General features: G+C 53.1%; 3 protein-coding genes across 6 annotated transcripts in view; all 3 read left to right on the forward strand.

The window, feature by feature from the left end:
* Window positions 1-25,318, forward strand: part of CHD8 (chromodomain helicase DNA binding protein 8) — a 43,970-nt gene extending 18,652 nt beyond the window's left edge. The window contains 24 exon segments of the mRNA XM_030475058.1: window positions 87-230; window positions 311-566; window positions 1,653-1,866; window positions 3,000-3,195; window positions 4,338-4,505; window positions 5,240-5,422; window positions 5,649-5,759; window positions 6,786-7,000; window positions 8,178-8,377; window positions 8,460-8,616; window positions 8,716-8,805; window positions 9,422-9,525; window positions 10,953-11,067; window positions 14,210-14,273; window positions 14,393-14,447; window positions 14,850-15,051; window positions 16,417-16,625; window positions 18,737-18,876; window positions 18,878-19,163; window positions 20,117-20,331; window positions 22,143-22,325; window positions 22,477-22,578; window positions 24,559-24,692; window positions 24,820-25,318. Coding sequence (XP_030330918.1) covers window positions 87-230; window positions 311-566; window positions 1,653-1,866; window positions 3,000-3,195; window positions 4,338-4,505; window positions 5,240-5,422; window positions 5,649-5,759; window positions 6,786-7,000; window positions 8,178-8,377; window positions 8,460-8,616; window positions 8,716-8,805; window positions 9,422-9,525; window positions 10,953-11,067; window positions 14,210-14,273; window positions 14,393-14,447; window positions 14,850-15,051; window positions 16,417-16,625; window positions 18,737-18,876; window positions 18,878-19,163; window positions 20,117-20,331; window positions 22,143-22,325; window positions 22,477-22,578; window positions 24,559-24,692; window positions 24,820-24,874 — 3,798 coding nt within the window. The 3' untranslated portion in view covers window positions 24,875-25,318.
* A 4,763-nt stretch (window positions 25,319-30,081) lies between these two features.
* Window positions 30,082-57,127, forward strand: SUPT16H (SPT16 homolog, facilitates chromatin remodeling subunit). Of its 3 annotated transcripts, XR_003989846.1 has the most exons (27): window positions 30,082-30,330; window positions 31,366-31,458; window positions 34,447-34,617; window positions 35,588-35,740; window positions 35,844-35,990; window positions 37,475-37,626; window positions 37,717-37,889; window positions 39,801-39,891; window positions 39,971-40,044; window positions 41,646-41,758; window positions 41,858-41,923; window positions 43,000-43,095; window positions 43,176-43,291; window positions 44,352-44,505; window positions 46,081-46,208; window positions 46,315-46,450; window positions 47,874-48,000; window positions 48,728-48,846; window positions 48,939-49,064; window positions 49,141-49,253; window positions 50,917-50,992; window positions 51,068-51,237; window positions 52,558-52,687; window positions 52,764-52,893; window positions 53,242-53,319; window positions 55,133-55,740; window positions 55,991-57,127. XR_003989846.1 is itself a non-coding variant. In XM_030475060.1 (26 exons), the coding sequence occupies exons 1-26, from the start codon at window positions 30,265-30,267 to the stop codon at window positions 55,252-55,254; spliced, it is 3,120 nt and encodes a 1,039-aa protein (XP_030330920.1). In that variant the 5' UTR covers window positions 30,082-30,264; the 3' UTR covers window positions 55,255-57,127. The 3 variants fall into 3 exon arrangements, 2 of the variants coding, with proteins under 2 accessions (XP_030330920.1, XP_030330921.1); XM_030475060.1 differs by having other exon boundaries at window positions 55,133-57,127; XM_030475061.2 differs by lacking the exons at window positions 52,764-52,893; window positions 53,242-53,319; window positions 55,133-55,740; window positions 55,991-57,127 and having other exon boundaries at window positions 49,141-49,233.
* Window positions 57,128-59,072: 1,945 nt separating this feature from the next.
* HNRNPC (heterogeneous nuclear ribonucleoprotein C) overlaps window positions 59,073-69,067 on the forward strand; it is a 14,189-nt gene continuing 4,194 nt past the window's right edge. Inside the window, exons 1-6 of one of the 2 annotated variants that reach the window (XM_030475088.2) lie at window positions 59,073-59,132; window positions 61,835-61,857; window positions 63,646-63,939; window positions 65,357-65,471; window positions 65,602-65,649; window positions 67,377-67,534. In XM_030475088.2, the coding sequence (XP_030330948.1) occupies window positions 63,699-63,939; window positions 65,357-65,471; window positions 65,602-65,649; window positions 67,377-67,534 (562 nt within the window). In that variant the 5' untranslated portion in view covers window positions 59,073-59,132; window positions 61,835-61,857; window positions 63,646-63,698. The remainder of the gene's footprint in view (window positions 59,133-61,834; window positions 61,858-63,645; window positions 63,940-65,356; window positions 65,472-65,601; window positions 65,650-67,376; window positions 67,535-69,067) is intronic. The other variant, XM_030475089.1, reaches the window with a different exon arrangement.

Raw genomic sequence — 69,067 nt, forward strand, 5'->3', positions numbered from 1 at the left:
AGATACCTCCACGGGGCTGGGCCTGAAGGTCCTTGTGGCCTCTTGGAGGCATCTGACGGGGGTTCCTCTGCCTTGCGCCCCCCCAGGAACACAAGGTGCTGCTGACGGGGACCCCTCTGCAGAACACGGTGGAGGAGCTCTTCAGCCTCTTGCACTTCTTGGAACCTTCCCAGTTCCCTTCGGAAGCCGAATTCCTCAAGGACTTTGGAGACCTGAAGACCGAGGAGCAGGTGAGGTCCATGGCGAGCTCCTCCCACCCCTTCCACCCCATCTCCACCATGGTCTCACCACCCCTTTTTGGCCCCCGTAGGTCCAGAAGCTTCAGGCCATCTTGAAGCCCATGATGTTACGGCGCTTGAAGGAGGACGTGGAGAAGAACCTGGCGCCCAAGCAGGAGACCATCATCGAGGTGGAGTTGACCAACATCCAGAAGAAGTATTACAGGGCCATCTTGGAGAAGAACTTCTCCTTCTTGGCCAAAGGAGCTGGCCACACCAACATGCCCAACCTGCTCAACACCATGATGGAGCTGCGCAAGTGTTGTAACCATCCCTATCTCATCAATGGTGAGGAACCACGGTGGGGTGGGGTGGCATGCTTCTCCTCCGCCTTCTCCAGGTGCCCATGGGGCAGCAGAACCCCGTCCCAACGTCTTCTCCAGCCATTGGTGACCGTTGGAGGTGGAGTTTCCATCACATAGAAGCTCTAGGGCCACCATAGAGAGGGTCCTTGAGGTCCTTCAGCCCCATCCCAAGGTCTTCTCCAGCCATTGGTGGCCATTGGAGGTGGAGTTTCCATCCCATAGAAGCTCTAGGGCCACCATGGAGAAGGTGCTTGAGGTCCTTCAACCCCATCTCAGTGTCTTCTCCATCCATTGATGACCTGGTGGCCACTTGGAGATGGAGTTTCCATCCCATAGAAGCTCCAAGGCCACCATGGAGAAGGTCCTTGAGGTCCTTCAGCCCCATCCCAAGGTCTTCTCCAGCCATTGGTGACCATTGGAGGTGGAGTTTCCATCCCATAGAAGCTGCAAGGCCACTATTGAGAAGGTCCTTGAGGTCCTTCAGCCCCATCCCAAGGTCTTCTCCATCCATTGATGACCACTGGAGATGGACTTCTCCCCCCATAACCCCCCTAGAAGCCCCATGGGCACCATGGAGAAGGTCCTTCAGCGCATCTCCAACCTCCATAGAGCACCATAGAGAAGGTCCTTGAGGTCCTTCAGCCCCATCCCAAGGTCTTCTCCATCCACTAATGAGCTGGTGACCACTTGGAGATGGAGTTTCCATCCCATAGAAGCTCCAAGGCCACCATGGAGAAGGTCCTTGAGGTCCTTCAACCCCATCCCAAGGTCTTCTCCAGCCATTGGTGCCTTAGTGGCCGCTTGGAGATGGAGTTTCCATCCCATAGAAGCTCTAGGGCCACCATGCAGAAGGTCATTGAGGTCCTTCAGCCCCATCCCAAGGTCTTCTCCATCCCCTGATGACCATTGGAGATGGACTTCTCCCCCCATAACCCCCATAGAAGCCCCATGGGCACCATGGAGAAGGTCCTTCCGCCCATCTCCTGGAGCTTCAGTGCTCCTCAGAGCCCTTTTTGGCTGAGAAGACCTCATTGGCCACCTCCTTCTTGGTCCTGTGTCCGTGGTTCAGGTGCCGAGGAGAAGATCTTGGCCGAGTTCCGCGACTCGTGTCACCACCACGTGCCCGTGGACTTCCACCTCCAAGCCATGGTCCGCTCGGCCGGCAAGTTGGTCCTCATCGACAAGCTCCTGCCCAAGCTCAAAGCCGGGGGCCACAAGGTCCTCATCTTCTCCCAGATGGTCCGGTGCCTCGATATCTTGGAGGACTACCTCATCCAGAAGAGGTGAGAAGGTTCGAGGGCCACCAAGGAAGAGCTCCTGGAGGTTTATGGACCTTCAGATGAGGTCCTGCTGGGGCTTCTTGGGTGCTGGGAGCTCCGTTGAGGGGCTTCTTGGGTGGTGGGACCTCAATTGAGGTTCTTTTTGGGTGGTGGGACCTCAGTTGAGGTTCTTCTTGGGTGGTGGGACCTCAGTTGAGGTTCTTCTTGGGTGGTAGGACCTCAATTGAGGTGGTTCTTGAGTGGTAGGACCTCCATTGAGGTCCTTGGAGGTGTCTCTATGGGATGGGTTGAGCGGTAGGACCTCAACTTGAGGTTCTTCTGGTCCTTTCTGGGTGATGGAGCCTCACCTTGATGTTCTCCTTGGGTGATAGAACCTCCATTGAGGTTCTTCTTGAGTGGTAGGACCTCCATTGAGGTTCTTCTGGTCCTTTTTGGGTGGTAGGACCTCACCTTGAGGTTCTCCTTGAGCGATAGGACCTTCACTGAGGTCCTTGGAGGTCTCTCTATGTGATAGATTGAGTTGTAGGACCTCAATTGAGGTTCTCCTTGAGTGATAGACCCTCCATTGATGTTCTTCATGAGTTGTAGGCCCTCCCTTGAGGTTCTTCTGGTCCTTTCTGGGTGATGGAGCCTCACCTTGATGTTCTCCTTGAGTGCTAGACCCTCCATTGATGTTCTCCATGAGTTATAGCCCCTCCATTGAGGTTCTCCATGAGATATAGCCCCTTCATTGATGTTCTCCATGAGTTATGGACCCTCCATTGAGGTTCTCCATGAGTTATAGCTCCTCCATTGATGTTCTCCATGAGATATAGCTCCTCCATTGAGGTTCTCCATGAGTTATAGCCCCTCCCTTGAGGTTCTTCTGGTCCTTTTTGGGTGGTAGAACTTCACTTTGATGTTCTCCATGAGATATAGCCCCTCCCTTGAGGTTCTTCTGGTTCTTTTTGGGTGGTAGAACTTCACTTTGATGTTCTCCATGAGATATAGCCCCTCCCTTGAGGTTCTTCTGGTCCTTTTTGGGTGGTAGAACTTCACTTTGATGTTCTCCACGAGCATTAGTCCCTCCGTTGAGGCCCCCGTGGTGCCCCGCGGGCGGTGGCCCCCCCCCCCCCAGGTGACGGTGCTCCCCGCAGGTACCTGTACGAGCGGCTGGACGGGCGCGTGCGCGGCAACCTGCGGCAGGCGGCCATCGACCGCTTCAGCCGGCAGGACTCGGACCGCTTCGTCTTCCTGCTGTGCACCCGCGCCGGCGGGCTCGGCATCAACCTCACCGCCGCCGACACCTGCATCATCTTCGACTCCGACTGGAACCCCCAGAACGACCTGCAGGTGCCGCGCGGGGGGCGCGGCCATGGCCATGGCCAGGGGGTGCCGGCACGAGGGGTGGGGTGGGGGGCGCGGGGATGGGGTTCTATCAGGAGATATGGGCCTGAGGGACGTGGGGATGGGGTTCTATCAGGAGATATGGGGTTGGGGGGCGCGGGGATGGGGTTCTATCAGGAGATATGGGGTTGGGGGACGTGGGGATGGGGTTCTATCAGGAGATATGGGGTTGGGGGACGTGGGGATGGGGTTCTATCAGGAGATATGGGGTTGGGGGACGTGGGGATGGGGTTCTATCAGGAGATATGGGGTTGGGGGACGTGGGGATGGGGTTCTATCAGGAGATATGGGGTTGGGGGACGTGGGGATGGGGTTCTATCAGGAGATATGGGGTTGGGGGACGTGGGGATGGGGTTCTATCAGGAGATATGGGTTTGGGGGACGTGGGGATGGGGTTCTATCAGGAGATATGGGGTTGGGGGACGTGGGGATGGGGTTCTATCAGGAGATATGGGGTTGGGGGACATGGGGATGGGGTTCTATCAGGAGATATGGGGTTGGGGGACGTGGGGATGGGGTTCTATCAGGAGATATGGGGTTGGGGGACGTGGGGATGGGGTTCTATCAAGAGATATGGGGTTGGGGGACGTGGGGATGGGGTTCTATCAAGAGATACGGGGTTTGGAGAGCATAAGGATGGGTTCCAGCAAGAGATGTGGGGTTGAGGAGTGAGGGGATGGGGTTCTAGCAAGGGAAATGGGGTGGAAAGAGCTTGGAGATGGGGTTCTATCAAGAGATAAGGGGTTGAGGGACGTGGAGATGGGGTTTTATCAGGAGATATGGGGTTTGGAGAGCATTAGGATGGGATCTGTTAAGGGAAATGGGGTTTGAAGACTTTGGACATGGGTTCTATCAAGAGATATGGGCTTGAGGGACGTGGGGATGGGGTTCCAGCAAGAGATGTGGGGTTTGGAGAGCATAAGGATGGGTTCCATCAGGAGATATGGGCTTGAGGAGCACAGGGATGGGTTCCATCAGGAGATATGGGCTTGAGGAGCACGGGGCTGGGTTCCATCAGGAGATACGGGTTTGAAGGACACGGGGCTGGGTTCCATGAGGGGTAACTGCTGGTCGCCGTCCCTCCGCAGGCCCAAGCGAGGTGCCACCGCATCGGGCAGTCGAAGGCGGTGAAGGTCTATCGCCTCATCACCAGGAACTCCTACGAGAGGGAGATGTTCGACAAGGCCAGCCTCAAGCTGGGCTTGGACAAGGCCGTGCTGCAGAGCATGAGCGGCAGAGAGGGCAACATCGCCGGGGTGAGGAGGACACGTGCGCATGGGCGTCCACCAGGGCAAACGGGGGCTGGGGGACGTGGGGGTGGCGGTCTACCAAGGGAAATGGGCTTGAGGACCATGGGGAGATGGTTCTATCGAGGGAAATGGGGTGGGAAGACCATGGAGATGGGGTTCCAGCAAGAGATATGGGGTTGAAGGACGTGGGGATGGGGGTCTACCAAGAGATAGGGGGTTGAGGACCATGGGGAGATGGTTCTATCGAGGGAAATGGGGTGGAAAGACCATGGAGATGGGGTTCCAGCAAGAGATATGGGGTGGAAGACCATGGGGAGATGGTTCTATCGAGGGAAATGGGGTGGGAAGACCATGGAGATGGGGTTCTATGAAGAGATATGGGGTTTGGAGTCCATAAGGAAGGGTTCTCTCAAGAGATATGGGGTTGAGGGATGTGGGGATGGGGGTCTACCAAGAGATATGGGCTTGAGGACCATGGGGAGATGGTTCTATCAAGGGAAATGGGGTTTGGAGACCATAATTATGGGTTCCATCAAGAGATATGGGGTGGGAAGACCATGCAGGTGGGCTTCTATGAAGAGATATGGGGTTTGGAGAGCAGAAGGATGGGTTCCATCAAGAGATATGGGGTTGAGGACCATGGGGAGATGGTTCTATGAAGGGAAATGGGGTGGGAAGAGGTCCATGGAGCTGAGGGTGGGTTGTGCTGCTTCCTCCACCTCCTGCCGTGTCCCCCCCAGCAGATCCAACAGTTCTCCAAGAAGGAGATCGAGGATCTTCTGCGCAAAGGGGCTTATGCCGCCATCATGGAGGAGGATGACGAAGGCTCCAAGTTCTGTGAAGAAGACATCGACCAGATCCTGCTGCGCCGAACCACCACCATCACCATCGAGAGCGAAGGCAAAGGGTCCACCTTCGCCAAGGTACCTCCTGGCGCTCAGCCCACCACCTTGGCTGGGCCAGAACCCCCCTTAGATGGGGCAGAACCCCCTTTAGATGAGTCAGAACCTCCTTTAGATGGGTCAGAACCCACCTTAGATGGGTCAGAACCCCCTTTAGATGGTCAGAACCCCCCTGAGATGGGTCCCAGCCCCCCATGGAGGTGTCCATGGCCCCTTTGGAGATGCCCATGGCCATGTCCACGTCCAGGCGAGCTTCGTGGCCTCGGAGAACCGCACGGACATCGCTTTGGATGACCCCAACTTCTGGCAGAAGTGGGCCAAGAAAGCGGACCTGGACCTGGATCTTCTCAATAGCAAGGTTGGAGAAGACAAGGGGGGCTTCAGGAGGACCAAAAGGGGTCTTCTTTGAGCGATCAAGGGGTTCTTCTCTGGTGGCAACCAGCAGGAGATGCTTGGAGATGGTTGGAGAAGGTCCATGTTCTCTATGGGGACAACCAGGAGGTGGTTTTGGGGGGTTGTTCTATGGTTGCAACCATCAGGAGATGGTTGGAGAAGGTCCTGGTGCTCTATGGTGGTACCAGGAGGTGGTTCATGGTGGAGAACATGGTTCTTCTATGGTGGCAACCATCAGGAGATGGTTGGAGAAGGTCCTGGTGCTCTATGGTGGCCACTAGAAGGTGGATTTGGGTGGTTCTTCTGTGGTGGCAACCATTAGGAGATGCTTGGAAGTGCTTAAAGAAGGTCCATGTTCTCCATGAGGGCAACCAGGAGGTGGTTCTGGGTGGTTCTTCCTTGGTTTCAACCATCAGGAGATGGTTGGAGATGGTTGGAGAAGGTCCAGGTCCTTTATGAGGACAACCAGGAGGTAGTTTTGGGTGGTTGTTCTATGGTGGTAACCATCAGGAGGTGGTTGGAGAAGGTCCTGGTCCTCTATGGTGGCCACCAGGAGGTGGTTTTGGGTAGAGAACATGGTCCTTCTATGGTTGCAACCATCAGGGGATGGTTGGAGAAGGTCCAGGTCCTTCATGGGGACAACCAGGAGGTGGTTCTGGGTGGTTCTTCCATGGTTGCAACCATCAGAAGATGGTTGGAGATGGTTGGAGAAGGTCCTGGTCCACTTTGTTGGCCACCAGAAGGTGGTTTTGGGTGGTTCTTCCATGGTCGCAACCATCAGGAGATGGTTGGAGAAGGTCCTGGTCCACTTTGATGGCCACCAGAAGGTGGTTTTGGGTGGTTCTTCCATGGTTGCAACCATCAGCAGATGGTTGGAGAAGGTCCATGTCCTCCATGGGGACAACCAGGAGATGGTTCTGGGTGGTTGTTCTCTGGTGGCACCCCCCAGGAGCTGCTTCCTGATGGCTTCTTGTCCATGGGGGTGACCCAGAACAACCTGGTCATCGACACGCCGCGGGTCCGGAAGCAGACGAGACACTTCAGCACCCTCCGAGACGACGACCTGGTGGAGTTCTCCGACCTGGACAGCGAAGATGAGGAGAAACCAAGGGCCAGGAGACACGAGAGGCACCAGCAGCACAACCTGCAGCAGGTCTATGGGCGAACCGACTGCTTCCGCGTGGAGAAACATCTCCTGGTCTATGGGTGAGGACGGGGACAAGGGCCTGGGCCTCTATGGGGCAACCAAGGGGGGGTTCTGGGTGGTTGTTCTATGGTGGCAACCATCAGGAGATGGTTGGAGAAGGTCCAGGTCCTCTATGGGGCAACCAGGGGGTGGTTCTGGGTGGTTGTTCTATGGTGGAGACCATCAGGAGAAGCTCCAGGTCTTCTATGGGGGCAACCAAGGGGGGGTTCTGGGGGTTTCTTCTATGGTGGAAACCATCAGGAGATGGTTGGAGAAGATCTATGTCCCCTATGGGGCAACCAGGAGGTGGTTGTGGGTGGTTCTGCTCTGGTGGCAACCATCAGGAGATGGTTGGAGAAGGTCCATGTTCTCTATGGGAGCAACAAGGAGGTGGTTCATGATGGACAACATGGTTCTTCTATGGTGGAAACCATCAGGAGATGGTTGGAGAAGGTCCATGTCATCTATGGGGCAACCAGGGGGTGGTTCTGGGGGGTTCTTCTATGGTGGAAACCATCAGGAGAAGCTCCAGGTCCTCTATGGGGGCAACCAAGGGGTGGTTCTGGGCGGTTCTTCTATGGTGGCAACCATCAGGAGATGGTTGGAGAAGGTCTATGTTCCCTACGGGGCAACCAGGAGGTGGTTCTGGGTGGTTCTTCTCTGGTGGAAACCATCAGGAGATGATTGGAGAAGGTCTATGTGCTCTATGGGGGTAACCAGGAGGTAGTTTATGATGGACAACATGGTTCTTCTATGGTGGAAACCATCAGGAGATGGTTGGAGAAGGTCTTGGTCCTCTATGGGGCAACCAGCGGGTGGTTTTGGGTGGTTGTTCTATGGTGGAAACCATCAGGAGAAGGTCCTGTACCTCTATGGGGCAACCAAGGGGTGGTTCTGGGGGGTTCTTCTATGGTGGAAACCATCAGGAGAAGTTCCATGTCCTCTATGGGGCAACCAAGGGGTGGTTCTGGGGGGTTCTTCTATGGTGGAGACCATCAGGAGATGCTTGGAGAAGCTCCAGGTCCTCTATGGGGGCAACCATGGTGTGGTTCTGAGTGGTTCTTCTCTGGTGGCAACCATCAGGAGAAGCTTCGGAGCCCTCCCCTTCTTCTCTGGTGGCCCCCAAAGGACCTCCCCCGCTCCCCACGGTCCCAACGTTGTTCCTTGAGGACCTTCTTCCTTCTCCTTGTCCTTCAGGTGGGGCCGGTGGAAGGAGATCTTGTCCCATGGGCGCTTCAAGCGGCGCCTGCTGGAGCGGGACGTGGAGACCATCTGCCGCGCCATCCTGGTCTATTGTCTTCTCCATTACCGCGGCGACGAGACCATCAAGAGCTTCATCTGGGACCTCATCAGCCCCTTGGAGAACGGCAAGACCAAGGAGCTCCAGAACCATTCAGGTGAAGGGACCGCCCCAAAAAGATCTCAAGAAGGTTTGGAGGAGCTCCGGATGGTCCATCATGGAGCTTCTCGTCCCACCAGGTCTCTCCATCCCGGTTCCTCGCGGGCGCAAAGGGAAGAAGGTGAAGGTCCAAAGCTCTTTAGATGTCCACCAAGCCGAATGGATCCGTAAGTACAACCCGGAGAACCTCTTCCAAGACGAGAGCTACAAGAAGCACCTCAAGCATCAATGCAACAAGTAGGTGGAAGGTCTTCTCCATGCCACCCTCAGCCCATCCGGGGGCTCCTTTGGGGCCACCTTCTCGTTGGGCTCCTCTCTTTGACCGTCATCTCCCAGGGTTCTGCTGAGGGTCCGCATGCTCTATTACCTGCGCCAGGAGGTCATCGGTGACCAAGCCGAGAAGGTCCTGGCTGGTGCCGCCGCCAGGTGAGTCCATGGAGGAGCTCCAGAGCTTCCGCAAGGTGGTTTCAGGTGCTCCACAGCTGCTCTGGGGTGGTTTATGGGGCTCCAGGACCTCCTTGAGGTGGTTTGTGGGGCTCCAGAACCTCCTTGAGGTCCTCTAGATGTTCTTTGAGGTGGTTTATGGAGCTCCAGACCCTCTTAGAGGTGGTTTATGGGGCTCCAGAACCTCCTTGAGGTCCTCCAGATGTTCTTTGAGGTGGTTTATGGAGCTCCAGACCCTCTTAGAGGTGGCTTATGGGGCTCCAGACCATCTATGGGGTGGTTTAGGGGGCTCCAGAGCTTCTTTGAGGTGGTTTATGGGGCTCCAGAAGCTCCTTGAGGTGCTTCAGACCATCTATGGGGTGGTTTATGGGGCTCCAGGACCTCTTTGGGGTGGTTTATGGGGCTCCAGAGCTTCTCTGAGGTGGTTTATGGAGCTCCAGAACCTCCTTGAGGTGCTCCAGACCATCTATGGGGTGGTTTATGGAGCTGCAAACCATCTATGAAGTCCTTTGAAGGTCTCAAGACCTTCTCTGGGGTGCTTTGGGGTTGTCCGCCCCACTCTGCGCTGCCCCTGACCCCCACTTCCTCCGCCCCACAGCGACATCGACATCTGGTTCCCGCTGGTGGAGCAGCTGGAGGTGCCAACAACGTGGTGGGACGCCGAAGCCGACAAGTCCCTCCTCATCGGGGTCTTCAAACACGGTACGTTGGGTGCTGGGGACGTCATTATGGGGTCCCACCACCCCATAGGTGAGGTTCTGGGTGCTGGAGACATCATTAGGGAGGTCCCACCACCCCATAGTTGATGTTCTGGGTGCTGGGGACGTCCTTATGGGGTCCCACCACCCCATAGTTGATGTTCTGGGTGCTGGGGACGTCCTTATGGGGTCCCACCACCCCATAGCTGATGTTCTGGGTGCTGGGGACATCATTAGGGAGGTCCCACCACCCCATAGTTGATGTTCTGGGTGCTGGGTACGTCCTTATGGAGGTCCCACCACCCCATAGTTGATGTTCTGGGTGCTGGGGACGTCCTTATGGAGGTCCCACCACCCCATAGTTGATGTTCTGGGTGGTGAGGACATCATTATGGAGGTCCCACCACCCCATAGTTGATGTTCTGGGTGGTGCGGACATCATTATGGAGGTCCCACCACCCCATAGATGATGTTCTGGGTGGTGGCAACATCATTATGGAGGTCCCACCACCCCATAGTTGATGTTCTGGGTGGTGGGGACATCATTATGGGGTCCCACCACCCTATAGTTGATGTTCGGGGTGGTGAGGACATCATTATGGAGGTCCCACCACCCTATTGTTGATGTTCTGGGTGGTGGGGACATCATTATGGGGTCCCACCACCCCATAGTTGATGTTCTGGGTGGTGTGGACATCATTAGGGAGGTCCCACCACCCCATAGTTGATGTTCTGGGTGGTGAGGACATCATTAGGGAGGTCCCACCACCCCATAGCTGATGTTCTGGGTGGTGAGGACATCATTATGGAGGTCCCACCACCCCATAGTTGATGTTCTGGGTGGTGAGGACGTCATTATGGAGGTCCCACCACCCCATAGGTGATGTTCTGGGTGGTGAGGACATCATTATGGAGGTCCCACCAGCCCATAGTTGATGTTCTGGGTGGTGGGGACATCATTATGGGGTCCCACCACCCCATAGTTGATGTTCTGGATGGTGAGGACGTCATTATGGAGGTCCCACCACCCCATAGGTGATGTTCTGGGTGGTGAGGACATCATTATGGAGGTCCCACCAGCCCATAGTTGATGTTCTGGGTGGTGGGGACATCATTATGGAGGTCCCACCACCCCATAGTTGATGTTCTGGGTGGTGGGGACATCATTATGGGGTCCCACCACCCCATAGTTGATGTTCTGGGTGCTGGGGACATCATTATGGAGGTCCCACCACCCTATTGTTGATGTTCTGGGTGGTGAGGACGTCATTATGGAGGTCCCACCACCCCATAGGTGATGTTCTGGGTGGTGAGGACGTCATTATGGAGGTCCCACCACCCCATAGATGATGTTCTGGGTGGTGAGGACGTCATTATGGGGTCCCAGCACCCCGTAGCTGAGGTGGCGGTGGGGTGGCCGGTGTCGTGCAGGCTATGAGAAGTACAACACGATGCGGGCGGACCCCGCGCTCTGCTTCCTGGAGAAGGCCGGTGGCCCCGACGAGAAGGCCGTGGCGGCCGAGCAGCGCTTGGACATCGCAGACGGGTGAGCTCCAACGGGGACAACCTCGGCCGGGGGGGCCCGAGCTGCTCAAAGGGGGCTTTATGGGGCTCCAGAAGCTCCTTGAGGTGCTTCAGACCTTCTATGAGGTGGTTTGAGGTTCTCAAGACCTTCTCTGAGGTGGTTTATGGGGCTCCAGAAGGTCCTTGAGGTGCTTCAGAGCTTCTTTGAGGTGGTTTATGGGGCTCCAGAAGCTCCTTGAGGTGCTTGAGACCTTCTTTGAGGTGGTTTATGGGGCTCCAGAGCTTCTCTGAGGTGGTTTATGGGGCTCCAGAACCTCCTTGAGATGCTCCAGACCATCTATAGGGTGGTTTATGGGGCTCCAGACCTTCTCTGAGGTGGTTTATGGAGTCCCACCACCTCCTCGAGGTGCTCTGGAGCATCTCGGAGGCCCTTTGAGCACCTCCACCTCTTCTCTGCTGCCTCTCTGTGGGTCCCTCATCGACTTTGGGGTCCCCCCCATGGGGTGGGTGCCGATGAAGACCACGCCATGCTAATACCGACCAGCTCCAGGCTGGGTTGAGTGGACCTCAAGGGCTGAGGCACCCAAAGCGGGGGTCAAGGGGGGGTTTGGGGGGTCAAGATGGGCTTTGGGGGGGTCAAAATGGGGCTTCATGGGTCAAGATGGGATTTGGTGGCATCAAGATGGGGTTTGGGGGGGTCAAGATGGGGTTTGGGGGGGTCAAGATGGGGTTTGATGGGTCAAGATGGGATTTGATGGGGTCAAGATGGGATTTGGTGGCATCAAGATGGGGTTTGGGGGGGTCAAGATGGGATTTGGTGGCATCAAGATGGGGTTTGGGGGGGTCAAGATGGGGTTTGGGGGGGTCAAGATGGGGTTTGATGGGGTCAAGATGGGGTTTGGGGGGGTCAAGATGGGGTTTGGGGGGGTCAATAGGGGGTTTGGGGGGGTCAAGATGGGGTTTGATGGGTCAAGATGGGGTTTAGTGGCATCAAGATGGGGTTTGATGGGGTCAAGATGGACTTTGATGGGGTCAAGATAAGGTTTGGGGGGGTCAAGATGGGGTTTGATGGGTCAAGATGGGGTTTGGTGGGTCAAGATGGGGTTTGGGGGGTCAAGATGGGGTTTGATGGGGTCAAGATGGGGTTTGGGGGGGTCAAGATGGGGTTTGGTGGGTCAAGATGGGGTTTGATGGGTCAAGATGGGGTTTGGGGGGGTCAAGATGGGGTTTGGTGGGTCAAGATGGGGTTTGATGGGTCAAGATGGGGTTTGGGGGTTCAAGATGGGGTTTGATGGGGTCAAGATGGGGTTTGGTGGGTCAAGATGGGGTTTGATGGGTCAAGATGCGCTTTGGGGGGGTCAAGATGGGGTTTGATGGGGTCAAGATGGGGTTTGATGGGTCAAGATGGGGTTGGGGGGTCAAGATGGGGTTGGGGGGGTCAAGATGGGGTTTGGGGGGGTCAAGATGGGGTTTGATGGGTTAAGATGGGGTTGGGGGGTCAAGATGGGGTTGGGGGGGTCAAGATGGGGTTTGATGGGGTCAAGATGGGGTTTGATGGGTCAAGATGGGGTTGGGGGGTCAAGATGGGGTTGGGGGGGTCAAGATGGGGTTTGGGGGGGTCAAAATGGGGTTTGATGGGTCAAGATGGGCTTTGGTGGCATCAAGATGGGGTTTGATGGGTCAAGATGGGGTTTGGGGGGGTCAAGATGGGGTTTGATGGGTCAAGATGGGGTTTGGGGGGGTCAAGGGGGGGTTTGATGGGTCAAGATGGGGTTTGGGGGGGTCAAGATGGGGTTTGGTGGGTCAAGATGGGGTTTGGGGGGGTCAAGATGGGGTTCGGGGGGTCAAGATGGGGTTTGATGGGTCAAGATGGGGTTTAGTGGCATCAAGATGGGGTTTGATGGGGTCAAGATGGACTTTGATGGGGTCAAGATGAGGTTTGGGGGGGTCAAGATGGGGTTTGATGGGTCAAGATGGGGTTTGGTGGGTCAAGATGGGGTTTGGGGGGTCAAGATGGGGTTTGATGGGGTCAAGATGGGGTTTGGGGGGGTCAAGATGGGGTTTGATGGGTCAAGGTGGGGTTTGGGGGGGTCAAGATGGGGTTTGGGGGGGTCAAGATGGGGTTTGATGGGTCAAGATGGGGTTTGGTGGGTCAAGATGGGGTTTGGGGGGGTCAAGATGGGGTTCGGGGGGTCAAGATGGGGTTTGATGGGTCAAGATGGGGTTTAGTGGCATCAAGATGGGGTTTGATGGGGTCAAGATGGACTTTGATGGGGTCAAGATGAGGTTTGGGGGGGTCAAGATGGGGTTTGATGGGTCAAGATGGGGTTTGGTGGGTCAAGATGGGGTTTGGGGGGGTCAAGATGGGGTTTGGGGGGTCAAGATGGGGTTTGATGGGGTCAAGATGGGGTTTGGGGGGGTCAAGATGGGGTTTGGGGGGGTCAAGATGGGGTTTGATGGGTCAAGATGGGGTTGGGGGGGTCAAGATGGGGTTTGATGGGTCAAGATGGGGTTTGGTGGGTCAAGATGGGGTTTGGGGGGGTCAAGATGGGGTTTGGGGGGTCAAGATGGGGTTTGATGGGTCAAGATGGGGTTTGGGGGGGTCAAGATGGGGTTTGATGGGGTCAAGATGGGGTTTGGGGGGGTCAAGATGGGGTTTGATGGGTCAAGATGGGGTTGGGGGGGTCAAGATGGGGTTTGATGGGTCAAGATGGGGTTTGGTGGGTCAAGATGGGGTTTGGGGGGGTCAAGATGGGGTTTGGGGGGGTCAAGATGGGGTTTGGGGGGTCAAGATGGGGTTTGATGGGGTCAAGATGGGGTTTGGGGGGGTCAAGATGGGGTTTGGGGGGGTCAAGATGGGGTTTGATGGGTCAAGATGGGGTTGGGGGGGTCAAGATGGGGTTTGATGGGTCAAGATGGGGTTTGGGGGGGTCAAGATGGGATTTGATGGGGTCAAGATGGGGTTTGGGGGGGTCAAGATGGGGTTTGATGGGTCAAGATGGGGTTTGATGGGTCAAGATGGGGTTGGGGGGGTCAAGATGGGGTTTGATGGGGTCAAGATGGGGTTTGGGGGGGTCAAGATGGGGTTTTGGGGGTCAAGATGGGCTTTGGGGGGTCCCCATTGTGGTGGGACCCCATTTGAACCTCCCGTTGTCCCCCCCTAGGGTGGACTTTGAGGACCCCGAGTACAAACCCCTGCTGGGGCCAAGCAAGGAGGTGGATGATGAGGTGAGGAACCTGCCCCCCATTGACCCCCATGGCCACCCCATGGCCATTCCCCCCCCCCCCTTTCTGCCTGCCCCATAGGGCCGTGGGGCCCGTGGGGTGACCCTCAGGTGTCTCCGCAGACGGACCCACTGATGATGTTGGACGAGGAGATCTCGGTGGTGGATGGAGATGAAGGTGAGGGGGGGGGGCTGGGGTGTCCCTGAGACCCATAGAGACCCATAGGGGCCTCAAGGAGACCCAGAGAGACCCATAGGACCCCATAGAGGCCCCATAGAACCTCATGTAGACCCCATAGAACCTCATGAAGATCCCATAGAGACCCCCTAGAACCCCAAGTAGACCCCATAGAACCCCTAGAACCCCATAGAACCCCATAGAGACCCCATAGAGACCCCATAGAACCCCATAGAACCCCAAGTAGACCCCCTAGGACCCCAAGTAGACCCCATAGAACCCCAAATAGACCCCCTAGAACCCCCTAAAGACCCCATAGAACCCCCTAAAGACCCCATAGAACCCCCCTAGGACCCCGTAGCCGCCCCCTAACGGTGTGTGTCGTCCCCCCCCCCCTTGCAGGCGCCCCCCCCGCAGGCGCGGCGGCGTGGCCGGCGGGCGCGGTGCTGACGGCGCGGCTCCGGCGCCTGGTGGCCGCCTTCCAGCGCTGCCAGCAGCGGCAGCGCGAGCAGCGCGAGCAGCGCGAGCAGCGCGAGCGCCGCCGCCGCCGCTCCGAGGCCACCTGCAGGCTCAAGGAGATGGCGCGGAGGGAGAAGCAGCAGAGGTGAGGGGGGGGGGGGGGGACACCCCGGGACTTGGGTTCTCGGGGGGCGCAGACACCATAACTTGTGTCAGTGAGGGTCAGAGACACCAATTAGGGGGTGTTTGGGGGTGAGGAACATCATCTAGGGTGGGGTTTGGGGTGAGGAACCTCATACGTTGTGTCATTGAGGGTCATAGACACCATAACTTGTGTTATTCAGGGTCGTAGACACCATAACTTGTGTTATTCTGGGTCATAGACGCCAATTATGGTGGGTTTTGGGGTGAGGAACATCATCTAGGGTGGGGTTTGGGGTGAGGAACCTCGTAAGTTGGGTCATAGACACCATAACTTGTGTCGTTGAGGGTCATAGACACCATCTAGGGTGGGTTTGGGGGTGAGGAACATCATCTAGGGTGGGTTTGGGGGTGAGGAACATCATCTAGGGTGGGGTTTGGGGTGAGGAACCTCGTAAGTTGGGTCATAGACACCATAACTTGTGTCATTGAGGGTCAGAGACACCATAACTTGTGTCATTCAGGGTCATAGACACCAATTATGGTGGGTTTGGGGGTGAGGAACATCATCTAGGGTGGGATTTGGGGTGAGGAACCTCATCTCTGGTGGTTTTTTGGGGTGAGGAACCTCGTAAGTTGGGTCATAGACACCATAAGTTGTGTCGTTGAGGGTCATAGACACCATAATTTGTATCGTTCAGGGTCATAGACACCATCTATGGTGGGTTTTGGGGTGAGGAATGTCATCTAGGGTGGGTTTTTGGGGTGAAGAACCCCGTAAGTTGTGTCATTGAGGGGCAGAGACCCCATAACTTGTGTCATTGAAGGTCATAGACACCATCTAGGGTGGGTTTTTGGGTGAGGGACCTCATCTATGATGGGTTTTGGGGCTTCAGAGACCCCATAACTTGACTTCTTGACGTTCAAAGACTCCATCTATGGTCATTTTGGGGCTTCAGAGACCCCATAACTTGTATCTTTGAGGTTCAAAGACTCCATCCATGGTCATTTTTGGGCTGAGGAACCTCATCCATGGTCATTTTGGGGCTGAGGAACCTCATCACTGGTCTTTTTTGGGCTGAGGAACCTCATCCATGGTCATTTTGGGGCTTCAGAGACCCCATAACTTGACTTCTTGAGGTTCAAAGACTACATCTATGGTCATTATGGGGCTGAAGAACCTCATCCATGGTCCTTTTGGGGCTGAGGAACCTCATCCATGGTCATTTTGGGGCCTTTCCGCCCCCAAACCCCCTGCTGTGGAGCTCCAAACTCCATGTCCCCCCCCATTTGGGGGTGGTAGACCCCCATCCTCCACGTCTCCATGGTCCCCCCAGCCCCGTTGACCTCCCCGTTGTCCGTGGGGCAGGTGGACCCGTCGGGAACAAGCGGATTTCTACCGGGTGGCCTCAAGTTTTGGGGTGGAATTTGACCCGGACGTGGGGCGCTTCCGATGGGGCAAGTTCCGCCTCTTGGCCAGGTTGGAGAAGAAGAGCGACGAGAACCTCACCAAGTTCTTCCACGGCTTCGTGGCCATGTGCAGGCAGGTTTGCCGCCTGCCACCGGCGCCTGGAGATGGTAGGGACCAAAGCGGGGGGGGGGGACACGGGGGTTCTCCGGGGGGTTGAGGAGCTCCTCGGGTGGCTTGGGCCGTGTCCAGCTCCATGGTGGCCACCTCAGGGTTCATGGTGGGCACCTAAAGGTCCATGTTGGGCACCCAGGACCCCACCTTGACCACCCCAAACCCCCCTTTGACCACTCCAAACCCCCTATTGACCACCTCCAGCTCCTTATTGACCACCCAAACCCCACCTTGACCACCCCAAACCCCACCTTGACCACCCCAAACCCCCAATTGACCCCCCCAAACCCCACCTTGACCACCCCAAACCCCCTATTGACCACCTCCAGCTCCTTATTGACCACCCAAACCCCACCTTGACCACCCCAAACCCCACCTTGACCACCCCAAACCCCCAATTGACCACCCAAACCCCACCTTGACCCCCCCAAACCCCCTATTGACCACCCAAACCCCACCTTGACCACCCCAAACCCCCTATTGACCCCCCCAACCCCACCTTGACCCCCCCAAACCCCATATTGACCACTTCCAGCTCCATATTGACCATCTTAAGGTCCACATTGACCACCTAAACCCCACCTTGACCACCCCAAACCCCCTATTGACCACTCCAAACCCCACCTTGACCCCCCCAAACCCCCTATTGACCACCCAAACCCCACCTTGACCACCCCAAACCCCACATTAACCACTTCAAACCCCATATTGACCACCTAAACCCCACATTGACCAGCTCAAGCTGCTTATTGACCACCCCAAACCCCACCTTGACCACCCAAACCCCCTATTGACCACCCCAAACCCCACCTTGACCACCTCAAACCCCACTTTGACCACCTCCAGCTCCATATCAACCATCTCATGACCACATTGACCACCCGAACCCCCTATTGACCCCCCCAAACCCCCTATTGACCCCCCAAACCCCACTTTGACCACCCCAAACCCCCTATTGACCACCTCCAGCTCCTTATTGACCCCCCAAACCCCACCTTGACCCCCCCAAACCCCCTATTGACCCCCCCAAACCCCACCTTGACCACCCCAAACCCCCTATTGACCCCCCCAAACCCCACTTTGACCACCTCCAGCTCCATATTGACCCCCCCAAACCCCGTATTGACCACCTCCAGCTCCATATTGACCATCTTAATGTCCACATTGACCACCTAAACCCCACCTTGACCACCCCAAACCCCCTATTGACCCCCCCAAACCCCACTTTGACCACCTCCAGCTCCATATTGACCCCCCCAAACCCCGTATTGACCACCTTCAGCTCCATATTGACCATCTTAATGTCCACATTGACCACCTCCAGCTCTGTATTGACCCCCCCAAACCCCCTATTGACCACCTCCAGCTCCATATTGACCACCTAAACCCCACCTTGACCACCCCAAAGCCCCTATTGACCATCTCTAGCTCCATATTGAGCACCTAAACCCCACCTTGACCACCCCAAACCCCCTATTGACCACCTCCAGCTCCATATCGACCATCTCATGACCACATTGACCACCCGAACCCCCTATTGACCCCCCCAAACCCCCTGTTGACCCCCCAAACCCCACTTTGACCACCCCAAACCCCCTATTGACCACCTCCAGCTCCATATTGACCACCCAAACCCCACCTTGACCCCCCCAAACCCCACCTTGACCACCCCAAACCCCACATTAACCACTTCAAACCCCATATTGACCACCTAAACCCCACATTGACCAGCTCAAGCTGCTTATTGACCACCCCAAACCCCACCTTGACCACCCAAACCCCCTATTGACCACCCCAAACCCCACCTTGACCACCTCAAACCCCACTTTGACCACCTCCAGCTCCATATTGACCCCCCCAAACCCCGTATTGACCACCTCCAGCTCCATATTGACCATCTAAATGTCCACATTGACCACCTAAACCCCACCTTGACCACCCCAAACCCCCTATTGACCCCCCCAAACCCCACTTTGACCACCTCCAGCTCCATATTGACCCCCCCAAACCCCGTATTGACCACCTCCAGCTCTGTATTGACCCCCCCAAACCCCATATTGACCACCCCAACGCCCCCCTCACGCCACTGTCCCCCCCCCCCCCGCAGAGCCGGCGGACCCGTCGGTGGCCGTGGCGCCGGTGTCGCCGGCTCGCGCCGCGCGGGGCCTGCGCCGCCTGTCCTTGCTGCGCCTGCTGCGCGAGCAGGTCCTGCGCCACCCGCTGCTCCTCAGCCGCTTGGCCGCGTGCCCCCCCCCCCGGCCCGGACCTGCCGCCCTGGTGGCAACGGGGCCACCACGACGGAGAGCTGCTGCGCGGCGCCGCTCGCCACGGCTTGGCCCATCCCGAGACGTCCATCTTGGCCGATCCCGACTTCTCCTTCTGGAGGTATCTCCGGGCGGTTGGAGATGGAGGCGTCCAGCCTCAAGGCTTCTCCTCCAAGGGGCGTCCCAGCGCCGAGGAGGAGGAGGTGGACTCGGAGAAGATGTCGGCCTCGGAGTCGTCGGCCGGGGAGGAGGACAGCGAGGAGGAGAGGGGTGAGGGGAGACAGGGGTGGGGGGGGGCGTCAAGAGGCTGGGCCAAAAGGGGGTGGGAGGGCAAAGGAGGTGGAGGAACCATCTCAAAGTGGTGGTGGGACCCCAAAACCACCTTGAGGAACCCCCGAAATGGTGATGGGAGCTCAAAATATGTGGAGGAACCATCTCAAAGTGGTGGTGGGAGCTCAAAAGAGGTGGAGGAACCATCTCAAATCATGGTGGGAGCTCAAAAGAGGTAAGGGACCATCTCAAAGTGGTGGTGGGAGCTCAAAAGAGGTGGAGGAACCATCTCAAAGTGGTGGTGGGAGGGCAAAGGAGGTGGAGGAACCATCTCAAAGTGGTGGTGGGAGCCCAAAACCACCTTGAGGAACCCCCGAAATGGTGATGGGAGCCCAAAAGAGGTGGAGGAACCATCTCAAATCATGGTGGGAGCTCAAAAAGGGTGGAGGAACCATCTCAAAGTGGTGGTGGGACCCCAAAACCACCTTGACCAACCCCCGAAATGGGGATGGGAGCTCAAAAGAGGTGGAGGAACCATCTCAAAGTGGTGGTGGGAGCTCAAAAGAGGTGGAGGAACCTCAAAATCTTGGTAGGAATGGGCCCAAAATGGTGATGGGACCCCAAAACCACCTTGAGGAACCCCCGAAATGGTGGTGGGACCGCAAAATATGTGCAGGAACCTCAAAATCTTGGTAGGAATGGGCCCAAAATGGTGATGGGACCCCAAAATACGTGCAGGAATCCCCTCAAAAAGGTGATGGGACCCCAAAATACATGCAGGAACCTCAAAATCTTGGGAGGAATGGGTCCAAAATGGTGACGGGACCCCAAAACCACCTTGAGGAACCCCCGAAATGGTGGTGGGACCCCAAAATATGTGCAGGAACCTCAAAATCTTGGTAGGAATGGGCCCAAAATGGTGATGGGACCCCCAAAATCGTGTCCCCCCCCAGGTGCGGAGGCCCCGTGTGGGGCAGAGGAGGACGAGGACGAGGAGGACGAGGACGAGGAAGAGGACGAGGAGGAGGAAGAGGAGGAGGACGAGGAGTGTCCCCCCCCCTCGGGGGAAGGGGGGTCCCCGGGGCCCCGGCCCCCCCCCCCGGGGCCTCGGCCCTTCCCGCCGCCGGCCCCTCCCCCGGCCCCACGGCACCTCCACGAGTGGCCCAAGGTGGGACCCAAAAGCACCCGCATTTGGGGATTTGCCCTTAAATTTGGGGGGTTCCCCACTAAAAATTCGGGAATTTGTCTTAAAATTTGGGAATTTCTGCCCAAATTGGGGGGTTTTCCCAAAATTTGGGGGGTTTTCCCTAAAAATCTGGGGAATTTCTCTTCAAATTTGGGGGTTTTCCCCAAATTTGGGGGTTTTCCCTAAGAATTTGGGAATTTCTCTTAAGATTCAGGGGTTTCTTCTAAAAATTTGGGGTATTTCTCTTTAAAGTTGGGGGTTTTCCCCCCAAATTTGGGGGTTTTCCCTAAAAATTTTGGTAATTTCTTTTAAAACTGAGGGGTTTCCCCAAACTTGGATTTTTTCCCTAAAGATTTTGGGAATTTCTCTTAAAATTTGGAGTTTTTTCCCCAAAGTTTGGGGGTTTTCCTAAAAATGTTGGGTATTTCTCTTGGGGGATTTTTCCCGAAAAATTTGGGGAATTTCTCTTAAAATTTGGGGGGTTTACCCCAAATTTAGGATTTTTCCCTAAAATTTTTGGTAATTTCTCTTAAAATTTGGGGTTTTTTCCCAAATTTGGGATTTCTTCCCTGAAAATTCTGGGAATTTCTCTTAAAATTTGGGGGTTTTCCCCAAATCTTGGGTTTCTCCCTAAAAAAATTGAGGACTTTCCGCTAAATTTGGAGTTTTAACCTTAAATTCAGGATTTTTCCCCCAGATTTTCTGGTTGGTTCTTAAATTTTAGGCGCTTCCTACAAAACAGAGTATTTCTCCCCAAATTTGAGGGTTTACCTTTAAAATTCAGGGATTTCTCCTGCAATTTTGGATTTTACCCTTGAAATTTGGGAATTCTGCCCCCAACTTGGAGATTTCTCCCCAAAGTTGGGGGATTCCCCTTAAAATTTAGGGATTTCTCCTGAAATTTGGGGATTTCCCCTTAAAGTTTAGGGTTTTCTATGTAAATTTGGGAATCTCCCCTTAAAGTTTCATGTTTTCTCCCCAAATTTGGGGGTTTCTCCAAAAATTTGGGGAGTTCCCCTTAAAATTCAGGGATTTCTATGAAAATTTGGGGATTTCCCCTTAAAATTCAGGGATTTCCCCCAAATTTGGGGACTTCCCCTTAAAATTCAGGGATTTCCCCCAAATTTGGGGACTTCCCCTTAAAATTTCATGTTTTCTCCCCAAATTTGGGGATTTCCCCTTAAAATCTAGGGATTCCTATGAAAATTTGGGGATTTCCTGTTAAAATTCACAGATTTCTCGCCAAATTTGGGGATTTCCCCTTAAAATTTCATGTTTTCTCCCCAATGTGGAGGTTTCTCCAAAAATTTGGGTGTTTCCCCTTACAATTTCATGTTTTGTCCCCAAATTTGGGAGTTTCTCCAAATATGGGGGGATTTCCCCTTAAAATTCAGGGATTTCTCCCCAAATTTGGGTATTTCCCCTTAAAATTCAGGGATTTCTCCCCAAATTTGGGTATTTCCCCTTAAAATTCAGGGATTTCTCCCCAAATTTGGGGATTTCCCCTTAAAATTTCATATTTTCTCCCCAAATTTGGGGATTTCCCTTTAAAACTTAGGGATTCCTATTAAAATTTTGGGATTTCCCCTTAAAATTCACAGATTTCTCATCAAATTTGGCGATTTCCCCTTAAAATTTCATGTTTTCTTCCCAAATCTGGGGGTTCCTCCAAAAATTTGTGAATTTCCCCTTAAAATCTAGGGATTTCTCCCCAAATTTGGGGTTTTCCTATTAAAATTGAGGGATTTCCCCCCCCAAATCTCCCCCTTGTGTGTCTCCCCCCCCCCCCTCAGGACCGCGCGCTGATCCGGCGCCTGGACCTCGTGTGCCGCGCGGTGCTGTCGGGCGAGTGGCCGAGCGAGGACAACCCGGGGCCCCCCCAGGTCCCTCCGACCCCTCAACCCCCCTTGGACCCCCCCATGTTCCCACCACGGCCCCGCCACGAGGAGAAGGAGTTCACCGTCCAGATCAAAGACGTGAGTTTTGGGTCAAAACCATCCATTTTCGGCCCAAAATCATCCATTTTTGGCCCAAAATCGTCCATTTTTCGGTCCAAATCATCAGTTTCGGGGGTTCCCCCCCCAAATTTAAGGGTTTTTGGGGTGTTTCCCCCCCCCCCCCGAACAGGAGGAAGGGTTGAAACTGACGTTCCAAAAGCACCGCTTGGTGCCCAACGGGGTGACGCGGGACCCGGCCCCCCCGAAGAAGAACAGTAAGAAGATGGTGGAGGTGAGCGGATTTGGGGTGAAAAGAGGTGGTTTTGGGGGTGCCCCCCGTCCTATGTCACGTATTTAGGACCCCTTTTTGACGAAGGGTGGGGGGAGGCGCTGAAAAGTGTTGAAATTCGGGGGTTTTCCCCCAAAATGAGGGGGTTTCCGCACAAAAATCGGGGGGTTCCTGAGAGAAATGGGGGGTTCCCGCCAAAAAACGGGGGGTTTCAGCCCCAAATTGAAAGATTTCCCCCAAAAAATGGGGTTTTACCTCAGAAAATTGAAGTTTTCTCCCCAAATGGGTGTTTTCCAGCCAAAAATTGGGGGTTTCTGACACAAATGGGGGTTTTCCTCCAAAATTTGGGCGTTTTCAGCCTCAAATTGGGGGGTTTCACCTCAGAATTGGGGTTTTACCTCAGAAAATGGGTGTTTCCCCACAAAATCGGGGGTTTCCACACAAAATCTGGGGTTTCCCTCCCAAAAATGGGTTTTTTCTGCGGAAAATCGAAGGATTTCCCCCCCAAAATGGGGTTTTACCTCAGAAAATTGAAGTTTTCTCCCCAAATGGGTGTTTTCCAGCCAAAAATTGGGAGTTTCTAACACAAATGAGGGTTTTCCTCCAAAATTTGGGTGTTTTCAGCCCCAAATTGGGGGGTTTTACGTCAAAATAGGGGGGATTCACCAAAACCAGGAAGATTTACCTCAGAAAACGGGTGTTTCCTCCAAAATTGGTGTTTTCTACCCAAAATTTGATTTCTTTGCCCTAATTTGGGATTTAAAGCCCCCAAAATTGGGGATTTACCCCATAAAATAGAGGGTTTACACCCAAAATCGGTGTTTCCTCCCCCAAAATTGGTGTTTTCCCTCAAAAACGTGGGTTTTAGTCCCCAGAATTGGGAGTTTTCCCTAAAAAATGGGAGGTTTTCCCCCAAAATTGGGGGTTTGGCACGAAATTCGGGGGTTTTCCCCTGAATTTATGGTTTTATCCTAAAAATTGGGAGATTTCTCGCAAAATTTGGGGGTTTGCACTAAAAATGTAGTGATTTCCCCCAAATTATGGGATTTTCCCCTAAAAATCTGTAATTTTCTCCTAAAACCTGGATGATTTCTCCCCAAATTTAGAGTTTCCCTCAAAATTTATGGATTTCCTCCAAAATTTTGGGGTTTACCCTAAAAATTCGGGGATTTCTCCTGAAGTTTGGTTGTTTTCCCTAAAAAAATCCTGAGTTTCTCCCAAAATTTGGACACTTACCCTAAAAAATCGTGGATTTCTCCCCAAATTTGGTCATTTTCCCTGAAAATTTGTGGCTTTCTCCCCAAATCTGTGCATTTCTCCCCAAATTTGCCCTTTCAGTCTAAAAACTTGTGGACTTCTCCCCAAATCTGTGTGTTTCTCCCCAAATTAATGGCTTTCTCCCAAGATCTTAAATTTTCCCCTTAAAATTTTGAATTTCCCCCCAAAACCTTGTAATTTCCCCCGTGAATTTGGGAATTTCCCTCAACGTTTCAAATTTCCCCTCAAAATTTCAAATTTCCCCTCCAAAATTTCAAATTTCCCCTCAAAATTTTAAATTTTCCACTCAAAATCTTATATTTCCCCTCAAAAATTCGTATTTTCCCTCCAAAATTTCAAATTTCCCCTCAAAATTTCATATTTCCCCTCCAAAATTTCAAATTTCCCCTCAAAATTTTAAATTTTCCACTCAAAATCTTATATTTCTGCTCAAAATTTTGAATTTCCCCTCAAAATTTCTTTAATTTCATCTCAAAATTTCGGATTTTCCCTCAGATTTTCAACTTTCCCTCAAAATTTCAAATTTGCCCTCAAAACTTCAAATTTCCCCTCAAAATCCCAATTTTCCCCTCAAAATTTCAATTTTCCCCTCAAGATCTCAAATTTCCCCCTAAATTTCAAATTTCCCCTTAAAAACCTTGTTATTCCCCCCCCCCAAATTCGAGATTTCCCCCCCCCAATTTGTGATTTCCCCCCCCCACCCAGCTGGAGCTGCGCTGCCTCGAGGGTCTCCGCGCCGCCGGCGCCGCCGGCGCCCCCATGGACAAGCACCACCACCACCACCACCACCACCCCCCCCCCACCGCCGGCCCCCCGACTTCGACCCCCGCTTCCTTCCGGTAACCCCCCCCACTCCCCTCCCCCCCCAAAAATCCCTTCACTCTGATTGGCTGCCCAAACCGAATGGGTGGTGCTTAACATAACCCCCCCCCTTCTCCTTCTTCTCTCCCCCCCCCCCAAAAATAGCCTTTCCTCCCCACCCCCCCTCCAGGTTTGGACCTCTCCAAGATGGTGGCGCTGATGGGGGGGGGCCCCCCCCATTTTCGGCCCCCCCTGCCCCACACGGACGCAGAAGAGGAAGAGGAAGGAGGGGGGGGAGGGGCGCCCTTCCCCCTCCTCGCCGACCCCATGCTCCCCCCCACATCCGACTCTGATTAAAAAGGGGGGGGGGGGGGAGGGGGAGGGGGAAGGGTTAAGCCCCGCCCCCCCACCCTTTAGCCCCGCCCCCTTTTTGGCCACACCCCCCCCTCCTCCCCCCTTTAAATATTTATATAAATATGTAAGATGTGTCATAATTAATTAAAGAAAACCCCAATTAATGAGAACGGGGAGGGGAGGGGGGGGAGGGGTTTAAAGGGGAGGGGGCGGGGCTTAAAGGGGGGGCGGGGCTTAAAAGGGGGCGGGGCTTAAAGGGGGGCGGGGCTTGTTTGGAGGCGGGTTTTCTAATAAAAGGAGGTGAAACGGACCCAAATTGTGGCGTTTTTGGGGGGTTTTTTGGGGGTTTTGGGGGGGGTGATTAAGGGGGAGGTTAATTAGGTGTTAATTAGGGGTGTGGAGGGAGGTGGGAGCGGAAATGGGGGGTAATTAGTTGGTAGAGGGCGGCCCCCCCCCATTGTAGAGCTCTGTTGGAAGATGAAAGCCCTGTTAGTTAATGGGTGTTGGGTTAATGGGTGCTAATTAGCGCCAATTAAGCGCCATTGATTAATCCCCAGTAATTAATCGCCATTAATTAATCGCCACTGATAAATCCCCGTTGATAAATCGCCATTGGTTGGCATTGATTAATCCCCATTAATTACTCGCCATCGCTTAATCCCTATTAATTAATCCCCATTGATTAAACCCCATTAATCACCATTGATTAATCCCCAATAATTAATCGGCATTAATTCCCATTAATCACCATTAATACCCGTTGATAAATCCCCATTAATTAATCCCCGTTGATTAATCCCTATTGATTAATCGCCATTGATTAAACCCCATGATTAATCGCCATCAATTCCCAATAATTCATCACTATTGACTAATCCCCATTAATTAATCGCTATTGGTTAAACCCCATTGATTAATCCCCATTAATGGCCATTGATTAATCCCCATTGATTAATCCCCATTGAGTAATCGCCATTAATTAATCCCTATTAAATAATCCCCATTCCTTAATCCCCATTAATTAGTCTCCATTCATCAATCCCCAGTAATTAATCTCCATTGATTAATCGCCATTGATCAATCCCCATTGATTAATCCCCATTAATCCCTATTAAATAATTGCTATTGATTAATCGCCATTAATCAATCTCCATTGGTTATTCCCCATTATTTAATCCCCATTGATTAATCCCCATTAATAGCCATTTATTAATCCCCATTGATTAATCCCCATTCGTTAATCACCATTGATTAAGCCCCATTAATTAATCCCCATTGCTTAATCGCTATTGATGAGTCCCCACTGATCAATCGCCATTGATCCCATTGATTAATCGCTATTAATTAATCCCCATTAATCCCGATTCATGGCCATTGATTAATCCCCATTGATTAATCCCCTTTAATAGCCATTAATTAATCGCAATTGATGAATCCCCGCTAATTAGCCTCACATTGATGAACCCCCATCAAGCCTTCATTAAGTGTATTAATGAACACGTAGAAATAAACCCTAATGATTAACCCCCAATAATCAAGTGGTGTTAATTAACCCACCAAATTAACGACCCATCTATGAGGCCTTAATGATTAAGCCCATTCATTAAACCGTGTTAATTGAGCCCCATTAATTAAGCCATGTCCCCATTAACCTCTTATTAACCCCATTGATTGCCCCTGAAGAACTAAGCCCCATTAATTAGTGCCGTTAATTAAGTCCTCGTTAATTAACCCACAATAATTAATGTCATTAATAAGACACCCAATTAGCCGCGTATTGATTACCCGCCATTGATTAACTCCTGTAATTAACCCTATTAGTGATTAATTGGCCTCCATTAAATAACACCCAGTATTTAACCTCCATTAATAAGCCCCTATTGATTAAACACCTATTAATTAATCGCCGCTGATTAACTCCTTATTAATCAGCCCCAATTAATTAATGCCCATTACCTCCCCATGGATTAATTGCTCCCTATTATCCCCTTGATTAAACCTCTCATTAATTAATCCCCCTTAAATAACACCCCAGCAATTATCCCTCTCATTAACAGCACCCATTCATTAATTCCCCTTTTATTAATTGCCATCAATAAACTCCTTTGAACCCCTCATTACGTGCACCCTATTAATTAATCTCTATTAATAAACCTCCTTTAACCCTCTAATTTGTCCCCCTTTAATTATATCACTTTAAACCCATTAATTAACCTATTAACCCGTGAGGTAAGCCCCACTATTAATTAATTGCCTATTAGGTACTCTCCATTAATTAACCCCCAATTAACTCCCTCATTGATTACTAAAGGGCCATTATTTAATTTTATAGTAAATTAATCCTGCATTTATTAATACCCTGTTAATTAATACTCTCCTGATTTAACCCACCATTAATTAACCCCATTAATCCCCCTTAATTAGCTCCATTAATTAACCTCATTAAACCCCATTAATTAACCTCCTATTTGTTACCCCCGTAAATATCCTCCCATTAATGACTCCACTAATTAATACTCTCGCTTAATCAGCCACTACTAATTACCCCACTAATTACACCGGGCAGAGCCCCCTAATTACTCTCGTTAATTACCCTAATTAATTACCCCATCTCTAGCTCTCCCTCTTATTCATCACCCCATTAATTACCGTTATTAATTACCCCATCTTGCCCTCATTAATTAACCCCTCATTAATTACCAACTTCATTAATTACCCCCTCCTTCACCCCCCATTAACTCCCCTAATTGATGACCCCCTTTATTACCCGCTTCATTAGCCCCCCTTAATTACCTGCTTCATTAATTAACCTCCCTTAATTACGTCCTTCAGTAATTACCCCCAATTCTTCCCTCATTAATCCCCCTTATTAATTATCCCTCACTAATGACCCCCCAATTACCCCCTTATTAATCCCCATTAACCCCATTCATTAATCCCCATTAATTACCTCCTTCATTAATTCCCCCTCATTAATCCTCGTTAATCACCCCCTATTTGCCCCATTAACTCCCCTCCCTAATTACCCCTTCGTTCCCCCCGTTAATTACCTCATTCATTAATTGCCCTCTCATTAATTACTCCCTCATTAACCCCCATCATTCCCCCCTTTCTAATTGACCCCCTCATAAATTAACCCTCCATTCCCCCCCATTAACCCCTTGTTAATTACCCCATCATTAACCCCCCATTGACACCTCTGTAATTAGGCCCCGTTAATTACCTCACCTAATTACCCCCATTGTCCCTCATTAATTATCCCTCACTCTCTTACTAATCACCCCCTAATTTCCCCCTTTATTAACCCGCTATTAATTACCTCCTTCATTGATTACCCCCATTCCCCCATCATTAATTGCTCTCTCATTAACCCCCATTAATTACCCCCTTAACCCCTTCATTAATTAACCCCATCCCCCCTCATTAACCCCCATTAATTACCCCCTCATTAACCCCCCATTATCCCCCCTCCCTCATTACCCCATTAACCCCCATTAATTACCTCTTTCATTAATTCCTCCTCATTAATAACCGCCTTATTAATCCCCATCATTAATTACCTCTTTCATTAATTACCCCCATTCCCCCTCATTAATTACCCCTCATTAACCCCCCACTAATTCCCCTCATTAACTCCCCCTCATTAATATCCCCCTTATTAACTACCCCCTTGTTAATCCTCATTAATTACACCCTTCATTAATTACCCCTATTCCCCCTTCATTAATCGCCCCTATTAATCTCCCTCCCTAATTACCCCCTTATTAACGCCCTTATTAATTACTCGCCTTCATTAACCCCCCTCGTTAATCCATTCATTACCTCCCTTATTAATTAATGTCCTCGTTAACCCCCCTTATTAATCAATCCCTTCATTAACCCCCTTATTAATTAACCCCTTCATTAACCCCCCTCACTAATTCCCTTCATTAAGCCCCCTTATTAATTAATCCCTTCATTAACTCCCCCTCATTAATTAAGCCTCTCATTAACCCCCTCATTAATCCATTAAGTGCCCCGTTAATCTGCCTCCCTAATTACCCCTTCATTAACCCCCTTATTAATCAATCCCTTCATTAACGTCCTCATTAATTACTCCTTAACACCCCCATTTCCCCCTTCATTATTAACCCCCATTCCCCCGTTAATTAACCCCCATTCCCCCCTCTCTAATTAACCCCCATTCCCCCATTAATTAACCCCCATTCCCCCTCTCTAATTAACCCCCATTCCCCCATTAATTAACCCCCATTCCCCCCTCTCTAATTAACCCCATTCCCCCATTAATTAACCCCCTTACTAATTAACCCCCTCACTAATTACCCCATAACCCCCTCATTCCCCCTCATTAACCCCCTTATTAATGACCCTATTCCCCTTCATTCATTAACCCCCTTATTAATAACCCCCATTCCCCTTCATTAACTAATGCTCTTATTAATTAACCCCCCCATTAATTACCCCTTAGCCCCCCATTCCCCCTTCATTAACCCTCTCATTAATTAACCCACCATTAATTACTCCATAACCCCCCATTCCCCCTTCATTAACCCCCTCATTAATTAACCCCCTCACTAATTACCCCATAAACCCCATTCCCCTTCATTAACCCCCTTATTCATTAACCCCCCCATTAATTACCCCATAACCCCCCATTCCCCCTCATTAACCCCCTTATTAATTAACCCCCTCACTAATTACCCCGTAACCCCCCATTCCCCCGTCATTAACCCCGTTATTAATTAACCCCCTCACTAATTACCCCATAACCCCCCCATTCCCCTTCATTAACCCTCTCATTAATTAACCCCCATTAATTACCCCATAACCCCCATTCCCCCCTCATTAACACCCTTATTAATTAACCCCCTCACTAATTACCCCATAACCCCCCATTCCCCCCATCAACCCCCTCTAATTAACTACTAATCCTCCCTTAATTAACCATCACCCCCTCTAATTAACCACTAATCCCCCCCTTTAATTAACCACCCCCCCACAAACCCCCACCTCAGTCCTCCGACCACCAGGGGGCGCTGCGGCGCTTTTCCCGCGCTCCCTCCTCACGTGATACCGGCGCCTATTCCCTTGCCTTAAGCCTCACCCTCCTCCTCCCCCCGCCTCCATAGCGGAACCGGAAGTATCCCGCAGCGCTTCCGGGTGCGCTGAGGCGCGGGAGGGAGGAAGAGGAGGAGGAAGAGGAGGAGGAAGAGGAAGGAGGCGGCGGGGGGGGGCCCGCGGCCGGACCCCCGCTCAATGGCGCTCAGCCTCGATAGGGACGCCTATTACCGGCGGCTGCGGCGCCTCTACGGCACCTGGGAGGTGAGGGGGGGGGGACGCGGGCCTAAACGGCGGGAATGGGGGGGGGGGGCGGGGCTAAAGGGGGGGGATGAGGGGATCTGTGAGGAGAAAAGGGGGGGATATGAGGTAAAGAGGGGGATATGGGGGGGGAATGAGGTAAAAGGGGGGGATATGGGGGGGATATGAGGTAAAGAGGGGGATATGGGGGGGGAATGAGGTAAAGAGGGGGATATGGGGGGGATATGAGGTAAAAGGGGGGATATGGGGGGGGAATGAGGTAAAGGGGGGGATATGGGGGGGATATGAGGTAAAAGGGGGGGATATGGGGGGGAATGAGGTAAAAGGGGGCGACATGGGGGGGATGAGGTAAAGAAGGGGATATGGGGGGGGAATGAGGTAAAGAGGGGGATATGGGGGGGATATGAGGTAAAGAGGGGGATATGGGGGGGATATGGGGGGGAAAAGGGCTAAAGAGGGGGATATGGGGGTAAAGGGGGGGTCTGTGAGGGGAAAGGGGGGTAAAGGGGGGGATATGGGGAGGGAATGGGGTAAAAGGTGGGATATAGGGGTAAAGGGGGAGATATGGGGGGGGAAAGAGGGTAAAGGGGAGGGATATGGGGGTAAAGGGGGGGTCTATGAGGGGAAAAGGGCCTAAAGGGGGAGATATGGGGGGAGAAAGGGGTTAAAGGGGGGGATATGGGGGTAAAGGGGGGGTCTATGAGGGGAAAATAGGGTAAAGGGGGGGATATGGGGGGGGAAGAGGGTAAAGGGGGGATATGGGGGTAAAGGGGGAGTCTATGAGAGGAAAAGGGGGAGATATGGGGGTGAAGGGGGGCGATATGAGGGGGAAAAAGGCTTAAAGGGGGGGATATGGGGGTAAAGGGGGGTCTATGAGGGTTAAAGGGGGGGATATGGGGGGGGAATGGGACTGAAGGGGGGGATATGGGGGGGAATGGGGTTAAAGGGGAGGATATGGGGGGGAATGGAGTTAAAGGGGGGTCTGTGTGGGGCTCAATGGGGCAGGAAGAGGCTCTGACCCCCCCTTTGCCCCCCCAGAAGGGGGAGGAGGAGCTCGGGGGGGTCGACGCCATCGTGGTCGCGGTGGGGGTGGACGAGGAGATCGTCTACGCCAAGTCCACGGCGCTGCAGGTGAGGCCCCCCCCCCCCCCCCGCTGGGGGGCGAAAGCCAGCCCTTTGGGGCAAAGCACGCGGATTTGGGGGCAAAAACCACCGCTTTGGGGCAAAACCCACCGCTTTGGGGCAAAACACAACAGTTTTGGGTGAAAACACAGCAGTTTTGGGTCAAAATGCACCAGTTTGGGTCAAAACACACCAGTTTGGGGTCAAAACACGCCACTTTGGGGTGAAAACACAGCAGTTTTGGGTTAGAACACACCAGTTTTGAGTGAAAACACAGCAGTTTTGGGTCAAAATGCACCAGTTTGGGTCAAAACCCACCAGTTTGGGGTCAAAACACGCCACTTTGGGGTGAAAACACAGCAGTTTTGGGTTAGAACACACCAGTTTTGAGTGAAAACACAGCAGTTTTGGGTCAAAATGCACCAGTTTGGGTCAAAACCCACCAGTTTGGGGTCAAAACACGCCAGTTTGGGGTGAAAACACAGCAGTTTTGGTCAAAACACACCATTTTGGGGTTAAAAAGTACCAGTTTTGAGTAAAAAACCACCATTTTGGGGTCAAAACCCACCATTTTGGGGTCAAAGCACCATTTTTTGGGTCAAAACGCACCTTTTTTAGGTCATAAAGCAGCATTTTTGGGTCAAAACACACCATTTTTGGGTTTAAAAGCACCGGGTTTTGATCAAAATATGCCATTTTTGGGTCAGAACACACCATTTTTTGGTCAAAACACGCCAGTTTTGGGTGAAAACACAGCAGTTTTAGTCGAAACACACTATTTTTGGGGTTAAAAAGTACCATTTTTGAGTCAAAACCCACCATTTTTGGAGCAAAAAGTATTATTTTGGGGTCAAAATACACCAGTTTTGGGTCAAAACACCATTTTTGGATCGAAGCACACCTTTTGTGGGTCGAAAAGCACCATTTTTGGGTCAAAAAGCACCATTTTTGGGTCAAAATACTCTGGTTTTGGGTCAACATACTCTGGTTTTGCATCAAAACATACAATTTTTGGGTCAAAACACAGCAGTTTTGGGTCAAAAACCACCTTTTTTGGGTTAAAACACAGCAGTTTTGGGTCAAAACACACCATTTTTGGGTCAAAACACCAATTTTGGGTCTGCATCACCCAATTTTTAAGTCAAAACACCTCAGTTTTGCATCAAAACATACCATTTTTGGCCAAACCCCACCAGTTTTGGGTCAAAATACACAATTTTGGGGTTAAAACACTCAATTCTTAAGTCAAAACACCTCAGTTTTGGGTCAAAACACACCAGTTTTGGTCAAAAAACACCAGTTTTGGGTCAAAACACACCAGTTTGGGGTTAAAAAGCACCATTTTGGGTCAAAATACTCTGGTTTTTGGCCAAAACACATCAGTTTTGGGTCAAAACACAATTTTTGGGTTAAAACACACGATTTTTGGATCAAAAAGCACCATTTTTGGGTCAAAACACGCCATTTTTAGGTTAAAAAGCACTGGTTTTGGGTCAAAATATGCCATTTTTGGGTCAAAACACACCAGTTTGGGTCAAAACACACCATTTTAGGTGTCCCACCACCCCTATTTGGTCTCCATGCTCCATTTTAGGTGTCCCACCATCCATGTTGGGGTCATATCCCATCGTTTTGGGGTTATATCCTACCATTTTGGGGTCTGCAGACCCCATTTTGAGGTGTCCCAACCCCCATTTTGGGGCCATATCCCCCCTTTTTGGGTCTCCAGCCCCCATTTTGGGGCCATATCCCCCCATTTTGGGTCTCCAAACCCTATTTTGGGGCCATATCCCCCCATTTTGAGGTCTCCAGACCCCATTTTAGGTGTCCCAACCCCCATTTTGGGGCCATATCCCCCCATTTTGGGTCTCCATCACCCATTTTGTGTGTCCCAACCCCCATTTTGGGTGTCCCAGCACCCATTTGAGGCCCCCACCCCCCATTTTGAGGTGTCCATCACCCATTTTGGGGCCATATCCCCCCATTTTGGGTCTCCAAACCCTATCTTGGGTGTCCCACCACCCATTTTAGGTCCCTAACCCCCATTTTGTGTCCCCATCACCCATTTTGGGGCCATATCCCCCCATTTTGAGGTCTCCAGACCCCATTTTAGGTGTCCCACCACCCATTTTGGGGCCATATCCCCCCATTTTGGGTCCCCATCACCCATTTTGGGGCCATATCCCCCCATTTTGGGTCCCCATCACCCATTTTGGAGTCATATCCCCCCATTTTGGGTCTCCAAACCCTATTTTGGGTGTCCCACCACCCATTTTGGGGTCATATCCCCCCATTTTGAGGTCTCCAGATGCCATTTGAGGTGTCCCAACCCTCATTTTGGGGCCATATCCCCCCATTTTGAGGTCTCCATCACCCATTTTGTGTGTCCCAACCCCCATTTTGGGGTCATATCCCCCCATTTTGGGTCCCCATCACCCATTTTGGAGCCATATCCCCCCATTTTGAGGTCTCCAGACCCCATTTTAGGTGTCCCAACCCCCATTTTGGGGTCATATCCCCCCATTTTGGGTCCCCATCACCCATTTTGGGGCCATATCCCCCCATTTTGGGTCTCCATCACCCATTTTGGGGCCATATCCCCCCATTTTGAGGTCTCCAGACCCCATTTTAGGTGTCCCAACCCCCATTTTGGGGTCATATCCCCCCATTTTGGGTCCCCATCACCCATTTTGGGGTCATATCCCCCCATTTTGGGCTCTTATCCCCCCATTTTGGGGCCATATCCCCCCATTTTGGGTCCCCAACCCCCATTTTGGGGTCATATCCCCGCATTTTGAGGTCTCCATCACCCATTTTGGGTGTCCCACCACCCATTTTAGGTCCCTAACCCCCATTTTGAGGTCTCCATCACCCATTTTGGGTGTCCCATCACCCATTTTAGGTGTCCCACCCCCCATTTTGAGCCCCCCACCCCCCATTTTGGGGGTCGCCCCCCCCGTTTGGGCACGTCCCTCATGTCCCCCTCGTGTCGTGCAGACGTGGCTGTTCGGGTACGAGCTGACGGACACCATCATGGTGTTCTGCGAGGAGAAGATCCTCTTCATGGCCAGCAAGAAGAAGGTGGAGTTCCTCAAGCAGGTGGCCCATGGCAAGGCTGGAGAGGGCGGCAACGGGGTCCCTGCCATCACCCTGCTCGTCAGGGAGAAGGTGGGACAAGCCCCCGTGGCGCTCCTCAGCCTCGGGGTTATGGGGCCTTGGTGGTTATGGGGCCTTGGTGGGGGTTATGGGGTCTTCAAGGTGGTGGAAGGCTCTTTAAGATGGTGGTTATGGGGTCTTGATGGTGGTTATGGGGTCTTCAAGATGGAGGAAGGGTCTTCAAGATGGTGGTTATGGGGTCTTGATGGGGGTTATGGGGTCTTCAAGGTGGAGGAAGGGTCTGCAAGATGGTGGTTATGGGGTCTTGATGGGGGTTATGGGGTCTTCAAGATGGAGGAAGGGTCTTCAAGATGGTGGTTATGGGGTCTTGGTGGGGGTTATGGGGTCTTCAAGATGGTGGAAGGGTCATTAAGATGGTGGTTATGGGGCCTTGATGGTGGTTATGGGGCCTTGATGGTGGTGATGGGGCCTTGATGGTGGTGATGGGGTCCTGATGGTGGTTATGGGGACTTCAAGATGGAGGAAGGGTCCTCAAGATGGTGGTTATGGGGTCCTGATGGTGGTTATGGGGACTTCAAGATGGAGGAAGGGTCCTCAAGATGGTGGTTATGGGGTCCTGATGGTGGTTATGGGGACTTCAAGATGGTGGAAGGGTCTTCAAGATGGTGGAAGGGTCTTCAAGATGGTGGAAGGGTCTTCAAAATGGTGGTTATGGGGTCTTGATGGTGGTTATGGGGTCTTCAAGATGGTGGAAGGGTCTTGAAAATGTTGGAAGGGTCATTAAGATGGTGGTTATGGGATCTTGATGGTGATTATGGGGTCTTGATGGTGGAGGAAGGGTCCTCAACATGGTGGACATGGGACCTCCATGGTGGAGACGGCCCCTCCATGGTGGAGACGGCCCCTCCATGGTGGAGACGGCCCCTCCATGGTGGAGAAGGCCCGTTGAGGGCCGAGATGTCCCCTTGAAGCCCCCCATTGGCATCTCCTCCCACCCCCGGTCCCCCTCGTTGTGCCGCAGAACGAGAGCAACAAGGCCAACTTCGAGAAGATGATCGAGGCCCTCAAGAGCAGCAAAGGCGGGAAGCGCCTGGGGGTCTTCTCCAAGGACAAGTTCCCCGGCGACTTCATGAAGAGCTGGAACGATTGTCTCACCAAGGAGGCCTTCGAGAAGGTCCCACCTCCCCTTCCTCACGTGGGATGGGGTCTCCTCCGTGTCCTCCGTGCCCTCCACCGGCTGGTTTCTCCGTGGCCCTCACGGTTGTGTCCGTGCGCAGGTGGACATCAGCGCCGTGGTGGCCTACACCATGGCGGCCAAGGAGGAGGGCGAGGTGCAGCTCATGCGCAAAGCGGCCGCCATCACCTCCGAGGTCTTCAGCAAGTTCTTCAAGGAGAGGGTCATGGAGATCGTGGATGCCGATGAGGTCAGGAACGCCGCTCCCGCCGCCGGGACCCGCCTCGGGCCTCCTAAGGGAGCTCCTTGGTGCTCCAAGAGCCACCTTAGAGCTCCAAAAGGAGCTTCTTGATGGTCCGAAAGCCACCTTAGACCCCCAAGAGCCCCCTTAGACCCCCAGAGAGACCTTCTTGATGGTCCAAAAGCCACCTTAGACCTCCAAAAGGACCTTCTTGATGGTCCGAAAGCCCCCTTAGACCTCCAAAAGGACCATCTTGGTCCTCCAAAAGGCACTTTGGAGGTCCAAAAGCCCCCTTAGACCTCCAAAAGGACCTTCTTGATGGTCCAAAAGCCACCTTAGACCTCCAAAAGGACCTTCTTGATGGTCCAAAAGCCACCTTAGACCTCCAAAAGGACCTTCTTGATGGTCCGAAAGCCCCCTTAGACCTCCAAAAGGACCATCTTGGTCCTCCAAAAGGCACTTTGGAGGTCCAAAAGCCCCCTTAGACCTCCAAAAGGACCTTCTTGATGGTCCAAAAGCCACCTTAGACCTCCAAAAGGACCTTCTTGATGGTCCAAAAGCCACCTTAGACCTCCAAAAGGACCTTCTTGATGGTCCGAAAGCCCCCTTAGACCTCCAAAAGGACCATCTTGGTCCTCCAAAAGGCACTTTGGAGGTCCAAAAGCCCCCTTAGACCTCCAAAAGGACCTTCTTGATGGTCCAAAAGCCACCTTAGACCTCCAAAAGGACCTTCTTGATGGTCCAAAAGCCACCTTAGACCTCCAAGAGCCACTTTGGACCTCCAAAATGACCATCTTGGTCCTCCAAAACCCCCCTTAGACCTGCAAAACCCCCCTTAGACCTCCAAAGGGACCATTTTGGTCCTCTAAAACCCTCTTTAGACCTCCAAAACCTCCCTTAGACTTCCAAAAGCACCATCTTTGAGGTCTAAAAGCCCCCTTAGACCTCCAAAATCACCACCTTGGTCCTCCAAAACCCCCCTTAGACCCCCAAAATCACCACCTTGGTCCTCCAAAACCCCTCTTAGACCCCCAAAACCCCCCTTAGACCCCCAAAAGGCCCATCTTGGTCCTCCAAAACCCCCCTTAGACCCCCAACAGGCCCATCTTGGTCCTCCAAAACCCCTCTTAGACCTCCAAAACCCCCCTTAGACCCCCAAAATGACCATCTTGGTCCTCCAAAACCCCCCTTAGACCTCCAAAACCCCCCTTAGACCCCCAAAATCACCACCTTGTTTCTCCAAAACCCCCCTTAGACCTCCAGAATGACCCTCTTGGTCCTCCATAGCCCCCCCTTAGACCTCCAAAATCACCACCTTGGTCCTCCATAACCCCCCTTAGACCTCCAAAATCACCACCTTGGTCCTCCAAAACCCCCCTTAGACCTCCAAAATCACCACCTTGGTCCTCCAAAACACCCCTTAGACCCCCCAAACCCCCCCTTAGACCCCCCAAAGCCCCCGTTGGAGGCGCCCACGCTGCCCCCCGTTGCAGAAGGTGCGCCACAGCAAGCTGGCCGAGTCGGTGGAGAAGGCCATCGAGGAGAAGAAGTACTTGGCCGGCGCCGACCCATCGGCCGTGGAGATGTGTTACCCCCCCATCATCCAGAGCGGGGGCAACTACAACCTCAAGTTCAGCGTGGTCAGGTAGGAGAAGACCTCTTGGAGCTGCCGAGATGGTCGCCGCGAAGCTCCGGCGTGGTGGGACTCCGTCGCGACGTGGTCTTCTCCGCGCAGCGACAAGAACCACATGCACTTCGGGGCCATCACGTGCGCCATGGGCATCAGGTACAAGTCCTACTGCTCCAACCTGGTGAGGACCTTGATGGTGGACCCGCCGCAGGAGATGCAGGACCATTACGCCTTCCTCCTGCAGCTCCAGGATGAGATGCTCAAGGAGATGAGACACGGTGAGGAACCGCCGGGATGGTCTGGGATGGGGGGATTGGGGCTCGGGTGGGGGTCTGCAGCTCCACGAGGGGCTTCTGGAGGTCTCAGAGGTGGTTTTGGACCTTTCTGAGGTGGTTTTGGACCTTTCTGAGGTGGTTTTGGAGGTCTTGGAGGTGGTTCTGGAGCTCTTATGGGGCTCTACATCTCCTTGAGGGGGTTCTGGACCTCTTTGAGGTGGTTCTGGAGCTCTCTTGGTGGGTTCTGGAGGTCCATTGGTGGGTTCTGGACCTCTTGGAGGTAGTTCTGGACCTTTCTGAGGTGGTTCTGGAGGTCTCAGAGGTGGTTCTGGAGGTCTTGGAGGTGGTTCTGGACCTCTTGGAGGTGGTTTTGGAGCTCTTAAGGGGCTCTACACCTTCTTGAGGGGGTCTTGGACCTCTTGAAGGGGGTTCTGGACCTCTTGGAGATGGTTCTGGACCTCTTTTGGTGGGTTCTGGAGCTCCATTGGTGGGTTCTGGACCTCTTGGAGATGGTTCTGGACCTCTTTTGGTGGGTTCTGGAGGTCCATTGGTGGGTTCTGGAGGTCTTTGAGATGGTTCTGGAGGTCTCAGAGGTGGTTTTGGAGCTCTTGGAGGTGGTTTTGGAGGTCTTAAGGGGTTCTCCACCTTCTTGAGGGGGTCTTGGAGGTCTTGCAGGTGGTTCTGGAGGTCTTGGAGGTGGTTCTGGACCTCTTGGAGGTGGTTCTGGAGCTCTTGGAGGTGGTTCTGGAGCTCTTATGGGGCTCTACATCTCCTTGAGGGGGTCTTGGACCTCTTTGAGGTGGTTCTGGACCTCTTTTGGTGGGTTCTGGAGGTCCATTGGTGGGTTCTGGAGGTCTTGCAGGTGGTTCTGGAGGTCTTGGAGGTGGTTCTGGAGGTCTTGGAGGTGGTTTTGGAGCTCTTAAGGGGCTCTACACCTTCTTGAGGGGGTCTTGGAGCTCTTGGAGGTGGTTCTAGAGGTCTGGGAGGTGGTTTTGGACCTCTTGGAGGTGGTTTTGGAGGTCTTGGAGGTGGTTCTGGAGCTCTTGGAGGTGGTTCTGGAGGTCTTGGAGGTGGTTCTGGAGGTCTTGGAGGTGGTTTTGGAGCTCTTAAGGGGCTCTACACCTTCTTGAGGGGGTCTTGGAGCTCTTGGAGGTGGTTCTAGAGGTCTGGGAGGTGGTTTTGGACCTCTTGGAGGTGGTTTTGGAGGTCTTGGAGGTGGTTTTGGAGCTCTTATGGGGCTCTACACCTTCTTGAGGGGGTTCTGGACCTCTTTGAGATGGTTCTTGACCTCTCTTGGTGGGTTCTGGAGGTCCATTGGTGGGTTCTGGACCTCTTTGAGATGGTTCTGGAAGTCTTGGAGGTGGTTCTGGAGGTCTTATGGGGCTCTACATCTCCTTGAGGGGGTCTTGGACCTCTTGGAGGTGGTTCTGGAGGTCTTGGAGGGGGTTCTGGAGGTCTTGGAGGTGGTTTTGGAGGTCTTGGAGGTGGTTCTGGAGCTCTTTTGGTGGGTTCTGAACCTCTTTAAGATGGTTCTGGAGGTCATTGAGGTGCTGGAGCTCATTTGAGGTGGTTCTGGAGCTCCATTGGTGGGTTCTGGACCTCTTGGAGGAGGTTCTAGACCTCTTTTGGTGGGTTCTGGACCTCTTGGTAGGTTCTGGAGCTCCTTGAGGGGGTCTTGGACCTCTTATGGTGGGTTCTGGACCTCATTGAGGAGGTTCTGGATCTCATTGAGGAGGTTCTGGACCTCATTGAGGAGGTTCTGGAGGTCACTGAGGAGGTTCCAGACCTCTTTTGGTGGCTTCCGCACCTCCTTTGGGGTGTTCCAGCCATTGCCAATGGGGTTCTGGACCTCCTGGAGGAGCTTTAGGACCTTCTCAAGGCCTTCGTTGGCCGCTGTCCCCATTGTCCTGGCAGGGGCCAAGCTGTGTGACGTCTACGGCGCCGTCATGGACGTGGTGAAGAAGCAGAAGCCGGAGCTGCTGAGCAAGATCACCAAGAACCTGGGGTGAGGATGAGGATGGAGATGGGTGATGGCACCGCTTGGGCTCAGCTTGGGCATCTCCTGGTGACTTGTGTCTCCCCAGCTTCGCCATGGGCATCGAGTTCCGGGAGGGCTCCTTGGTCATCAACAGCAAGAACCAGCATCGCCTCAAGAAGGGTGAGCAGCGACTCCAGGCGCCCCAAAATGGTGCTTTTCCGCCCCAAAATGGTGCTTTTCCACCCCAAAATGGTCCTTTTCCACTCAAATGTGTCCATTTCCACCCCAAAATGGTCCTTTTCCACTCAAATGTGTCCATTTCCATCCCAAAATGGTCCTTTTCCACTCAAATGTGTCCATTTCCATCCCAAAATGGTCCTTTTCCACCTCAAAATGGTCCTTTTCCACCAAAAATGGTCCTTTTCCGCCCCAAAATGGCCCATTTTCACCCCAAAATGGCCCATTTCCACCCAAGTTTGTCCATTTCCACCCCAAAATGGTCCTTTTCCACCCTAAAATGGTCCTTTTCCACCCCAAAATGGCTCATTTCCACCCAAGTTTGTCCATTTCCACCCCAAAATGGCCCATTTCCACCCCAAAATGGTCCTTTTCCACCCCAAAATGGCCCATTTCCACCCCAAAATGGTCCTTTTCCACCCCAAAATGGTCCATTTCCACCCCAAAATGGTCCTTTTCCACCCCAAAATGGTTCTTTTCCGCCCCCAAATGGTCCTCTTCCACCCCAAAATGGTCCTTTTCCATCTAAAAATGGTCCTTTTCCACCCAGGTTTGTCCATTTCCATCCCAAAATGGTACTTTTCCGCCCCAAAATGGTCCCTTTCCACTTCAAAATGGTCCTTTTCCACCCAAATTTGTCCATTTCCATCCCAAAATGGTTCCTTTTCCACCCCAAAATGGTCCTTTTCCACCCAAATTTGTCCATTTCCATCCCAAAATGGTCCTTTTCCACCCCAAAATGGTTCTTTTCCGCCCCCAAATGGTCCTCTTCCACCCCAAAATGGTCCTCTTCCACCCCAAAATGGTCCTTTTCCACCCAGGTTTGTCCATTTCCATCCCAAAATGGTACTTTTCCGCCCCAAAATGGTCCCTTTCCACTTCAAAATGGTCCTTTTCCACCCAAATTTGTCCATTTACATCCCAAAATGGTCCTTTTCCGCCCCAAAATGGTCCTTTTCCACCCAAATTTGTCCATTTCCATCCCAAAATGGTTCCTTTTCCACCCCAAAATGGTCCTTTTCCACCCAAATTTGTCCATTTCCATCCCAAAATGGTCCTTTTCCGCCCCAAAATGGTGCTTTTCCACCTCAAAATGGTCCTTTTCCACCCAAATTTGTCCATTTCCACTCCGAAATGGTCCTTTTCCACCCCAAAATGGTCCTTTTTCACCCAAATTTGTCCATTTCCATCCTCAAATGGTCCTTTTCCACCCCAAAATGATCCTTTTCCACCTAAAATTTGTCCATTTCCACCCCAAAATGGTCCCTTTCCCCCCCAAAATGATCCTTTTCCACCCAAATTTGTCCATTTCCACCCCAAAACCTTGTCCCACCACCCAAACCCTTTCTTCTTCCACCCAAAACATGGTCCCACCACCTCAAAACGGTCCTTTTCCACCCAAATTTGTCCATTTCCCCCCCAAACTGGTCCTTTTCCACCCAAAACATGGTCCCACCACCCTAAATTCGTCCATTTCCACCCCAAATTTGCCCCTTTCCACCCCAAATTTGCCCCTTTCCACCCCAAAAACGGTCCTTTTCCAGGCATGGTGTTCAGCATCAACGTCGGCTTCTCGGACCTGGCCAACAAGGAGGGGAAGAAGGCCGAGGAGAAGACCTACGCCATGTTCATCGGGGACACGGTCCTGGTGGACGAGGTGGGTGCTGCTGGGTGCTGCTGGGACCTGGGCGCGTCCCGCACCCGCGCTGGGGAGGAGAAGACCTCCCTCCTCCACCCCTTGTCCTCTCCCACCCAGGAGGGACCGGCCACCGTGCTCACGGCCGTCAAGAAGAAGGTGAAGAACGTCGGCATCTTCCTCAAGGTGAGGGCAGGGGAAGGGGAGAAAAACCTCACATTTGGGGCTTTCCGCCTCACATTTGGGAGAAAAACGTCAAATTTGGGACTTTCCGCCTCAAGTTTGGGAGAAAAGCATGAAATTTGGGATTTTCCGCCTCAAGTTTGGGAGAAAACCCTCAAATTTGGGAGTTTTCAGCTCAAGTTTGGGAGAAAAACATGAAATTTGGGACTTTCCGCCTCGAATTTGGGATAAAAATGTGAAAACTGGGACTTTCTGCCTCAAATTTGGGATAAAAATGTGAAAACTGGGACTTTCCGCCTCGAATTTGGGATAAAAACATGAAATTTGGGAATTTCTGCCTCAAATTTGGGATAAAAACATGAATTTGGGACTTTCCGCCTCAAGTTTGGGATCAAACCCTCAAATTTGGGAGTTTCCACCTCAAATTTGGGAGAAAAACCTCAAATTTGGGACTTTCCACCTCAAATTTGGGACCTTTCTCCTCAAATTTGGGACTTTATACCTCAAATTTGTGCCTTTCTACCTCAAATTTAGGACATTTCACCTCAAATTTGGGACTTTCTCCCTCAAATTTGGGACTTTCCACCTCAAATGTGTGCCTTTCTACCTCACATTTGGGACTTTCCACCTCAAATTTGGGACAATTCACCTCAAATTTGTGCGTTTCTACCTCAAATTTCGGACATTTCACCTCAAATTTGGGCCTTTTCACCTCAAATTTGGGACATTTCACCTCAAATTTCGGACTTTCTACCTCAAATTTGGGACTTTCCACCTCAAATTTGTGCCTTTCTCCCTCAAATTTGGGACTTTCCACCTCAAATTTGTGCCTTTCTCCCTCAAATTTGTGCCTTTCCACCTCAAATTTGTGACTTTCTCCCTCAAATTTGGGACATTCCACCTCAAATTCCGAACATTTCGCCTCAAATTTAAGAGACTCTCCCAAAACTCAACGCTTCCCCCCTCAGCTTTTATCCAAATCGGCCAAATCTGGGGCCTTCCCACCCCCGATTTGGGATAGAAGCCCCGAATCCGAGGCCTTCCCCCCTCAACCTCGCGCCTTGTCCCCCCCCCCCCAGAACGAAGACGAGGAGGAAGAAGAGGAGGAGAAGGACGAAGCCGAGGACCTGCTGGGGCGCAGCTCGCGGGCGGCCCTGTTGACCGAGCGGACACGGGTGGGTTGTCCCCCGCCGCCATGAGCGCCTCGAGGCCGCCGTCGCGCTGAGGTCCCCCCCCCCATCTTTGTGCCCTCCAGAACGAGCTGACGGCCGAGGAGAAGCGCCGGGCCCACCAGAAGGAGTTGGCCACTCAACTCAACGAAGAGGCGCGCCGGCGCTTGACCGAGCAGAAGGGAGAGCAGCAGATCCAAAAGTAAGGGGCCGGCACCCCGAAAGTGGGCTTCGGCCTTCTCCAGACCTTCAAGTCAATGAGGTTTTGGGGTTCCACCATCCATTCAATGAGGTTTTGGGATTCAAACCTCCTCCAGACCTTCAAATCAATGAGGTTTTGGGGTTCCACCATCAATTCAATGAGGTTTTGGGGTTCTAACCATCTCCAGACCATCAATTCAATGAGGTTTTGGGGTTCTAACCTTCTCCAGACCATCAATTCAATGAGGTTTTGGGGTTTCACCATCAATTCAGTGAGGTTTTGGGGGTGCCACCATCAATTCAATGAGGTTTTGGGGTTCAGACCTGCTCCAGACCTTCAAATCAATGAGATTTTGGGGTTTAGACCTTCTCCAGACCTTCAATTCAATGAGGTTTTGGGGTTCCACCATCAATTCAATGAGGTTTTGGGGTTCTAACCTCCTCCAGACCTTAAGTTCAATGAGGTTTTGGGGTTCCACCATCAATTCAATGAGGTTTTGGGGTTCCACCATCACTTCAATGAGGTTTTGGGCTTCAAACCTTGTCCAGACCTTCAATTCAATGAGGTTTTGGGGTTCAGACCTGCTCCAGACCTTCAAGTCAGTGAGGTTTTGGGGTTCAAACTTGCTCCAGACCTTCAAGTCAATGAGGTTTTGGGGTTTAGACCTTCTCCAGACCTTCAAATCAATGAGGTTTTGGGGTGCCACCATCAATTCAATGAGGTTTTGGGGTTCTAACCATCTCCAGACCATCAATTCAATGAAGTTTTGGGGTTCTAACCTTCTCCAGACCTTCAAATCAATGAGGTTTTGGGGTTCCATCATCATTTCAATGAGGTTTTGGGGTTCAAACCTCCTCCAGACCTTCAATTCAATGAGATTTTGGGGTTCCACCATCAAGTCAATGAGGTTTTTGGGGTTCCACCATGAAGTCAATGAGGTTTTGGGCTTCAAACCTTCTCCAGACCTTCAATTCAGTGAGGTTTTGGGGTTCCACCATCACTTCAATGAGGTCCTGGGGCCTCCTCCGTGCTGCCTTGTCCCCTCTTTGTGTCCCGCCAGGGCGCGCAAGTCCAACATCTCCTACAAGAACCCGGCCCTGATGCCCAAAGAGCCGCACATCCGCGAGATGAAGATCTACATCGACAAGAAGTACGAGACCGTCATCATGCCCGTCTTCGGCATCGCCACCCCCTTCCACATCGCCACCATCAAGGTGAGGACAACCCCAGCGCCAGCCATGGGCGCCTCAGGAACCATCTTGGGGACCTCAGAACCTCCATGGAGACCTAAAGAACCTCCATGGGGACCTAAAGAACCTCCATGGAGACCTAAAGAACCTCCATGGGGACCTAAAGAACCTCCATGGAGACCTAAAGAACCTCCATGGGGACCTAAAGAACCTCCATGGAGACCTCAAGAACCATCTTGGGGACCTCAGAACCTCCATGGAGACCTCAAGAACCATCTTGAGGGCCTCAGAACCTCCATAGGGACCTAAAGAACCTCCATGGAGACCTAAAGAACCTCCTTTGGGACCTCAAGAACCATCTTGAGGAGCTCAGAACCTCTATGGAGACCTAAAGAACCTCCTTTGGGACCTCAAAAACCATCTTGGGGACCTCAGAACCTCCATGGAGACCTAAAGAACCTCCATGGAGACCTAAAGAACCTCCTTTGGGACCTCAGAAACCATCTTGAGGAGCTCAGAACCTCCATGGAAATCTAAAGAACCTCCATGGAGACCTCAAGAACCTCCTTTGGGACCTCAAGAACCATCTTGAGGAGCTCAGAACCTCCATGGAGACCTAAAGAACCTCCATGGGGACCTTAAAAGCTCCATAGGGACCTCAAACCATCCACCCAAGGTGGTTTGGAGGTCCAACGTAAGGTGGTTTTGGGGTTCCACCTCCAATCCGAGATGGTTTATGGGTCCCACCTCCATCTTTAAGGTAGTTTTGGGTTCCCACCACCACCCCAATGACCTTTTATGGGTCCTACCTTCATCCCTGAGATGGTTTTGAGCTCCAACCCGAGGTTCTTCTGGGGTCCCACCTCCAATGTGAGATGATTTATGGGTCCCACCTCCAACCCAATGACCTTTTATGGGTCCCACCTCCATCTCTAAGGTAGTTTTGGGGTCCCACCACCACCCCAATGACCTTTATGGGTCCCACCTTCATCCCTGAGATGGTTTTGAGCTCCAACCCGAGGTTCTTCTGGGGTCCCACCTCCAATGTGAGATGATTTATGGGTCCCACCTCCAACCCAATGACTTTTTATGGGTCCCACCTCCATCTCTAAGGTAGTTTTGGGGTCCCACCACCACCCCAATGACCTTTATGGGTCCCACCTTCATCCCTGAGATGGTTTTGAGCTCCAACCCAAGGTTCTTTTGGGGTTCTACCTCCAATCCGAGATGGTTTATGGGTCCCACCTCCACCCCAATGACCTTTATGGGTCCCACCTCCATCCCAATGACCTTTATGGGTCCTACCTTCATCCCTGAGATGCTTTTGAGCTCCAACCCGAGGTTCTTTTGGGGTTCCACCTCCAACCTGAGATGATTTATGGGTCCCACCTCCACCCCAATGACCTTTATGGGTCCCACCTCCATCTTTAAGGTAGTTTTGGGGTCCCACCACCACCCCCATGACCTTTTATGGATCCCACCTCCATCCCTAAGGTAGTTTTGGGGTCCCCCCACCCCCCCCATGACCTCCATGGGTCCCACCCCCAAACCCACATCCATCCCCCTGGTCCACCATGACCTCTCCTTTCCCCCTTGCAGAACATCAGCATGTCGGTGGAAGGCGACTACACCTACCTCCGCATCAACTTCTACTGCCCGGGCAGCGCTTTGGGCCGCAACGAAGGCAACATCTTCCCTAACCCGGAGGCCACCTTCGTCAAGGAGATGTGAGGCCACCACCCCTCGAGGTCTTCACCCAGGAGGACACCGACGGGAGTTACGAGGTCTCGGAGGCCATAACGACGTCTCCTCCTTGTCCGATGTCTTCTCCAGCACCTACAGAGCGTCCAACATGAAGAGCCCCGGCGAGCAGACGGTGCCGGCCCTCAACCTCCAAAACGCCTTCAGGATCATCAAGGAGGTCCAGAAGCGCTACAAGACCCGAGAGGCCGAGGAGAAGGAGAAGGAGGTGAGGACCAAAGGCTTGGAGAAGGTCCATCCCCCCCCCCCACCACCACCACGTCTTCTATGGGGGGCTCTTGGTGGGGTGGGGGGTGGAGGTTGAGGAGGTCCCGTGGGGGGCCAAGGGGCTGCCGGGTGCTGGGAGCGCACCAGGCCTTGGAGGAGCTCGAGGAGAGCCGTAGAGACCACATAGGAGCTCGAGGAGACCCCATAGGAGCTCAAGTGGACCCCATAGAACCCCATAGGACTTCAAGGAGACCCTGTAGGACCTCAAGGAGACCCATAATGACCCCATAGGACCTCAAGTAGACCCCATAGAACTCCATAGGACCTCAAGGAGACCCCATAGAGAGCACATAGAACCTCAAGGAGACACTATAGGACCTCAAGTGGACCCCATAGACCCCATAGGACCTCAAGGAGGCCCCATAGGAACTCAAGGAGACCCCATAGGACCTCAAGTAGACCCATAGAACCCCATAGGACCTCAAGTAGACCCCATAGGACCTCAAGAAGACCCCATAGAACCCCATAGGACCTCAAGGAGGCCCCATAGGAACTCAAGGAGACCCCATAGAAACTCAAGGAGACCCCATAGAACCCCATAGGACCTCAAGGAGACCCATAGAACCCCATAGGACCTCAAGGAGACCCCATAGGACCCCATAGGACCTCAAGTAGACCCCATGGAGACCCCATAGGACCTCAAAAAGACCCCATAGAAACCCATAGGACCTCAAGTAGACCCCACAGGACCTCAAGAAGACCCATAGAACCCCATAGGATCTCAAGGAGACCCATAGAGACCCCATAGAACCTCAAGGAGACCCCACAGGACCTCAAGAAGACCCATAGAACCCCATAGGATCTCAAGGAGACCCCATAGAGACCCCATAGAACCTCAAGGAGACCCCACAGGACCTCAAGAAGACCCATAGAACCCCATAGGATCTCAAGGAGACCCCATAGGACCTCAAGAAGACCCCATAAAGACCCCATAGGACCTCAAGTAGGCCCATAGAGACCCCATAGGACCTCAAGGAGACCCCATAGAGACCACATAGGGCCTCAAGGAGACCCCATAGAACCCCATAGGACCTGAAGTAGACCCACAGGGACACACAGAGACCCATAGACACCCCATGGCACCTCCAGAAGCCCCATAAGACCTCCCCAAAGACCCATCCAGAACCTCCAGAAGACCTCTGAGGACCCCATGGGTGGCCCTTAGGACCAACCATGTCCCCATAGAACCCCCCAGCTCCCCATAGAGGCCACCACAAGCCCTTGGAGACCCCCCCCCACATCCCAATGGAGGCCACCAGGTCCCAATGGAGGCCACCACGTCCCAATGGAGCCCCATTAGAACCCCTTGGAGACCCCAAAGAGGTCCCTATGGGTGGCCACCACCTTCTCCACCCCTTGTCCAGGGCATCGTCAAGCAAGACTCCTTGGTCATCAACCTGAACCGCAGCAACCCCAAGCTCAAGGACCTCTACATCAGGCCCAACATCGCCCAGAAGAGGATGCAGGGGGCCCTGGAGGCCCACGTCAATGGTGGGACCTTCAGGATGGGCTTCATGGAGGTGGTGGGACCTTCAGGATGGGCTTCATGGAGGTGGTGGGACCTTCAGGATGGGCTTGAGGAGCTTCTCCGATGGGTTTCGTGGTGGTGGGACCTTCAGAAAGGGGTTAATGGAGGTGGTGGGACCTTCAGGATGGGCTTGAGGAGCTTCTCTGGTGGGTTTCATGGTGGTGGGACCTTCAGAAAGGGGTTAATGGAGGTGGTGGGACCTTCAATATGGGCTTGAGGAGCTTCTCTGGTGGGTTTCATGGTGGTGGGACCTTCAGAAAGGGCTTCATGGAGGTGGTGGGACCTTCAGAAAGGGCTTCATGGAGGTGGTGGGACCTTCAGAATGGGCTTGAGGAGCTTCTCTGGTGGGTTTCATGGTGGTGGGACCTTCAATATGGGCTTGAGGAGCTTCTATGGTGGGTTTCATGGTGGTGGGACCTTCAGAATAGGGTTAATGGTGGTGGTGGGACCTTCAGAAAGGGCTTCATGGAGGTGGTGGGACCTTCAGGATGGGCTTGAGGAGCTTCTCCAATGGGTTTCGTGGTGGTGGGACCTTCAGGATGGGCTTGAGGAGCTTCTCCAATGGGTTTCGTGGTGGTGGGACCTTCAGGATGGGCTTGAGGAGCTTCTCTGGTGGGTTTCATGGTGGTGGGACCTTCAGGATGGGCTTGAGGAGCATTTCTCACCACGGCGGTGGTGGCATCTCCGCAGGCTTCCGCTTCACGTCGGTGCGCGGCGACAAGGTGGACATCCTTTACAACAACATCAAGCACGCCGTCTTCCAACCGTGCGACGGCGAGATGATCATCGTCCTCCACTTCCACCTCAAGGTCTTCTCCTCCTTCTCCTCCACCACCTCCTAGAGCTTGTCGAGACGATGGAGGAGAAGACCTTTCACCACGAGCTCGGTGTTCTCCTGCAGAACGCCATCATGTTCGGCAAGAAGAGGCACACCGACGTGCAGTTCTACACCGAGGTTGGCGAGATCACCACGGACCTGGGCAAGCACCAGCACATGCACGACCGAGATGACCTCTACGCCGAGCAGGTGGGTGCTGGCACCACCAGAAGCTCTTGAGATGCCACCTAAAGAGCGTGGTCGGAGCCCCTTTGGGTTGTCCTAGATGGAGCGGGAGATGAGGCACAAGCTCAAGACGGCCTTCAAGAACTTCATCGAGAAGGTCGAGGCGCTCACCAAGGAGGAGCTGGAGTTCGAGGTGCCCTTCAGGGACCTGGGGTCAGTTTGGAGAATGGGGCCACCGGGTGGTCCTGGAGGGGAAAACGGGGGGGTTCGGGGGGTCCAAATGGGTTCTTGAGGGGTTCTAATGGGGTTTGAGGGGTCCAAATGGGGGTTCGGGGGGTCCAAATGGGTTCTTGAGGGGTTCTAATGGGGTTTGAGGGGTCCAAATGGGGGTTGGGGGGGTCCAAATGGGTTCTTGAGGGGTTCTAATGGGGTTTGAGGGGTCCAAATGGGGGTTGGGGGGGTCCAAATGGGTTCTTGAGGGGTTCTAATGGGGTTTGAGGGGTCCAAATGGGGGTTGGGGGGTCCAAATGGGTTCTTGAGGGGTTCTAATGGGGTTTGAGGGGTTCAAATGGGGGTTGGGGGGGTCCAAATGGGTTCTTGAGGGGTTCTAATGGGGTTTGAGGGGTTCAAATGGGGGTTGGGGGGGTCCAAATGGGTTCTTGAGGGGTCTTCATGGGGTTTGAGGGGTTCAAATGGGGATTTGGGGGGTTCTAATGGGGGTTTGGGGGGTTCTAATGGGGGTTTGGGGGTCCAAATGGGTTCTTGAGGTCTTCTCATGGGTTCTTGAGGTGTCTTTATGGGGTTTGAGGGGTTCTAATGGGGGTTTGGGGGGTTCTGATGGGGTTTGGGGGGTTCTAATGGGGGTTTGAGGGGGTTCTAATGGGGTTTGAGGGGTCTTCATGGGGGTTTGAGGGGTTCTAATGGGGGTTTGGGGGTTCTAATGGGGTTTGAGGGGTTCTAATGGGGTTTGGGGGGGTCTCAATGGGGGTTTGAGGGGTTCTAATGGGGGTTTGGGGGGTCCAAATGGGTTCTTGAGGGGTTCTAATGGGGTTTGGGGGGTTCTGATGGGGGTTTGAGGGGTCTTCATGGGGGTTTGATGGGTTCTCAATGGGGTTTGGGGGGTTCTCAATGGGGTTTGGGGGGTTCTCAGTGGGGTTTGGGGGGTTCTAATGCGTTCCTGTGGGGTTCTGATGGGTTCTTGAGGTGTCTTTATGGGGTTTGAGGTGTCCACATGGGGTTTGCGGCTGTTCCCATGGGTTCTTGAGGTGTCCCCACTGCTTTCTGAGGTGTCTTCAGGGGGGTTCGAGGTGTCCTCATGGTTTTGGGTGCTTCCTCCATGGGTTTGGGTGGTTCCACCATGGTTTTGGGTGGTTCCTCCATGGTTTTGGGTGGTTCCACCATGGTTTTGGGTGGTTCCTCCATGGTTTTGGGTGGTTCCTGCATGGTTTTGGGTGGTTCCTGCATGGGTTTGGGTGGTTCCTCCATGGTTTTGGGTGGTTCCTGCATGGTTTTGGGTGGTTTCTCCTTGGTTTTGGGTGGTTTCTCCATGGGTTTTGGCCATTTCTCCATGGTTTTGGGTGGTTCATCCGTGGTTTTGGGTGGTTTCTCCATGGTTTTTGGCCATTTCTCCATGGTTTTTGGCCATTTCTCCATAATTTTGGCCATTTCTCCATGGTTTTGGATGGTTCCTTCACGATTTTTGGCCATTTCTCCATGGTTTTTGGCCATTTCTCCATAATTTTGGCCATTTCTCCATGGTTTTGGATGGTTCCTTCACGATTTTTGGCCATTTCTCCATGGTTTTTGGCCATTTCTCCATGCTTTTGGGTGGTTCCTCCTCCTTGGTGGCACCTCCTGAGGCTTCCCTTGGCCGCAGGTTCAACGGGGCCCCGTACCGCAGCACCTGCCTCCTCCAACCCACCAGCAGCGCCTTGGTCAACTGCACCGAGTGGGTAGGTCCGGCCTCGGGGTGGCTTTTGGGGTGCCCTCCGGTGGCCCTGCCCCACACGCGGCTCCTCGCCCCACAGCCGCCCTTCGTGGTCACCTTGGACGAGGTGGAGCTGATCCACTTCGAGAGGGTCCAGTTCCACCTCAAGAACTTCGACATGGTCATCGTCTACAAGGACTACAGCAAGAAGGTCACCATGATCAACGCCATCCCCGTCGCCTCCCTCGACCCCATCAAGGAGTGGCTCAAGTAGGTCCCACCACCACCATCAGCTCCTCTTCTTCTGCCCTCCTTCTGCCCTCCTTCTGCCCTTCTTCTGTCCTTCTTCTGCCCTTCTTCTGCCCTTCTTCTGTCCTCCTTCTGTCCTCCTTCTGCCCTTCTTCTGCCCTTCTTCTGCCCTTCTTCTGCCCTTCTTCTGTCCATCTTCTGCCCTTCTTCTGTCCTTCTTCTGTCCTTCTTCTGCCCTTCTTCTGTCCTTCTTCTGTCCTTCTTCTGCCCTTCTTCTGCCCTTCTTCTGCCCATCTTCTGTCCTTCTTCTGCCCTTCTTCTGCCCTTCTTCTGCCCTTCTTCTGCCCTTCTTCTGCCCTTCTTCTGCCCATCTTCTGTCCTTCTTCTGCCCTTCTTCTGCCCTTCTTCTGCCCTTCTTCTGTCCATCTTCTGCCCTTCTTCTGTCCTTCTTCTGTCCTTCTTCTGTCCTTCTTCTGTCCTTCTTCTGCCCTTCTTCTGCCCTTCTTCTGCCCATCTTCTGTCCTTCTTCTGCCCTTCTTCTGCCCTTCTTCTGCCCTTCTTCTGCCCTTCTTCTGTCCTTCTTCTGTCCTTCTTCTGCCCTTCTTCTGCCCATCTTCTGTCCTTCTTCTGCCCTTCTTCTGCCCTTCTTCTGCCCTTCTTCTGTCCATCTTCTGCCCTTCTTCTGTCCTTCTTCTGTCCTTCTTCTGCCCTTCTTCTGCCCTTCTTCTGCCCTTCTTCTGTCCATCTTCTGCCCTTCTTCTGCCCTTCTTCTGCCCTTCTTCTGTCCTTCTTCTGCCCTTCTTCTGCCCACTTTCTGCCCTTCTTCTGTCCTTCTTCCGCCCATCTTCTGTCCTTCTTCTGCCCTCCTTCTGCCCTCCTTCTGCCCTCCTTCTGCCCTTCTTCTGCCCTTCTTCTGCCCTTCTTCTGCCCTTCTTCTGCCCACTTTCTGCCCTTCTTCTGCCCTTCTTCTGCCCGTCTTCTGCCCTTCTTCTGCCCATCATCTCATCATGTTCTCACCTTCTTTTGTCCTTCTTCTCCTCATGTTCTCCCCATGTTCTCCCCTTCTTCTCTCCATCTTCTCCCCATCTTCTCCCCATCTTTTGTCCTCCTTCTCCCCATGTTCTCCCCACCTTCTCCCCATCTTCTCCCCATCTTCTCCCCATCTTCTCCCCTTCTTCTCCCCATCTTCTCCCCATGTTCTCCCCACCTTCTCCCCTTCTTCTCCCCTTCTTCTCCCCATCTTCTCCCTATGTTCTCCCCATGTTCTCCCCATCTTCTCCCCATGTTCTCCCCATCTTCTCCCCACGTTCTCCCCACCATCTCCCCACCTTCTCCCCCCAGCTCCTGTGACCTCAAGTACACGGAGGGCGTCCAGTCCCTCAACTGGACCAAGATCATGAAGACCATCGTGGACGACCCCGAGGGCTTCTTCGAGCAGGGGGGTTGGTCCTTCCTGGAGCCCGAGGGTGAGGTAGGGATGTCCCCATTGACCCCCCCCCATTGACCGCCCCATTGACGCCCCATTGATGCCCCATCGGTGTCCTCAGGGCAGCGATGCTGACGTGGGCGAATCCGAGTCGGAGATCGAGGACGAGACCTTCAACCCATCCGAGGAGGACTATGAGGAGGAGGAGGAGGACAGTGATGAAGATTACTCCTCTGAGGCCGAGGAGTCAGGTAGGATGAGGTCCTTATGGGCCCCATGAGGTCCTTATGGGCCCCAATGAGGTCTTTATGGACCCCAACGAGGTCCTCGTGGTCCCCAATGAGGTCCTCGTGGTCCCCAAGGAGGCCTTATGGATGGTGGAACATCTCCAAGGTGGTTCTCAGGGCCTTTAGGTCCTCATGGAGGCCACCAAACCTCTCTGGAGATGCTAAGCAGGTCCCTATGGAGGCCATAAGGTCCATATAGAGGCCACTGAATGGCTACGGAGGCCATTAGGGCTCCATGGAGAGCACCAAAACCCCTTGAAGACCCCAACCACGTCCCTATGGATTCCCACCAGCTTTCCTATCTCCTTCCAGAGTATTCCAAGGAGTCCTTGGGCAGCGAAGAAGAGAGCGGCAAAGACTGGGATGAACTGGAAGAGGAAGCCCGTAAAGGTGAGGCCATTGAGGTCCTGATGGGACATTGAGGCCATTGAGGCCCCATTGAGGTCCTGATGGGACATTGAGGCCATTGAGGGGCCATTGAGGTCCTGATGGGACATTGAGGTCCTGATGGGACATTGAGGCCATTGAGGGACCATTGAGGTCCTGATGGGACATTGAGGCCATTGAGGGACCATTGAGGTCCTGATGGGACATTGAGGCCGTTGATGGGACATTGAGGTCCTGATGGGACATTGAGGCCGTTGAGGGACCATTGAGGTCCTGATGGGACATTGAGGCCATTGATGAGACATTGAGGTCCTGATGGGACATTGAGGCCATTGATGAGACATTGAGGTCCTGATGGGACATTGAGGCCATTGAGGGGCCATTGAGGTCCTGATGGGACATTGAGGCCATTGAGGGACCATTGAGGTCCTGATGGGACATTGAGGCCATTGAGGGACCATTGAGGTCCTGATGGGACATTGAGGCCATTGAGGCCCCATTGAGGTCTTGATGGGACATTGAGGCCATTGAGGGGACATTGAAGCCATTGAGGCCCCATTGAGATGTTGATGGCCCATTGAGACCCTTGAGGCCCCATTGGGATCTTGATGGGCCATTGAGGCTCCATTGAAGCCATTGAGGACCCACTGAGGTCTTGATGGGCCATTGAGGTCTTGATGTTCTCAATGGCCCCATTGAGGTCTTGGTGGGCCATTGAGGCCATTGAGGGGACATTAAGGCCATTGAGGACCCATTGAGGTCTTGGTGGGCCACTGGGGCCATTGAGGCCCCATTGAGGTCTTGATGGGCCATTGAGGTCTTGATGGGCCATTGAGGCCATTGAGGGGACATTAAGGCCATTGAGGCCCCACTGAGGTCTTGATGGGCCATTGAGGTCTTGATGGGACATTGAGGCCCCATTGAGGTCTTGAGGGGCCATTGAAACCATGGAGGCCCCATTGAGGCCCCATTGAAGCCATTGAGGCCCCATTGGGGTCTTGATGGGCTTTGAGGCCATTGAGGCCCCATTGAAGCCATTGAGGCCATGGAGGCCCCATTGAGGTCCTGATGGACCACTGAGGCCATTGAGACCCCATTGAAGCTATTGAGGCCCCACTGAGGGCATTGAGGACCCATTGAGGTCTTGATGGGACATTGAGGTCTTGATGGGCCATGGAAGCCATTGAGACCCCATTGAAGCCATTGAGACCATTGAGGCCCCATTGAGGTCTCGATGGGCCATTGAAGCCCCATTGAGGCCCCATTGAAGCCATTGAGGCCCCATTGGGGTCTTGATGGGCTTTGAGGCCATTGAGGCCCCATTGAAGCCATTGAGACCCCATTGAGGTCTTGATGGGCCATTGAGGTCTTGATGGGCCATTGAGGCCATTGAGACCCCGTTGAAGCTATTGAGGCCCCACTGAGGGCATTGAGGACCCATTGAGGTCTTGATGGACCATTGAGGTCTTCATGGGCCATGGAAGCCATTGAGACCCCATTGAAGCCGTTGAGACCATTGAGGCCCCATTGAGGTCTCGATGGGCCATGGAAGCCCCATTGAGGCCCCATTGAAGCCATTGAGGCCCCATTGGGGTCTTGATGGGCTTTGAGGCCATTGAGGCCCCATTGAAGCCATTGAGGCCATGGAGGCCCCATTGAGGTCTTGATGGGACATTGAGGTCTTCATGGGCCATGGAAGCCATTGAGACCCCATTGAAGCCATTGAGACCATTGAGGCCCCATTGAGGTCTCGATGGGCCATTGAAGCCCCATGGAGGCCCCATTGAAGCCCCATTGTCCCCCCCTTGCCCCACAGCCGACCGGGAGAGCCAGTACGAGGAGGAGGAGGACCACGGCCGCGGGAGGAAGAGGAAGGCCCCGGCCGGGCGCCGCGGCCACCATCGCACCGCGGGGCCCCCCAAGAAGAAGAGGAAGTGAAGGAGCCCCCCGAAGCCACCAGGAGATGGGGTTGGGGCCCATTGGGGACACCTTGGGGTCCCCCCGTGGGAAAGGGGGCGAAATTTTGGGGGTTTCCTCAAAATTTTGGGGGTTTTCCTCAAAATTTTGGGGGTTTTCCTCGAAATTTTGGGGGGTTTTCATCGAATTTTGGGGGGTTTCCTCAAAATTTGGGTGTTTCCCAACCAAATTTCTGGGGTTTCCCCTCAGAATTTTGGGGTTTTCCTTAAAATCTTGGAGTTTTTCCTAAAAATTTGGGGGTTTTTCATCAAATTTTGGGGGGTTTCCTCAAAATTTGGCTTCTCCCAACCAAATTTCTGGGTTTTCCTCTCAGAATTTGGGGGTTTTCCTTAAAATCTTGGAGTTTTTCCTCAGAATTTGGGGGTTTCCTCAAAATTTGGTCGTTTTCCCAGCCGAATTTCTGGGGTTTCCCCTCAAAATTTGGTGTTTTTCCTAAAAATCTTGGAGGTTTTCCTCAGAATTTAGGGGTTTCCTCAAAGTTTTGGGGGTTTTCCTTGAGATTTTGGGGGTTTTTCATCAAGTTTTGGAGGTTTTCCTCAAAATTTGGGGGTTTCCCAACCAAATTTCTGGGTTTTCCCCTCAAAATTTGAGGTTTTTTCCTTAAAATCTTGGAGATTTTCCTCGAAATTTGGGGTTTTCCAAGCAAATTTCTGTGTTTTCCCCTCAGAATTTGGGTTTTTTCCTTAAAATCTTGGAGTTTTTCCTAAAAATTTGGGGTTTTCCTTAAAATTTTGGGGGTTTTCCTTGATATTTTGATTTTGTTTCATCAAATTTTGGGGTTTTACTGCAAAATTTGGGGGTTTTCCACAAAATTTGGGGGTTCCCATCAAAATAATGGGTTTTTTTCCTCAAAATTTGGAGTTTTCACTCAGAATTTGGGGAGTTTTCCTCAAAATTTGGGTTTTTTTCTTCAGAATTGGGGGGGTTTCATCAAAATTTGGGGGTTTCCGTAAAAATCTTGGGGGTTTTCCTCAAAATTTGGGTTTGTTTTCCTCAGAATTTGGGGTTTTCCTTAAAATTTGGGGTTTTCCAACCAAATTCTGTGTTTTCCCTCAAAATTTTGGGGTTTTCTGTCAAAATCTCGGAGGGTTTCCTCCAAATTTGGGTTTTTTCCCTCAGAATTTGGGGTTTCCCGCAAAATTTGGAGGTTTCACACAAAACTTTTGGTGGTTTTCCTCAAAATTTGCTGATTTCTGAGGGGGACCCATTGAGGGGAACCCCAAAACCCATTGAGGGGACCCCAAAACCCCCTTTGGGGACCTTAATTCCCCCCTTGGGACCCCAAAATGCATCTGAGGGACCCCAAAACCCATTGAGGGAGCCCCCAAACACCATCTAAGGCCCTAAAATCAATGGGGGGGACCCCAAAACCCATTGAGGAACCATAAAGTCAATGGAGGAGACCCCAAAACCCATTGAGGGAGCCCCCAAACACCATCTGGGACCCTAAAATCAATGGGGGGGACCCCAAATCCCATTGAGGAACCTCAATTCCCTCCCCTTGGGGACCCCAAAACCCATTGAAGAACCCCCAAACCCCCCTTTGGGACCCCAAAACCCATCGTGGGGCCCCCAAACCCCATTGAAGACCCCCCATAATCAATGGGGGGGACCCCAAAACCCCCCTTTTGGACCCCAAAACCCCCCTTTTTTATTGTTTAGCTCTATTTATCGGCGGCAATGGGGGTCCCCCCTTTGTGTTGGGGTCCCCCCTGTCTCTTGGGACCCCCCCTTTAGGGCCCCCCCCCATTGGGGTCCCATTGGGGTCCCTTTGCCGGTCGCTGTTGCTCTTTTCCAGGCACTAAATAAAGGCAAAAGTGGGTTTTTTTAAGGGTTTTGACTGAAAAAGGTGGTTTTTGGCCCATTCCCCACCCCAGAAATGGGTGGAAATGGGTTAAAGTGGGGGGCGAAGGGGTTTAAATGGGGTGAAACCGGTTTAAATGGTGGTAAATGAGTGTAAATTGGGGTGAAACCGGTTTAAATGGGGTTAAATGGGTGTAAATTGGGCTGAAACCGGTTTAAATGGGGTCAAAATGGTTGGAAATGGGGTGAAACCGGTTTAAATGGAGTCAAAGTGGTTGGAAATTGGGTGAAACCGGTTTAAATGGGGTTAAATGAGTGTAATTTGGGGTGAAACCGGTTTAAATGAGGTTAAATTGGTGTAAATCGGGGTGAAACTGGTTTAAATGGAGTCAAAATGGTTGGAAATGGGGTGAAACTGGTTTAAATGGGGTCAAAGTGGTTGGAAATGGGGTGAAACCAGTTTAAATGGGGTTAAATGGGTGTAATTTGGGGTGAAACTGGTTTAAATGGGGTTAAATGAGTGTAAATTGGGGTGAAACCGGTTTAAATGGAGTCAAAATGGTTGGAAATGAGGTGAAACCGTTTTAAATGGGGTTAAATTGGTTTAAATTGGAGTGAAACTGGTTTAAAGGGGGTTAAATGAGTGTAAATCGGGGTGAAGCCAGTTTAAATGGGGTCAAAATGGTTGGAAATTGGGTGAACCCGGTTTAAATAGGGTTAAATGAGTGTAATTCGGGGTAAAACCAGTTTAAATAGGGTGAAACCCATTTAAATAGGGTTAAATCTGTGTAATTCGGCGTAAAACTGGTTTAAATGGAGTTAAATCAGTTTAAGTGGGGTTAAAGGAGTGTAATTTGGGTGAAACCGGTTTAAATTGGGGTGAAACCAGTTTGATTCGGGGTTAAATCAGTTTAAATTGGGGTTAAATCAGTTTTAATGGGGTTAAATGAGTGTAATTTGGGGTGAAAACAGTTGAAATGGGGTGAAACCGGTTTAAATGGGGTGAAACCGGTTTAAATTGGGGTGAAAATGGTTTAAATGGGGTTAAATCGGTGGAATTTGGGGTTAAAACAGTTTAAATGGGGTTAAACCAGATTAAATTGGGGTGAAACCGGTTAAAAATGGGTTAAACCGGATTAAATTGGGGTGAAACCGGTTGAATTGGGGTTAAACCGGATTAAATTGGGGTGAAACCGGTTGAAATGGGGTGAAACCGGTTTAAATTGGGGTTAAACCGGATTAAATTGGGGTGAAACCGGTTGAATTGGGGTTAAACCGGATTAAATTGGGGTGAAACCGGTTGAAATGGGGTTAAACCGGTTTAAATGGGGTTAAACCCCTTTGCTTTGGAGCAAACCATTACGAATGGGGGGGGGGGGGAGACACACGAATACGAAATGGGTCGAAACCAGTTGAAATGGGGCCGAACCCCGTCCCGATGGGGCCGACCCCGTTTCAATGGGGCCAGGACACCACGAATCGGGCTGAAACCGGTTTAAATGGGGCCGAAACCGCTTTAATTCGGGTCGAAACCACTTTAAACGGGGCCAAACCACTTCAACGCGGGGTCCCTCCGCACCCCCCCCCACTTAGTCCCATCCCACCCCCCCCTCCATGATTGACACCAGCGCTGCCCAATCACCACCCTCTCCTTCCCCTTAACCCCGCCCTCACCACCAATCCCTGCGCGCCTCTCTCCGCTTGCGAGAGGCGGCCGGAGGGCGGCCCGCCTCCCTCTCTCCCTATTGGTTGAGTGTGAGGCGGGCAGCGCCGGTAGCCAATCACTCCCCACGCCCTCCCTCACGCTTTGATTGACACCGCCCTTAACCACTCACCTCCCTCCCTCCCCCTCCCGCGCTGCCTCACCTCCTCCCTCCCCATTGGCCTCTCCTTTGATCGACACCCCTCTCCACCAATCACCGCGCGGAGGAGGCGGGCCGGCACCCCCCTTCCCCTTCCCCTCAGAGGCGCGGGCGCCATTTTGCGAGCAGCGCCCGAAGGCGGCGGCGGCGGCGGCGGGAGCGGGGCCGACAGCGGTGAGGGGAGGGCGACGAGGCGGGGGGGGGCGATATCGCGACATAGACCCGCGATATACAGAGCGGGGGGGCGGCACGACGGCGCCGTTGTCTCTATGGGGCCGGGAAGCGGCCGCTATGGGGGGGGGGATAATGGCGGCCGATGGGGGGGGGTAATGGCGGCCGATGGGGGGGGGTGGGTTGGATGAGGGGGGGGGCGGCTCCTTGTGCTTCTCTTCCAGGTCCATTCCCCCCCCCTATTATCCCCTCCCTTTACCCCCCCCTTGACCCCCATAATGGGCTCTCCCCATAGAGAGGGGGGGGTCAGACCCCCCCTTCCCCCCCCTCCTTTGGTTTTGGGGGGTCCCGTCCCCCCCCCGAGCGCGGTTTTGGGGGGAAAAGGTCCCGTTTGCTCCTATTTTAAGGGGTCCTTCCCCCACCCCCCCACCCCGTTTTGGGGTCAAATCGCCCCTTTTGGGTTCAAACTCGACCTTTTTGGGGTAAAATCGCCCCTTTTGGGTTCAGATCGCCCCTTTTTGGGGTGAAATCGCCCCTTTTTGGGGTGAAATTCCCCCGGTTTGCGTCTCACCACCCCTTCCCCCCCCATTAAGCTCCTCTTATTAGTTATTAGGCGCTCCTATTAATTAATAGGCCCGCTATTAGGAATTATTAGGCTTATCTCAGCCTTATTAATGGCTCTGATTAGTTATTAGGCCTCTCCTGTTAATTAATAGGCCCCTATCATTTATTAATAGACCCCATCATTTATTAATAGACCCTTATCATTAATTAATAGATCCCTCTCATTAATTACCCACCCTTATTAGTAGCTCTTATTAAGTATTAGGCCCTTCCTATTAATTAATAGACTGCTATCAGTAATTATTAGGCTCCTCCCCCCTTATTAAGAGCTTTTATTTATTACTAGGCTCCTCCCATTAATTAATAGACCCCTTCCATTAATATACTAACATTAATTAATAGGCCCCTAATAATAATTATTTGGCTTCTCCCACCCTTATTAATATCTCTGATTATTAGGCCCCTGCTATTAATTAATGGATGCCTATTATTTATTAATAAACCCCATCATTAATAGGCTACTCCCACCCTTGTTAATTCTTATTAATTATTAGCCTCCTCCTATTAATTAATGGACCCATATAATTAACTATTAGGCTCCTCCCACCCTTATTAATACCTCTTATTAATCAATAGACACCCTATTGTTAATTAATAGCCTCCTCCCACCCTTATTAATACCTCTTACTAATTAATAGACCCCTTATCGTTTGTTATTAGGCTCCTCCCACCCTTATTAATGCCTCTCAGTTATTAGGGGCTCTTCCTCTCACATTCTATGGGGACTCCCCCATTGATTATTAGGGGGCTTCCCCCCCATTATTAGCCCCCTCCCCCCGATTGTTAGGGGCTATTGCTAATTATTAATGGCCCCCCATTACCATTAGGCTCCTCCCATTAATTAATAGCCCACCTATCACTAATTATGAGACACCTCTCATTAATTATTAGGGGCTTTTCTTCCCCAATGGCATCATACGGGGACCCCCCCCTTCATTATTAGCCCCATCCCCCCAATTATTAGGTGCTATTACTAATTATTAAGCCCCTCCCCCTAATTATTAGTGGCCATTACTAATGATTAATGGCCCCCCATTACCGTTAGGCTCCCCCCATTCACTTATTAAGCTCCTCCTCCTAATTATTAGCCCCCTCCCCCATTATTAGGCCCCTCCCCCCAATTATTAGTGCTTCCTCCCCCATTAACCCCCTATTCCACGACAATTAACCCCCTCTCCTCATTATTAGCCCCCCCACCTCATTATTAACCTCCTTCCCCTAATTATTAGGGGGCACCTCACTTATTAGCCCCTCCCATCCACTTATTAAGCTCCTCCTGATTACTAGCTCCTAATTATTAGCCTCCTCCCCCCAGTATTAACCCCTTAAACCCCATTATTAGGCTCATTCCCCTAATTATTAGCGGTGTCCCCCCCTTTAAGCCCCTCCCCCTCATTATTAGCCCCCCTCTCATTATTAACCCATTATTAATCCCCTTCCCCTAATTATTAGACTTCTTCCCCCACTGTTAACCCCTTATTCCCCATTTTTAGACCTATTATTAGTGGTCCCTAGCACTTATTAGGCCCTTCCCCTAATTATTAGTGCTCCCCTCTAATTATTAACCCATTATTAAGCCCCTTTTCCTAATTATTATCCCCCCTTCTAATTATTAATCCCATTATTAAGTCTCTTTCCCTAATTATTAGCCCCTTCTCTAATTATTAACCGTGTTATTAAGCCCCTTCTCTAATTATTAACCCATTATTAATCCCCTTCCTCTAATTATTAGCCCCTTCTCTAATTATTAACCCCATTATTGATCCTCTTCTCTAATTATTAACCCATTATTAATCCCCTTCCCCTAATGTTTAGCCCCTTCTAATTATTAACCCGTTATTAATCCCCTCCCCCTAATTATTAGCCCCCCTCTAATTATTAACCCATTATTAGCCCCCCCCAACAGGGGGTGCCAACGTGGGTGGGGGCAGCGTCTTAGCCCCGCCCCCCTTAAACCCCGCCCCCTCCCTGCACCCAATGGGAGGGCTCTCTCGGGATGGGGGGTGTGGCCTCTAAGCCCCGCCCCCCTTTAAGCCCCGCCCCTCCTTCCTCCCTCCCCCCCCCCCGTTGTCTCTCCGCAGGTTTTATTGAGCCGGCGGCGACCGTAAGTGCCAAATTCTCCTTTTTTCACCCCAAAAACCAACCCCCCCCCCAAAAATGGGCTCTTCCGCCCCTCCCCCCCCCTCCTCACAATGGGGGGGAAACCGGGGGGGGGAAAAAAAGCCTCAAAACCACCCAAAATGCCCCAAATCCGGGCGGGTTCCCCCCACCACCCCCCCCCCCAACCCCCCCTTTCTCCGCGCCCCTCCCCCCCCCCCCCCCCACGATTTTGGGTGTTTTTGACCCTTTTTCAGGCGTTTTTTGAGGGATTTTAATTTTTTTTTTTCCTTTTTTTTTTTTTAATTTTTTTTTTCTATTTTTATGATTTTTTTATTTTTTTTATTGTTTTTTCCTATTTTTTTCTGTTTTTTTGGATCTATTTTTCCATCGCTTCCGGCCTTTTTCCGGGCCCCGCCCCCCTCTCCTTTAAGCCCCTCCCCCCTTTAAGCTCCACCCACTTGAAGCCCCGCCCCCCCAAAACCCCCCCTTCCGCTCCCCCCCCACCCCCCCTTTGACGTCGCCGCCGATCCCCCCCCCCAACACCGGAGCGGCTCCAGAGCCCCCCCGACGGTAAGAGACGGGTTAATGGGAGGGGGGGACATGGGTCAACCCCATTGGGGTCCAGAGCACCAGTGGGGCATCAGGTCAACCCCCCATTGGGGTCCATAGAGCCCCGCTGCGGTCCATACAGCCCCATTGGGGGTCGAGCCAATGGGGCATCAGGTCAACTGCCCTTTGGGGTCCATAGAGGCCCATACGGGTCCATACACCCATTTGGACATCAGGTCAACCCCCATTGAGGTCCATAGAGCCCCGTTGGGGTCCATACAGCCTCATTGGAGTCAATAGAGGCAATAGGGCATCGAGTCAAGCCCCCAGTTGGGGTCCATACAGCCCCATTGGGGTCAAGAGAGCCAATGGGGCATCAGGTCAACCCGCTTTGGGGTCTGTCAACCCCTACTGGGGTGCATTAACCCCCATTGGGGTCCATTAACCCATTGGGACATCAGGTCAGCCCCCGTTGGGGTCCATAGAGCCCCATTGGGGTCCATACAGCCGCATTGGGTCAATAGAGCCAATGGGGCATCAAGTCCCCAGTTGGGGTCCATACAGCCCCATTGGGGTCTGTACACTCAATGGGGCATCAGGTCAACCTGCATTGGGGTCTCAACCCCTATTGGGGTCCATTAACCTCACTGGGGTCCAGTGATGTCCTTTAACCGCTTGGGGCAACACGTCAGCCCCCATGGGGGTCCATTAACCCCTTGGGACATCAGGTCAATCCCCATTGGGGTCCATCAACCTTGGGCTCCATAGACCCAATGGGACAACACATCAACCCCCATAGGGGTGCATCAACCCCTACCGGGGTCCGTTAACTCCTGTTGGTGTCCATTAACCCATTGGGGCATCAGGTCAACCCCTCTTGGGGTCCACGAATCCCTTGGGACAACCCCTATGGTGTCCTTTAACCACTTGGGACAACACGTCAACCCGCATTGGCGTCCATAGAGCCAATGGGCCATCAGGTCAAGCCCCATTGGGGTCAACCCCCCTTTGGGGTCCATTGACCACTTGGAACAAAACCCTACTGGGGTTCATTAACCCACTGGGACATCAGGTCAACCCCCATTGGGGTCCATCAACCCCGTTACAGCCCCATAGAGCCAATGGGACACCACCTCAACCCCCATAGGGCTCCATTAACCCAACATCTCCCCCCTCCCCACCCCACACAAACCTCTCCCAGCTCCCACCACTCACAACCCCTTTCTTGTTCCCTCGCCTTTAGGCCCCTTCCCTGCCCCCCCCCTCCCCAAATACCACCACCCCCCAACCACCGCCATGGCCAGCAACGTGACCAACAAGACGGACCCGCGGTCCATGAACTCGCGGGTGTTCATCGGGAACCTCAACACGCTGGTGGTGAAGAAGAGCGACGTGGAGGCCATCTTCTCCAAGTACGGCAAGATCGTGGGCTGCTCGGTCCACAAAGGCTTCGCCTTCGTGCAGTACGTCAACGAGCGCAACGCCCGCGCCGCCGTGGCCGGGGAGGACGGGCGCATGATCGCGGGGCAGGTCCTGGGTGAGGACAGCTTCCATGGGGGGGGGGGGGAAACGGGGGGGTGCAATGGGGAGGGTCAGTGGGGACCCTGTTAGTTTGAAGCCAACGGGACATGAGGTCAGCCCCCATTGGGCTCCGTAAACTCCTTGGGATAACGCCCATTGGGCTCCATTAACTCATTGGGGCATCAGGTTCAATGGGGGGGGTCAATGGGGACCGTGTTGGTGTCAACCCAGTGGGACACCAGGTGAACCCCCATTGGGGTCCATAGAGCCAGTGGGGCATCAGGTCAACCCCCATTGGACTCCCATTAACCTGTCCCCATTAACCCAGTGGGACACCAGGTGAACCCCCATTGGGGTCCATAGAGCCAGTGGGGCATCAGGTCAACCCCCATTGGACTCCCATTAACCTGTCCCCATTAACCCAGTGGGACACCAGGTGAACCCCCATTGGGGTCCATAGAGCCAGTGGGGCATCAGGTCAACCCCCATTGGGCTCCATTAACCTGTCCCCATTAACCCAGTGGGACACCAGGTGAACCCCCATTGGGGTCCATAGAGCCAGTGGGGCATCAGGTCAACCCCCATTGGGGTCCATTAACCCTCATTTGGTCCATGAACACCCATTGGGCTCCATTAACCCCTTGGGACAACCCCCATTGGGGTCCATTAAACCATTGGGGCATCAGGTTCGATAGGGGGTGAAATGGGGTGTCAGTGGGGGTCAATGGGGACCCTATTGGTGCCCATTAACCTAATAGGCCATCAGGTCAACCCCCGTTGGGGTCCATTAACCCCTATTGGGGTCCATTAACCCCTTGGGACAACCCCCATCAGGGTGCATTAACCCATCGGGGCATCAGGTTCAATGGGGTGTCAATGGGGACCCTATTGGTGTCCATTAACCCAAAGGGACATCAGGTCAACCCCCATTGCCATCCATCCATGGGGACAAACCGTATTGTCCGATAACCCAGTGGGGCATCAGGTCAACCCCCATTGGGGTCCATAGGGCCAGTGGACACCAGGTCAACCCCCATTGGGGTCCATAGAGCCAGTGGACACCAGGTCAACCCCCTTTAGGGCCAAGCCAGTGGACACCAGGTCAACCCCCATTGGGGTCCATAGAGCCAGTGGACACCAGGTCAACCCCATTGGGGGGCCATTAACCCGTTGGGGGATCGGCTTCAATGGGGAGTGTCAATGGGGTTGGAGGAGCTCAAGTGCTCCCATAAACAGGCACCCCATAGCCCCTATAGACACCCCATAGACCCCCCTACCATGCCACTATGGGGCTGCCCCCCATCTCCGCCCCCCAGCTATCAACCTGGCGGCCGAGCCGAAGGTGATACCCCCCCATGGACCCCCCCCCCCCCCCCACCATAGACTCCCCCTAACATGCCGCTATGGGGCTGCCCCACATCTCTGCCCCCCAGATATCAACCTGGCGGCCGAGCCGAAGGTGAACCGGGGCAAGGCCGGGGTGAAGCGCTCGGCAGCTGAGCTCTATGGGTCAGTACCTGCCCCACCTTCTCCGGCCCCTCTCGTCAGGTGGGGCCCCACTTGGCTTCTATCCCCCCCTATATATACGCCTGGAGCCTATAGAGCCCCCTGCCCTAGAGATCTATGGGGCGGGAGGGGCTCTGGCGGCGGGGTTCTCACCACGCTTTCTGCCCCACAGATCCTCCTTCGACCTCGACTACGATTTCCAGAGGGACTATTATGACAGGTAAAGGGGGGATATATGGGGCGGGGGGCACGCGGGGACCTACAGAGGCCCTATAGGGACCCATACAGACGCGTATGGCCACAGAGATGGCATAAAGGGACCCATAGGGACCCATAGATGGTGTCTAGGGGCACGTAATGACCCATAGATGAGCTATAGGGGCCCCATAGAGACCTATTTAGATGTTACTCAACCCCATAGAGACCCATAGATGACGTATAGGGACCCTATAAAGACACATAGGCGACCTATACAGACTCATAGTGAGCCACAGGTGACCTATAGGGACACATTGAGACCCATATAGACCCCGTAGGGACCCATAGAGATGTATAGATGACCTACAGAGACCCATGGACCCCCTCAGACCCACATAGACCCCCCATAGAGACTCATAGACCCCCATATCTCCCCACAGACCCCCACAGAGATTCCCTAGACCCCCCCATAACCCCGTCCCCAGCCCCACAGACCCCCATAGATACCCCATAGCACCCCCATAGACCCCCATAGGTCCCCATAGGCCACCCATAGACACCCCATAGCTCCTCATAGGCCCTCATAGATACCCCAGACACCCACAGACCCTCGTAGCCACCCCATAGCCCCCCATAGACACCCCATAGACACTTATAGACCCTCATAGACACCCCATAGCTCCCGATAGACACACTATGGAGCCTCATAGACAGTCCATAGACCCCCATGGACCCCCCATAGACCCCCCATAGATCCCTATAGACCTCCATTGACCCTCATAGGCACCTCATAGACACCCATAGCTCCCCACAGACTCCCATATCTCTCCATAGACACCCCATAGACCCTCCATAACTCCTTCCGTAGCCCTGTAGACCCCCATAGACCCCCCATAGTCACCCCATAGCCCCTCATAGACCCCCATAGCCCCCCATAGACACCCCATATACCCCCATAGCCACGCTATAGCCCCCGATAGACCCTCATATCTCCTCATAGGCACCGCATAGACCCTCCATAACTCCTTCCATAGCCCTGTAGACTCCCATAGAGCCCCCATAGCCCCCCATAGACACCCCATAGCCCTCCATAGACACCTCATAGACCCTCATAGACACCCCATAGCCCCTCATAGCCCCCCATAGACCCTCCATAACTCCTTCCATAGCCCTGTAGACCCCCCATAGACCACCCATAGCCCCCCATAGCCCCCCTAGAAACCCCATAGCCCCCCATAGACACCCCGTAGACCCTTCATAACTCCTTCTGTAGCCCTGTAGACCCCCATAGGCCCCCACAGACACTCCATAGACACCTCATAGAGCCCTATAGATCCCCATAGAGTCTCCAGAGCTCCTTCCATAGCCCTGTAGACCTCCATAGACCCCCCATAGCCCCCCATAGCCACCCCATAGACCCCCATATGTCCCTATAGACACCCCATAGACCCTCCATAACTCCTTCTGTAGCCCCACAGCCCCCCATAGACCACCCGTAGCCCCCCATAGACACCCATAGCCCTCCATAGACACCTCATAGACCCCCATAGACACGCCATAGCCCCCCATAAATCCCCATAGACACCCCATAGACCCTCCATAACTCCTTCCATAGCCCTTTAGACCCCCATAGACCCCTCATAGCCCCCCATACCCCCCCATAGCCCCCCCTAGACCCGCCTGCCGAACCACCGAGTTGCCCCTAGAGCGGCGCAGGGGGATGAGCGGCGCCTTTACCGCCCCCTGCAGGATGTACAGCTACCCGGCGCGGGTGCCCCCCCCGCCCCCCATCGCCCGGGCCGTGGTGCCCTCCAAGCGGCAGCGGGTCTCCGGCAACACCTCCCGGCGCGGCAAGAGCTTCAACAGCAAGAGCGGGCAGCGCGGCTCCTCCTCCAAGTCCTCCAAGGGTACCTGTGGGGCACCTATGGGGTGCTATGGGGCGGATATGGAGGGGTAAAGGGGGAATATAGGGAGATATGGGGGGGTAAAGGGGAGATATGGGGCTCTGGGGAGCTTCAACAGCAAGAGCGGGCAGCGGGGCTGCTCCTCCAAGTCCTCCAAGGGGACCTGTGGGGCACCTATGGGGTGCTATGGGGCGGATATGGGGGGGTAAAGGGGGCATATGGGGCTCTGGGGAGCTTCAACAGCAAGAGCGGGCAGCGGGGCTGCTCCTCCAAGTCCTCCAGGGGTACCTGTGGGGCAGCTATGGGGTGCTATGGGGCGGATATGGGGGTCTGTGGGGGGAGAAAGGGGGTCTATGGGGGTCTATGGGGTGTCTAATGGGGTCTGTGGGGTGTGTATGGGGGGATAAAGGGGTTCTAATGGGGTCTCTGGGGGTCTAATGGGGTCTGTGGGGGGATAAAGGGGGTCTGTGGGGTGTCTAATGGGGTCTATGGGGGGATAAAGGGGGTCTATGGGGTGTCTAATGGGATCTATGGGGTGTCTAATGGGGTATGTGGGGGTCTATGGGGTGTCTATGGGGGTCTATGGGGGTCTAATGGGGTCTATGGTGGATCTAAGCAGCTCTATGGGGTGTTTATGGGGGGCTATGGGGGGATAAAGGGGGTCTCTGGGGCTCTGGGGAGCTTCAACAGCAAGAGCGGGCAGTGGGGCTCCTCCTCCAAGTCCTCCAAGGGTACCTGTGGGGCGCTATGGGGCGGATATGGGGCGCTATGGGGTGGATATGGGGCGCTATGGGGGGGTACAGGCAGCGGGGAGCGGCGCGGCCAGCAGGGGGCGGTAAAGGGCGGCAGGGGGCGGGGTCAGCCGAGGACACGCCCCCTCTGCTCTAGGGGGTGTTATGGGGGTCTATGGGGCTATAAAGGGGGTCTATGGGGGCATAAAGGGGGTCTGTGGGGATCAAATGGGGTCTATGGGGTGTCTATGGGGGTCTAATGGGGTTTATGAAGGGTTTAGGGGGGGCTGTGGGGTGTCTAATGGGGTCTATGGGGGGATAAAGGGGGTCTGTAGGGGTCTATAGGGGTCTAATGGGGTTAATGTGGGGTCTGTGGGGTGTCTGTGGGGGTCTAATGGGGTCTGTGGGGTGTCTATGGGGGGATAAACGGCATCTGTGGGGCTCTATGGGGTGTCTAATGGGGTCTATGGGGGTCTAATGGGGTGTATGCAGGATCTATGGGGTGTCTATGGGGGGCTATGGGGGTCTGATGGGGTCCATGGGGGTCTTTGTGGGTCTAATGGGGCTTATGTGGGGTCTATGGGGTGTCTATGGGGGGATAAAGGGGTCTAAAGGGGTCTGTGGGGATCTATGGGGCATCAGTGGGGGGCTATGGGGAGACAGAGGGGATCTGTGGGGCTGGGGAAGGGGTTATAGGGAGTCTCTGGGGTTTTGGGGTGAATTGGGGCTGGTTTAGGTCATTTTGGGCTGGTTTGGGTCACTTTGGGGTGACTGGGCCATTTTGGGTCACTTTGGGCCATTTTGG

The sequence above is a fragment of the Strigops habroptila genome, unplaced genomic scaffold, assembly GCF_004027225.2.
Source record: "Strigops habroptila isolate Jane unplaced genomic scaffold, bStrHab1.2.pri NW_022045629.1_ctg1, whole genome shotgun sequence".
Taxonomy (NCBI): Eukaryota; Metazoa; Chordata; class Aves; order Psittaciformes; family Psittacidae; genus Strigops; species Strigops habroptila.

Excerpts from the sequence above, each read along its gene's own strand:
- SUPT16H (XM_030475060.1), top strand. The coding sequence starts at position 30,265 with ATGGCGCTCAGCCTCGATAGGGACGCCTATTACCGGCGGCTGCGGCGC. Across the intron at positions 35,991-37,474 it reads AGATCGTGGATGCCGATGAG|AAGGTGCGCCACAGCAAGCT; the intron begins GTCAGGAACGCC and ends CCCCCGTTGCAG. Across the intron at positions 49,254-50,916 it reads GTGCCCTTCAGGGACCTGGG|GTTCAACGGGGCCCCGTACC; the intron begins GTCAGTTTGGAG and ends CCTTGGCCGCAG.